Source organism: Dermacentor variabilis, chromosome 11 (genome assembly GCF_050947875.1).
Source record: "Dermacentor variabilis isolate Ectoservices chromosome 11, ASM5094787v1, whole genome shotgun sequence".
In the NCBI taxonomy this organism is placed as follows: domain Eukaryota; kingdom Metazoa; phylum Arthropoda; class Arachnida; order Ixodida; family Ixodidae; genus Dermacentor; species Dermacentor variabilis.
The window spans coordinates 89,260,734-89,332,822 of record NC_134578.1 but is presented as its reverse complement, the minus strand read 5'-3'; the positions used below and the strand labels follow the sequence as shown (position 1 = coordinate 89,332,822).

Here is a 72,089-nt window from a genome sequence, read left to right as displayed (position 1 = left end):
GTCTTACGCTTGTTGATTAACTTAGAAAGTTCTACCAGTTCCATTCTAGCTGTAGGGTTAGAGGCTTTCATACATTGGCGTTTCTTGATCAGATCTTTCGTCTCCTGCGATAGCTTACTGGTTTCCAGTCTAACGGCGTTACCACCGACTTCTATTGCGCACTCCTTAATGATGCCCATGAGATAGTCGTTCATTGCTTCAACACTAAGGTCCTCTTCCTGAGTTAAAGCCGAATACCTGTTCTGTAGCTTGATCCGGAATTCCTCTAGTTTCCCTCTTACCGCTAACTCATTGATTGGCTTCTTCTGTACCAGTTTCTTCCGTTCCCTCCTCAAGTCTAGGCTATCGAGTTCTTACCATCCTGTGGTCACTGCAGCGTACATTGCCGAGCACGTCTACATCTTGTATGATGCCAGGGTTCGCGCAGAGTATGAAGTCGATTTCATTTCGAGTCTCACCATTCGGGCTCCTCCACGTCCACTTTCGACTAACCCGCTTGCGGAAGAAGGTGTTCATTATCCGCATATTATTGTGTTCTGCAAACTCTACTAATAATTATCATCTGCTATTCCTAGAGCCTATGCCATATACCCCCACTGACTTGTCTCCAGCCTGCTTCTTGCCTACCCTGGCATTGAAGTCGCCCATCAGTATAGTGTATTTTGTTTTGACTTTACTTATCGCCGGTTCCACCTCTTCATAAAAGCTTTCGACTTCCTGGTCATCATGACTGCATGTAGGGGCATAGACTTGTACCACCTTCAATTTGTACCTCTTATTAAGTTTCACAACAAGACCTGCCACCCTCTCGTTAATGCTATAGAATTCCTGTATGTTACCAGCTATTTCCTTATTAATCAGGAATCCGACTCCTAGTTCTCGCCTCTCCGCTAAGCCCCGGTAACACAGTACATGCCCGCTTTTTAGCACTGTATATGCTTCTTTTGTCCTCCTAACCTCACTGAGCCCTATTATATCCCATTTACTACCCTCTAATTCCTCCAATAATACTGCTAGACTCGCCTCACTAGATAGCGTTCTAACGTTAAACGTTGCCAGGTTCAGATTCCAATGGGGGCCTGTCCGGAGCCAGGTATTCTTAGCACCCTCTGCAGCGTTACAGATCTGACCGCCGCCGTGGTCAGTTGCTTCGCGGCTGCTGGGGACTGAGGGCCGGGGTTTGATTGTTGTATTCATATAGGAGGTTGTGGCCAAGTACTGCACCAGGGTGGCCAATCCAGCTCTGGTGAGAGTGCGTTACCGGTTCTGGTCACCGGGATCAGGCCGCACTCCAGGCCTGTTTGTGCAATTTTCTTAACACATGGTTTTTTTGTATTTTCCGGGGTGAATTGCGCGGCACCGAGATTTCAATCACGGTCCTCTTGCACTGGAGACGGATACTCTACCGTGCCCGCAGGAGTTAAATTAAAAATTGAATTATGGGGTTTTGCGCGACAAAACCACTTTCTGATTATGCACGCCGTAGTGGAGGACATCGAAAATTTCGACCACCTGGGGTTCTTTAACGTGCACCTAATTCTAAGTACACGGGTGTTTTCGCATTTCGCCCCCATCGAAATACGGCCGCCGTGGCCGGGGTGCGATCCCGCGACCTCGTGCTCAGCAGTCTAACACCATAACCACTGAGCAACGACGGCGGGTCCCGCAGGAGTTGTACGCCTCATTTAACCTACAGTGGTGCCCTATTTGATCAGTCAAGCTGGACCAATCTGAGCTCGGTTATACCGCATGGATGGCACTCGGCTAGAGAACCTGGTATTTATGACCTGCACATGTGTGGTCACACATAATTGAGGATATACAATTTTTTTAGGAGGGTTTCCGTACAGTGATAAAATGAAGGAAAATACATTAAAAAAGAAAAAAAAGGGGGGGAAAGGAACATAACATGTGATTTGAACTCGTGATCCTTCAATGTTGCCCGGAAAGGTAGCTCAGTCGGTTGGTTCGTCAAGCCAACGGTTACTGAGTGGTTGGAAGGCATAATTTCTTGGAAAAATGGCCGCCAGAGGAGCAGCGTGAACTCGAGCGGCTTTAGAGACTAGGAAAACTGCTGTAAAATATTTAGACTTGAGGGGAAGCTTCGTTAACAAACTATAACAAGGCAATCAGCACTCGAATACGACGAGAGAAATTATTGAGTGGAAAATTCCCTTGACATAAATCCGGTTTGCGAGACAAATGCTTGTATGTATTGAATCTCTTAAAAGATGAGGGGGGAAATATGCGCTCACCGAGAGGGCATCGTCAGCACGAGACCACCACCAGGCACCTTACTGAGATGTAGAGAGCTTCGCGGCCGGAACGAAGTCTCCCCTCTCCGCCGGCCAAGAATGGAAAATGCGCTTTCCGATCGCTCAAGGTTGCGCGGACATTGTATAGCTCTAGCGTCTAGGAAAAAGCTTAAAGAGGTGCGAGGGCGGCACGCATAGCGTGGGAAGCTAGCCGCCGGAATAGCTATCTCAAGTACTGCTGCTGGCGAGGGCGAAATACCTTCATGTAATTATAATAACCCTAATAGGACTTTTTTCAAAGATAAAAAAAGAAAAAAAAGGAAACGGCTCAGAAGGCTATACTACGAGAGCTATGACTGATACTTTTCTATATATATGTATTCATCTCATAAATGGGATCGCATGCGCGCGCTGTTGATTTGTCTCTGCGTGTAGTAGTTAAGAGAGCCAGTTTAAGGGCGGAGAAGAAGCAAGGAGAGGAAAGCAATATTGCAGCGCCGTGGTTTTAAAGCGCAACCGTGGTAGGGAAACGGAAGGCGATATAAGCATGCGTGTCCATGATACGCACACGACAAACTGCCTTACAATATTTAGACTTGAGGGGAAGCTTCGTTAAACTATAACACGGCAATCAGCACTCAAGTATAATTATAACCCTAATAGTAATTGTAAATATTCATCTCATATATTAGGATCTAAAGCGCGCGCTGTTGCTTTATCTGTGCGTGTAGTAGTTAAGAGAGCCAGTTTAAGGACGGAGAAGAGGGAAGGAAAGGAAAGTCTCTGAAGCAAACTTGCAGCGCCGTGGTTTTAAAGCGCAACCGTGGTAGAGAAACGGAAAGTGATATAAGCATGCGTCTCCATAATACGCACACGACAAACTGCCTTACAATATTTAGACTTGAGGGGAAGCTTCGTTAACAAACTATAACACGGCAATCAGCACTCGAATATAATTATAACCCTAATAATAATTGTAAATATTCATCTCATCTATTAGGGTCTAAAGCGCGCGCTGTTGCTTTGTGTGTGCGTGTAGTAGTTAAGAGAGCCAGTTTAAGGACGGAGAAGAGGGAAGGAAAGGAAAGTCTCTGAAGCAAACTTGCAGCGCCGTGGTTTTAAAGCGCAACCGTGGTAGAGAAACGGAAAGGCGATATAAGCATGCGTGGCCATGATACGCACACGACAAACTGCCTTATTCGCCATTAAATAGCAGTAACTAACAAATAGTATGCAGACGCCGCAAAGTTGGGGAAATAATATGTCGAAACTGGTCTCATTCTGAGAAATCGTTCCATGTGGGCCACCCTAGTGATCCCCACGCCTAGAATTTGTAAACTGCAATATGAACCCAAAGTAATTATTCGAGAACGTAATTAGTAAAGTTTTGCTAATCAGTCGGTTGTACATTTCAGTTTTTTGCGTAAGTAATGTCCGCCTCTTCGTGTAGACCAACTAATGAACTGAAATTGTGCTGTCTGCCACAGGTACCCGTCGTGACATCAACGCTGGGTTGGTGTCCTCGCTCAACTAAATGGTTGACAGTATTTGTTGCAGCCCTTGCAATAAATCACGTATATATGCAAGTGCATGGCAGCGTAATGACTGTATTATGAGCTCGCTGAACTTGGATCGTTTGCGTGGTATACCTACAAATTCCACTATATATATATATATAATTGAAACGGAAGCAGAAACTTTGGCAAATCTATGTGCGAATTTAAATGCGCATGACCTACATACTATTACTGCAAGAAGGGTGGACATTTTTTTGAGTGTCAAACCACCGTTACGAGCTATGCGTCCTTAAAACCCAAGACAACTCTATTTCATACCAAGTTGATTGTACATTTCTACGAACATGCCGATATCAAAATCCCCACTGACGCCTATAGCCTAGGCCTCGGAGCCATCCTAGTCCAGAAGAAAGACGACATGAATGGGCGATATGCTAGCCGGTCGCTGTCAAAAGCGGATGCCAATTATTCTACGACGTAAAAGAGACGACGTAATTCGACAATCAACCAGCCCATGGGCTTCGCCTGTGGTGCTCGTAAAGAATAAGGATCCGACCATGCCCTTCTGCGTTTATAATCGTACGCAAAACGTCGTCACAAAGCGGGATGTCAATCCACTTCCGAGGATCGATGACACCGTCGATAGACTACTGGATGCGAAATTCGTTTCCTCTCTCGACCTCAAAAGCGGATAATGGCAAATAGAAGTCGACGAACGAGCTCGTGAGAAGGCAGCATTGGTCACACCAGGCGGACTATATGAATTCAAGGTACTTCCGTTCTACCTCTGTTCCACACTTGCCACCTTTCAGCGGATGATGGACCCTGTAATCTCTTGGTTGAAGTGGCAGTCCTGTCTGGTTTATCTTGATGATGTCGTGATTTTTTATTTGATCAGCATGTGGAACGACTAAGGAGTGTGCACAAAGCTATTAGTTCAGCAGGGCTGACGATAAAGCCACAAAAATGTCACCTCGGCTTCCATGAGCTCCTTTTCCTCGGCCATGTGATTAGATCCGAAGGCATCCGCCGTGACCCTGAGAAGATCGCAGCAGTATAAAAGTTTGCTAGACCAACTGATAAAAAGGCCGTTAGGCGAGTCCTAAGACCGTGTGCCTACTACAGGCGTTTCGTCAAAAATATTTTAAAGATTGCCGAGCCGTTAACGTGATTAATGAAAGAAGATATGCCTTTCGTCTGGCAAAGTGAACAAGAAGATGCATTCAATGAGCTACGATGGCGACTTCAAAACCACCTGGTCCTTGCGCACTTTGATGAGGAAGCGGAAACAGACATCCACACAGAGGCCAGCAATTTAGGTCTCGGTGCCGTCCTCGCTCAATGGCAAAACGGAGAGGAAAGAGTGATTGCGTACGCCAGCCGCACTCTTTTAAGGGCTGAAACCAATTATTCAGCCACAGAAAAAGAATCCCTCGCAGTTATATGGGCCATAGAAAAATTCCGCCCATACTTATACCTTAGACCGTTCCGAGTAATAAGCGACCATCACTTATTGTGCTGCCTTGCAAACCTGATAGACCCTTCTGGACGACTTGCCAGATGGAGTCTGAGGCTGCAGCAACTGCAGGAATACGACGTAACGGTCGTGTACAAGTCAGGTCGCAAGCGCAGTGACGCTGATTGTTTATCCGTGCGCCGGTCGAATCTGCTCTTCTGAAAGGGCACCACTTTCCGTTTTTTCGAGCTGTGACCACATTTGAAATGGCCAAACACCCACAATTTGACGCCGAGTTGCTCCTACTCATCAGGCACCTCGAGGAAGACTTCGTCCATGTTCCGCGAGTTTTCTGCCGGGGATTGTCACCGTATGTGATGAGAAATGGCGTCCTGTACAAAAAAAAATTTGAGCAGAGCACAGAGAAATTTCTACTCGTCGTTCCTTCAGCTTTGCGATCCGAAACCTTGGAAGCCAGTCACGATGACCCATCAGCAGGACACCTCGGAGTGAGCAGAACGCTCGCCCGAATTTATGATAAGTAGTACTGGCCAAAGCTATTGAATTCAGTGCAGCATTATTTACGAACATGTCGGGATTGCCAAAGACGCAAAGCGCCTCCATTAAAACCCCCAGGAGCCTCATTCAAATAAGTAGGAATGGACTTGCTCGGTCCAATTCCGACATTGTCATCAGGGAAACGATGGATTGTAGTAGCGATGGATTACATAACCTGATATGCCGAGACATCCTCTCAAATCAGCGCAACGGCCGTTGAAGTGGCTGAATTCTTTGTCCCCAAGATAGTATTATGACACGGCGCCCCTGCAAATATTATCACGGACCGAGGAACTTCGTTCACAGCCGATTTTACGCAAGTCATTAAGAAACTGACTCTAGCCAGCCACAGGAAAAGAACTGCCTATCTCCCTCAAACAAATTGGCTAACCGAGTGATTGAACAGGACGCTGACCGATATGTTGTCAATTTACGTAGGCTTATAGTACCGTACATGGGACAAGATACTACCCTATGCGACATTCGTCTACAATACCGCATTGCAAGAGACACTCAAGTAACGCCATTCCATTTTGTTTTCGGTCGAACAGTTGCCACATCCTTGGATGCAATGCTGTCTGTCATCGACAGTACACAACAGAACCCTGACATCAGCGACTTTACACAGAGTGCCGAAGAAGCACGTCAGCTGGCACGACATCGCATTCAACAAAGGCAGGGCATCGACGCGGACAGATACAACCTACGGCGAAGGGAAGTCGAGTATGCACCAGGCGACAGAGTATGGGTGTGGATTCCCGTGCGGAAGCGCGGCCTGCCCGAAAAGCTATTGCGCCGTTATTTCGCCGCTTACCGAGTACTTCGCCGCATCAGTCCCCTGAACTACGAAGGCACGCCAAAAGGACAAGTGAGCTCATCACGATGCTGGCGTCGCACCGAAACTGTGCATGTGGTCAGACTGAAGCATATTATGACAGACAGTGAATATTCGACCAAGCATCTATCCTGTGCCAAATACCACCTTACTATGGGCAACAGCTTGTGAACAATTCAGTCGCATTACGCATCGGGACGATGCGTTGTGGAGGTGGGGAAATGATACAAGGCAGAAACATATTTAAATAACGCGTGCAGCTTTGTGCGCCCCCTCAAGAGGACAACGGCGTATTGGAGGAAAAGACGACGAAATAATGTCACGTGTTTTCGCCGCACGCACTCGCATCTCAGTTTGCCCTTGCCGGTGTCGCACAGAAACAGTACATGTGGTCAGACTGAAGCCATATTATGACAGACAGTGAATATTCGAGCAAAGTTCTATTCTGTGTCATATACCACTTTAGTATGGACAATACCTAGTGAACAATTTAGTCGCTTTACGCATCGGAGATAACCAAGGAGGCCGAGGAGTATGCGGCTCAGCTGACTTGGCAAAACTGGCAACAGTTTAGCGAGCCCCTAAACGGAACCCTTAGCACGGCGAAATCATGGCACATACACAAGGCGCTCCTGGACCCAACAAAAACAAAATCTGAAAAAAATAAGGCCATACACCGCCTGGTACACCAATTCTAGGGACCGGACTCTGAACTGCTAGAGCAGGTCAGAGTCAAGTGTTTCGGACATGACAACCCGGCGTCCTGCACACAACAATACAAAGGGAAAGAAAACGAGCTGCTGGAGAGGCCAATCAAAAAAGAAGAGGTGTACGCGGCCATAAGAAGCGTAAGAAAGAATACAGCAGCGGGCGCGCACAAAATCAGAAATTCACTTATTCGAAACCTAGGGGACGAACTGGTGGAACAACTCACCACCTTCCTCAACCAACACTGGGCTGCAGAAACGGTACCAGAGGAATTGAAACACGCCGAGATTGTAATGCTCCCCAAACCAGGCAAAAAGCTGCAGGTAACAAACTTAAGACCAATCTCCCTCACATCGTGCTTAGGCAAATTATATGAGAGGATAGTAACAAAAAGACTACAACATTACATGGAGGAAAACGAGCTATACCCCCATAGTATGTTTGGTTTCCGATCCAAGCTTTCGACACGGGATGTTCTTCTCCAAATTAAACATGAGGTTCTCGGCAACATACCATACAACGGAGAACACGATTTAATGGCACCAGACATAAAAGGAGCTTTTGACAGTGTCAGCCACGCGGCAAATCGTGGAAGGCATTAACAGCGTACACTGCCAGAAGAAAGTACACGGATACGTCAAAGCATTCCTCCCCAATAGAACAGCAACAATAGGTTTGTGAGAGATCCGACCGAAAAATTCCCCTCGCCAAAGAAGGGGATACGCCAAGGTTCAGTAATTTCCCCGATACTCTTTAACATCGAAATTATTGGCCTAAACCAAGCACAACCGAAGGCCATAAACTAAGCAAAACCGAAGGTATACAACACGCCATGTATCCAGATTGCATCACCATCTGGGCCACTAAAGGCTCGCTGTGCCAAAAAGAAAGCTATCTGCAAGAAGCAGCCACTTGCGTGGAAGAATACGTCGGGGAAAGAGGCCTTGAGTGCTCCACGGAGAAATCCGAGATTCTGAGAATTACACGGGGCAAGAAAAGCAAAGAAAGCCTTAACATGCGGGTAGAGGGGCAGCCGACACCGCAAAGCCAACAAATCAGGATCCTTGGAATGCGGGTGCAATCGAAACAGCGCTGCACCCAAACGCTGGAAACACTCAAGCAGTCTACAACCCGAATAGCACGCATGATCACGCGTGTGTCACAAAAGAAATATGGGATGAAAGAAGGAGACACACTTAAGCTGGTTGGGAACCTGGTGGTCAGCAGGGTCGCATACTCATTCCCGTACTTCAACTCCACCAAACATGAAATACAAGAAGCAGACACCATTTTACGCATAGCGCATAATGCAGCACTTCACCTGCCAAACAGTACATCGACAGAGAAACTAATGGCACTTGGTTTAAGCAACACCTTCTAAGAACTAAAAGAAGCCCAAAGTATCGCCCAGCTCATAATACTGTAGCAGACCAAAACGGGAAGAGTACTGCTAATAAGGCTATGCTTCGCGGAATCAATCATAGACGCCCAAAGAACGGAGAGGATTCCTGATGAATATCGGAAAACATACACTGTTAGCCACCGACCCAAAAACATGGACCCAAAACCACCCAACGGTGCGAAGGGACGCAAGGGCGAAATACGTCGAAAAGTACCTGGCCACAAAAAAAAAACAATAGTATACACAGATGCTGCAGTATACGACAAGGAAAGGGACACAAACATAGTAAGGCCACCTGCTATAGTAATAAGCCCGGACTACAAAGAGGTCAGCAGCGCGTCAATGAAGGACTACTCGGTAACGGAAGCTGAGGAAATAGCCGTACCTCAAGCGGCAGTGGAGGGCTACCGATCCGAAAGATCTTTAATAATAGTCATCGACTCGCAAGCTACGTGCCGAAATAACATGAATGGCAGAATAGGACGCAGAGCGCTTCACATCATCCACTCCTGCAGGGCTAAAGAAAAGTCAGGCATACAATTTTCTGGATACCGGGACACGATGGAATAGAAGGGAACCTAAGGGCGGACAAGGCAACTCAAGAGCACAAAAACCGAGCGGCCACAAGCACCGACCCTGAGGTACCCATACAAGTCAACCCAAGCTACTCAGGCATTCTGAAATACTATAAGGGGGTCCGAATCAAATAAGCTCAACCCCACAACAGCCTAAATCAGCATGAAGCAACCTCATGGGAGAGCCTGCAAACAGGAACATACCAAAATCTAAACACACTAAGCAAGCTGTTTCCAACCCAGTATAGAGACATTTGCCCCTGGTGCGGCGCCAAGCCCACCTAATATCACATTACATGGGGACGCGTTCACAATCAACAAATTCCTTCAAATAAAAGACCCGAGTTCGGAGCAATGGGAGAGGGTGCTCTCCAGCAGCGACCCGAAAGTCCAGCATAGGCTAGTAAGGCACGCTCACCGAGTGGCCACCCTCAGTGGTGCCCTGGAATAGGGACGTCTACCATGGGCAGATGGGGAAGAAGACGGTGAAGACGGCCGACCACATCTGCCAACGCTAATTTCTAATGAATTACAGCAAATAAGGTTTTTCCTCCTCCTCCTCGGGACGATGCGTTTTGGAGAGGACATAATAATATTAATAATATTTGAGGTTTTACGTGCCAAAACCACTTTCTGATTATGAGGCACGCCGTAGTGGAGGACTCCGGAAATTTTGACCACCTGGGGTTCTTTAACGTGCACCTAAATCTAAGCCCACGGGTGTTTTCGCATTTCGCCCCCATCTAAATGCGGCCGCCGTGGCCGGGATTCGATCCCGCGACCTCGTGCTCAGCAGCCCAACACCATAGCCACTGAGCAACCACGGCGGGTAGAGGACATAATGATACAAGGCAGAAACATATTTAAATAATGCGCACAGGTTCGTGCGCCCCCTCAAGATGACAACGGCGTATTGGAGGAAAGGACGACGAAATAATGGCACGTGTTTTCGTCGCACGCAATCAGATCGTTGGTGGCCGTTGTCAGCGTCTACAAAAAGAAGAGGTGAAGCGACGTTCGAGAGAGAAGAAGAAGGCATTCTTGATCTCCTGTTCAGAACGGGGCAGTGCTTTTCATTTCGCCCAGGGCACAAGTTGCGCCCAATAAATATATATATATATATATATATATATATATATTCTTCTCGGAAAACAATTCCTCGAAATTCGCACATCAGTTACCAACCAAAAGCCTACACACCTGTGTATGAATTCAACGTTCAGAAAACCCTGTCCTGCGGCTACCATTCTGACGCACGAAGTCGGCTGATAAAACATTTTTGTTACCTGTATTGCATCAGTATGCAACTTGCAGTCATATTCAAAGATTCTGCATCATGTGCTATCTCCTGGGCATTATATGCAGTCACGTCAGGTTTGCGCAGCACACAACAGGCATCTCAGACATGTTATTTGTATTCTCATAGCACATCATATGGATCACATACACTTCGTACGCAGTATCCTTAAGTATGCGAAACACATCATACAGATCTCATATATTTTCGGCAATGCTTCCTTAAATACCCGTTGTGTTGGCCACTTTTCGTCAAATCTGTACGATCTGCATAGATGACATATATTCTAAAAAGTAAATTATGTGGTTTTACATGCCAAAGCTACTGTCTGATTATGAGGCACCCCGCAGTGTGGGAAGCCGGAAATTTGGACCACCTGGGATTCTTTAACGTGCACCTCAATCCTTTAACGTGCACGGGTGTTTTCGCATTTCGCCCCGTCGAAAAGCGGGCGCCGTGGCCTGGATTGGATCCCAGGGCCTCGTGCTTAGCAGCCCAACACCATAGCCACTAAGCAACCATGGTGGGTGACAATTTCTGATTCTTATATAAATTTTTCTACAGGCGTTTTCTTATAGATGTATTAGCGTTTTCAATTGTTGAGACATTCTAAAGAAGGCAATGAAACATAATACGCATGAGCCATGTTTTTGCATCAAGATGTGCAAATTAGAATATGACTACCGAGATATACAGAAAATTACTGAATGGTTTATATAACCATTATCAAAATAAAATCGCTGTTTCCTTGTCGGGGAAACTGTAGCAAAAGCAACTGTTTTCTCTTTCATTCATTTATCGCTGCTGGAAGATGAGCCATGCTTTAAACTTGCGAGTTTGGACGACAGCGGACGTAGACACGTGTCTATGGTAACTCTCGATGAATTTTTGTTCTGAGGCTTATTGTGAGCTTGCGTGAGGGATAAGCGTCAGACTTTATGGGTGTGGTTCCTTCAGTTTCGGTGAGTCTGAGCTCCTGAATCTGCGAGTCTGAATCTCCCCAACTGAGTATATGAGTCTGTTAGATGTTGGGGCTTTGGCAGCTTGCTTGTGCATCATTCTATTGAGCTCTAGTCCGATTGATTTGGGCTGGAGTTTGAGTCCGAATGACTTTCCCGAGAATTCTTTTTTATTCAGTGTATGTGTGAGAATTATAGAGTGTGGTCTCAGTGAGCCCTCATGAGTTGTATTTCTGGTAGGCCTTGCTCCAGGTCAGGGTTATTTAGTCTCATTTCGCTCAGCCTGAGGCAAAGTGAGCCCTAAGAAACATGTATGTCTTGTTAGTGGGCTTAAATAAAAAATATGCAGTTATGCGCAACTGCATAATGGAGGATAAAATATGCAGCGTTGCTGACAGAAAATATTCGCGAAATGTTGCACGAAGTTATGCAGGTATAACAATATGCCTACGGATATTTGTATATTTTTCCGCAGCTTCCTTTGTCAACATAATTTTTCGTACCTTTGCACATAAAAGTTCAAGTTGTGTCCTTTATCACGCACTTTATAATATTTTTAAATAAAGTATATTATTTAGTATTACACAAAATATCAGATTATAAGAATGCTTTTTTGTATTATTAGAATCTTGGCGAATAATAATATTTTTTTTTTCAGTTTGCTGGGGTGGGGGGAATTTTTCTAATGCCTCAATAACCATAATCGCTAACAATGCGAGGGGCAGAAAGTTGTGAAATTCCGTTGATGAACCATTAGCTTGATAAAGAATTAGCAATATTAGTCGCTGGTATGGGACCATTCGCTCTGCATTTCGGCACCTGCGATTCCACAAAATCTGCGCTATGCCTCTGCCGAAAACGAACAAAACGCTTACCTTATTGCTTGGATGCTTGTTGTAGACTTCAAGTTCCAGTTTGTTGAAAATATAAATGGAAAAATATATTTAGGTTGATTTCGGTAAAACTCAATCGAAAGTTTGTATTCGTTCTTTGATAAGCAATAGATGTATATGGGCAAATGCAGCGGAAAAAAATTGTGTTTCCACCAAGTTATAGTCACCATTCATTACAGCTTGAAAGCACAGAGAGGTCAACAATTGCGGCTTCTGAAAGCCTCTTTCCGTGATACTTCAAAGCTATGTTGCCTTTTAGATGTTACCACAAATACTTGTAGTTTTTAGAGGTGGACATTCATTTATTATGTTTTTAATTAAGGTTCCTCTCCTCTTAATAATGCAAAATATAAGCGCTGTGTTTTGCTGCAGTTCCCCGCAATGGGTGATCCCACTCACTTGAGGAATATGCACAAGTGGCAGGAGTCTGGCAGGAAGGATTAAATGAATAAATGATTCAAATTTCGGATTAAATGACTACAGTGCTTAAGAAATTTCTGACGCCTTCGCTCTTTTCTCTTATTGTAATAGGTGAGTTTCCAACATCAGTGTCGGCACTCGCAGTGCTGTTGGGATCCGCATAGTTTGGGCGTATTGGCGCTGTATGTTCACGCATGCCGTATACGCAGCGAAATGTTATACTATTTGAAAACCAGAGCTGCTGAAACCACGTCTTACTTTTGTGGAATGTCGTGTCTGCTGAAGCACGAATCCCAATATAAAACGTAACAACTGTTTATTCGTTTACCGATGGCAGCGGTAATCCATCATCATACCTTGCTGGTGAGGCAACACACGGACACGGACAAAGTTAAGACACACAGAAAAGACGACCCTCACTGCTTGTGTGTCTTGCCTTTGTCCGTGTCCGTTCGGTGCTTGACCAGCATGGTATGATGAATAATCACCACCTAGCCCAACTTTCCACATTACTGAGCATACCAACGCTACGCTCGTCTCGGTAGCGGAAGGAAAAAAGAAACTTTTCCCAGCCGGGTAGCCTGTTTTTGTAGCCACCGTCGGTGACGCATACCTCAGGTGACGCAGCGGCGGCGCTGTGTTTTATCGGTAACGCAGTGCAGCGTGTAGCCGTGTTACGCTGGACCGGATGATAACAAGGCGTAGGCTGCGTGGAAAAATGCGCAGAGTATGTTACCACAACACCCTCCACCCCTCTCCGGGGAGGGGAGAGTCCTCAGGGCTTGTAAAAATCTGTGCAGCGTACCCTACGTCTACAGCGTGTAGTGACAGAAGATGGCTGCGATGACGGGTGTCGTGGATGGACGCCTGTTGCTGCACTGGTATTTCCTGGTTCTGCGGAATCGATGTAGACTGGCTTCTGCCGGTTGACAGCGACGCGGATGTCGTTCACGTTAACGCGCAGGGTGAAGGTTTTGTCGTCGTGATGAAGAGCTGCGTAGGGTACGCTGTAAGGCAGCGCACCCTACCCAGGCCTGCGGGCAGTGTCGTCGTGGAGAAAAGTGTGCGTGCACGTTGCCAGATCCTTCAAGACGAAAGGCAAAGGGACAGTCTCACATTCGTGAGCTGCGGGTGACGGGCGGAGGGAAGGGATGGTGCGTTGGAGCCGGGCGACGAAATTGTTGGGATTTGACGTTGCGGTGGTGGATGGCGGTGCAGCAAGAAATTCGCCCGAAAGACGGAGTGGTTCCACGTAGACGAGCTCTGTGGGTGTAGCCTGAATGTCCGGCTTGAAGGTGGCGCGAAGACTTAGGGTGACGGATGGGATAGCTTCGAGCCAGGTTGAGTCCAGATGGCACGTGAGGGCTGCTCTGAACTGTCGGTGGAAACGCTAGATCATCCTGCTGGCGCAGGCGTGGTAGCTGGTGGTCCTAGAGCACTCGAACCCGATGGGCAGCTCCAGAAGCCTGAAAAGGTGCGATTTGAACGGTCGTTATTGGTCGGTGGTGCCGCGGCAAGGGGGCTCGAAGCGAGAAATCCAGCCGCCGAAGAAGGCCGAGGTGACGTCTTCCGCTGTGATTCCCTCGAGGGGCCTAGCCTCAGGCCATCGAGTGTACCGATTGATGACGGTGAGGCAGTAGCGTAGTGTCCAGCTGGGGGAAAGGGACCTATGATATCAAGGTGGACGTGTTTAAGCCGACCGTAGGGCTGGGGGGGATGCTCGCAGCGGTGAAGTGACGTGACTGGTGACTTTAGCGCACTGACATTTACTGCAGGAGCGCGCCCAGGTGCGGCGATACCGCTTCATGGAGGGCCAGACATAGCAGTCGGCCACGAGGCATGTAGAGGCGCGTAAGCCGGTATGGCTGACATTATGCAGCTGGTTGAAGAGGCCACGGAAATGGGAAAGGTGCATGTAAGGACTGCTGCGTGCTGTTGACATGTCGCAGTAGATAGTCCTTGCCGATCCAGGTATGGGGACTTGCTGCAGCTGTAGTGAGGACCCGTCATTAGGGACCCACCAACTTTAGCCTCAGTAATCTAGGTGTCAGGTCGTCAAGGCTCTTCGAAGTGAAGATGGGAACCATTTATGGCCGATCTCCAGCTTGAACAGCTTGGCGAGAAGATAATCGCCGAACTTGTGACGCAAGAGCCTCTTTCTCGATTTGACCGTAACGCTTCTCGGTCTCTGAGAGTAATCGTGAAGCATGAGCGATGCCAGAATGCTTGCCATTCATTTGCTTTTTCAGGATTAATGCACCAAGTCCGAAGGAGGATGGATCTGCAGTGGCGATCGTTTCTCTAGATGGATCGTAACCTCCAAGTACAGGGCGTGACAAGAGCACCGACTTCCAGCTGTTGAATGCCTGCTGTTGTGGAGTACTCCACGCAAACTCTTGCTTCTTTGACAGCAAAATATTAGGTGGTTGCAGGACTTCAGAGACATTGCGAGCGAATCAGGCGAGGTGTGTTGCCACTCCGAGAAGTCTCTGCCGCTCGGTCCTGTTTCTCGGGCTTTCCACTTTCATTATGGCTTCAACTTTCTTTTCGTCGGATCTTATTCCGTCTTGGTCTAGCCAGTGTCCAAGGAACGGTAGGCGCTGGACATTACACCAGCATTTGGTTTCAGTCGATGTCACTCCAGCCTTGACAAGTAGCCGCAGCACATTTCTCAGTGTCTCATTGTGCTCATGCTCATTGGAAACCAAGATAAGAATGTCGTCCATGTGACAGACAACCCTACTGACGCCTTGTAATATTCATGACATCTGCTTCTGGAAGTATTCAGAAGCAGACGCAATTCTAAACGGTAACCGCTCGAAATAGAAGCATCCGAAAGGTGAGATGAACGTGGTGAGTTTTTAGAACTTTCACAAAGTAAAATTTGCCAGAATCCAGAGTTAGCGTCCAGTTTGGAGAAAGCTATAGCTCCATGAAGACGTCGGAGAGTGTGCTCCGTGGAAGGGATAGGATGCCATTCTCTCAGAACGTGGCGACTCAGTTCTGTGAAATCCACGCAGATTCTTACGTCTCCGGAGGGCTTTGGTACGACTACCATTGCTGCACAGCACTCATTCGGCTCGTGAACAGGTGATATGACGCCGAGTTTCTGCATTCTTTGTAGTTCTATCTTTGTCCTTTCGTATAAAGGAATTGGTATGCGCCTCGGATAGCTGAGCGGGAAATGTTTCGCTCCTGGTTGGAGCTGAATTCGGTGTTCCTTGTGCAGCTTGCCGAGTCCCGGGAACAACGCTGGAAATTCTTCTTTCGGATTCACTTTCTTAGCGATGGGGCTTACAATATCAACATCCGCAGTTCTTTGATCGCTGGCTTGCCTAGCAACGGAGTGCGGACCTCATCTAAGATGTAGACATGCTGAGTAGTCTTACGGTCGCGGTAGATTAGCTCGAGTTGTGCCACTCCCGCGGCTGGAAGAAGCTTTCCGTCTGCACCATTTAGCTGGCGAGGAGGAGCTGAGAAAAGGTCTGTCCTTGAGGGTCTGGAATACTTGCTTCGGGAGGACTGCTTCGTCGGCGCCAGTGTCAATATTTGAAATCTACTGGCTGATCTTGAGCCAAGGCTTTTGCCTCCTTCGTTTCAGCATCCGACGCCTTGATTACTCCGAAGAATTCTGCTTCTAAATTGACTCGTTGCGTTTCGACACAATCGACACTCCGCGACCTGCATATGGAGACGTAATGACCCTTTTTCCGGTAATTCCTGCATATTTCCAAACTTTCTGGGCACAGAGTACGAGGGTGATGCTCTTGACCGCACTATTGCTGTTTTTACCGGAGGATAAAGTTGGCCTGTTTCTCCCACGTTAATAGCTGCCGCTTTTGTCCTCTTTGGAAGTACCCCAAGTGGATCGGGGAGCGGACGCAACTTTGTTCACACATGGCACGTCCTGGTGGAGCTCGACTTGTTTCTGACGGACGCTCTCGATCTGGTACACGGACTGAAGAGCCTTCTGAAGACTGAGGTCTGCGTCGATAAGTAGCCTGGCGGATAGCTGCTTATCTTTTATCCCAACTAAGAGGCGGTCACGCACGAACTCTTCTCGAAGAGCGCTGAACTCGCACCCTTTCGAAAATGTATGCAGCGTAGTAACGAAATCTTCGGCCTACTCACCGTCTTGTTGCACTCTCGTGTTGAATCTGGCTCCTTCAAAGAATACGTTGCGTCGCGGGATAAAGTAATTGTCCAACTGCTCCGCCAGAGCGTCGAATTTCTTGGCGTTCTCATCAGAGAGAGCAAAAGTGGCGTAGATTTCCTCGGCTAGCTCGCCCATGATGTAGAGTAGCGTTTCTACTTGATGCTTCTCGGACTTAATCCACAACCTTGGAGAGGTTCGGAAACGTTCAAATCTTTGCACTTCGGCCACTCGTTCGACGACGAAAGTTGAAGGCGTCCGGTGATTGAATTACGAATGACGTCATCGCCTCGAACCTTAAGGGGTCGCATTGCTTGAGTACCGAGATGTGCGTATAGGGAACAGCTCACCGGCGTTTCGTTGCTGGCATCGGCTTACGCGCGGATGAAGATTAGGAGCTGATGTCCGCTCGTAGAACCTGATTTCTTACACCATGTTGTAGCCAGGAAGGAAGTGCGAGAGGGCCAGACGAGGAGTCACATACGCATACCTTAAACAGTCTCTAAGACGTGCTGTATCTGAAGAAGTAGAAGAGCACGCGCTGCCAGATCACCGACCACAGGCCGTCACGGGGAACTATGTCTCCCCGCTTTCACTAGATACCAGCATATACAACATCTACTGCGGATTGCATGGCTTCGCGATCCCTATCTCGTAAGACTATCTTGTGAACTTGAAATGCTGACAGACTCTCCGCATCAAGGCGCAACGAGGGTGAATAGCTTTGCTTGCGCCAAAGTGCCCATACACTTGCCCGTAATCTATGTTCAAAATTGAAACGTTATGCTGAATTCCAATGGAAAATTCTGAGCACTTCCAGTAGCAAATTTTCTGTTCCTTGAGGAGCAATTCCATTCGAAGATTCAAAGTGGCTCCTGTATCTTTCATTAGCTAATTCAGAGTAGCTCCATCGCCGGACCCACTCTACGAAGCCGCGCTTCTACTCCGCAAAAATTGACGCAGTCGACCGGAAATTGCTTGATGTCTGCCCACCCGCAGCCAACGTGCTGCGCGCGGCCGCGAACGGGAATCGCAGACTCTCAGAAGAAATGAGTGGTGCTTCGCATTATCAACTTGAGCTTTTTCTGCTTTGTGGGAGCGATGATTCATCTAGCTCAAGTTCGGAATCTACTAGCGGCGACTCAAGCGACGAAGAAGCTTCGAAAGCTAGTCTATTCAAGCAAGCTTTCGACATCATATTCGGACCACTGGCCAAGAGAGCATAAGTTGCGCGTTTCGCAAGCGACGTCGTTGGCCACTACTCGATCAAGAGGTAATAACAGCTCCTTTTTCGAAGTTCTCATTTTAACGGCCTTCACTTTTCTTGATGAAAGGTAGTTCCGACGGCACTTCAGGCTGACTCGATGTGTTGCCACCGTATCGATCGCAGGCTTCGCTGCATCTCCAATGTTTCCGAAGCACAATCACGGCACACGAGAGAAGCAGGCTTAGATGAGGCGTGACCTCCATTAAAGCGCAGGAGGCTAAAGAAGAAACGTTATATTTCTAAACGCAACGCGCACGGAATTCAAGCCGAAAAGGACGAAAAAACGGGATGAATGATGGGTGCTTTCGGAAGCGGATGTTCTGGTTCTAGCGGGAGTGCCTGTGTTTCATTCGCAGATTTTGTTCTGTAGCCCTCCCCCGTACTTGAGTACTCCGGCGCAGGTGCGTCAGGCATTCCGAATCTGCCATCCGAATTTAATATCAGAGTAACTTTTTGATCTGCATCAGTCTCTCATTCAGAGAGCATTCGAATGTAAAACTCTAGCTCATTTAGTTGTCGCAGGAGCTTTTTAAGGACTTTTATTTTGCTTGTGCAGCAAATCATATGAGCAGGCCCCTAACCGTTCGTTTACTTTAGACACCTAAGGTTATGCCCAAAAAAGTTAATTGCCGTATTCTTTGTAAAAACACACACAAATGCACAAATTACTCCTTATCTATAGGGTGTTCTTTTGACACTAGCACTGTGACATTAACGTTATGAAGATTGATATTGTCTACGTAAAGGAAAATGGTGCGACCAAGCAAAAACAGCCAGTTGTCTAAAAACAATATACAGGTATTATCTATTCATCGTAGCCCTACCATTTTCACGAAGAGAATCTAGATGACATTATCTTTTACTTTAGCATAAATATATTCTTGTCGCCAGGGACCCTGTGAGCGATAATGAAATGCCCATGTAGCCGTGAACGCAAAATAGTTTAGGATCCGTTTCACAAAGCGTTGAGATCAAGATGAGCCGTTGTTGTGCCGTAAGAAAGAACTAGTGTAGAAAATAGCAATATTTCATAGCTACAAAACACACTAGTAAAGGAAGTGGCTAAGCCGAAAATTTCTACGTTATGGGTGACTAAGCAGCGTCATGTGTCCAACAACCCTCCTTTCATGGCCTTACTCATGAACATTATATAAATTACCACAATGTGAACATGTATGACAGCACTTACCACACTCTGTTATTCTAACACATGCTTGATGTATATGGCGCCTGTAATAACCGTCTTCGCAGGTGCATACCCGTTCTCCGCCAACACATTCTTTCTGCTCACCCCTGGGACACTGCCGCGGATACGGCTGGCTGCCTCTCCAGGGGCAGTATACAGGCTTGTCGTTCGGTTGAGTGCACCCTTCAAAAGAAAAGAACACAAACTGTTTTATGTTTTATCCATATTTCTGTCACCCATACATTTTGCCAGTTTTATTTTTTCAGGTAAACGGTTATTGCGATTTCCCAGTTAGTTACCTGTGCATTAGTACCACATTTTTTGGCAGAATTGGCTCATAACTGAGAAAGAAAAACCAAAGTGCGAAAGAAACATTGACGATACGAGCACAGATGACTGACGCAATAAAGTTCCAGTCCTGAGAACTCGTCTCGTCCATGTTCTATTCGTGTTTCTGTTTTCCTTCGCAATGCGTCTTCGCTATAATCACTTTCAGATCCATCCTAATATAAAAGTTTAAACGATGCGAAGCTTTTTACGCATAGCGAAGCGGCTGCCGTATCAGCGGTAGCGGATGATGGGCACACTTTGCGCCTTGCTATCTTGTTGGCAGCTCGAATAACGAAGCATGGCGTGCAAAATATTAACAAAGAAGCAATGCACTAAGGCTCCGCGAAGGCAACAGAACTGATTTTATGCGTGTCCCAAACATTCCGCAGGTACCAGTAGCGCCGAAGTAATTTTCTCCCCCATTCGTGACAACGGTGCTAAAAGCGAGCTTCGAAAAAGCACTGCGCTGCACTGAGATAAATCGGTAAGTGCATTGATAGAACAGGCCGCGATGGCTCTTTTGTGAGAGATGGGACACATTTGAGCTCGCATGTAGCAGCAGCGGAGGGAGATTGATTCGCGGCACAGGCAGTAGCTTTTTTGAGCGAGCGCTAGGCCCTCAGGAAGGTAGAATAACTATTGATTGTAGGAAATTACTAACTCAAAGAAGAAAAATAAAACACAAGGGGTTCAGAAATAGAGAAGCAAAATGTATGTGGCGATCTCACAAATTGTTACGTGACTTCATAGCGTGGTTGAAACTAAGATATATGGCTGACAATTAAAACTCACAATAGTGACGAAGCTACTGATGAGTACGCGTTGACCGAACCACATCTACGAGATTTTGCGCAGCAGCGTGTTTCTGATTCTGTTCCACCGGAGAGGTACAGCAGAAGAGCTGGTTGAAGGAAAGGCGGGGGCGTGCGGATGTTCATATGGCGAGATATGAACTGGCCGAAAGGTAGAAGTGACCTCTACCGAGCATCTATGGAATAGAGGCACATAGGACGAAAAAGAAAAATACGTGACTTTGTGAAGCCTATTTATGCAAATGTAGTGAAAGCAGAGAGAAAAAGACAATTCTTTGATTGCCTCGGAAGCGATGATACTGTGTTCAGAAAATATAACTATTGTGATAAAAATTTGGAAGATGCTCAAGCTTCCCCTTTAAGAGTAGAACGCGATAGCATTCAAAGATATCTGACGGCTTCTCACGCTTCCCGCCTGCTGGAGCTTATGCAACCTTGAACTTTACCGGGAATGCTGGCCGCGAACGCTATGCACGACGGCGGGCTTTGTGGTAGAAACACGACGTCTTATATGGGTGTTTTGCCGTCGACCGCAACAATCTTACCACCGCCTGGTCGACACCGCAACCGAGCTGTCATGTTGTTAGGACTTTATCACATGTACAAATGGGTGTTAGTGATCGCCGACGCCAGCTTTGCCATACTGTGAACGGACTTGTACAGCCGTTTCAACCTAGATGTAGCTGTTCTCGATCGGCGCCTTAAGGATAACGTCACATCCCTCGATGTACTTGGCCTGCAGTCCCACCTAACCTCATCCGACAATTGTACGTTTGAGTCGGTCTCAACACTCGGCAATACACTTGCTCAGTACCTACAACCTTCAGGAGGGCGAGATAGGACAGCTATTCCGCTGTCAAGCATTTTCCTTTTTTGCTTGAAGGTTGTAACTGTTACATTCTGGTCATCCACAAACCGTAACCCTTCATTTTCAAGAACAACAGTTACTCATGCTCGTAACATGAGCTTCAGCAACTTCCCTTCATTTTCGAATTTTCTATTGACATCCCCAATATCTCTGGGACCCCAAGTCATGCACCTGACGCACAGTCGCGAATCAAGGCTATGCCTGATGGCCCTGTAAGTTTGCAAGTTCTAGGCTCCGCCCAGCAAAACGACACCAGTCTGCTTCAATTCACGAAAAAGCTCTTCACTGCAGCTTGCGAAGGTGCCGATTCTCTACACCGCAACATTGGTCATCTCACACATCGCAGGCAGCTCCACGCCCGTTGCTGCCTCACCAGTTTCGGCAGCCAATACTCGACTCACTGCACGGGCTAAGCCATCCGCGAATCATAGCGACACAGAGGCTTATCACAGGCCGCTTCCTCTTGTCAGGGATCAACAAAGATGTTCGAAGCTGGGAAGAAGCTGCCAAGCCGGCCAAGCAATGAAATTGATCCGGCACACGCGTTCAGCGGTACAGCCATTTTAACCACCAGAAAGCCGTTTCAATCACATGCATTAAACTTGGTGGCACCTATTCCGCCTGCGAAGGTTTCAGGTACCTCCTCAGGTGTGTCGACCGGTATTCAAGGTGACCTGAGGCGACGCCTCTAGAATACGTTACTTCCGAAACAGTGGCGGAAGCATTTGTTGCTACGTAGGTGTTGCAGTACCGCGTCCCTTTAAGCCTAACAACTGACCTTAGCCGACAATTTTACAGCTCACTTGCTTCTGCGCTATCGAGTGTGCTCGGCACGCACCTTCCTAACACCACGGCTTAACACTCACAGAATAACCGTATGGTTGAACGTTTCCACTGACAACTGAAGGCGTCATTGACCACCACGCTTGACAGACGGCACTGGGTCGAAACGCTACTCCTTAGTACTACTAGAGCTGCAAACAACATTCAATGATGACTTCAGAATCAGCGCAGCGGAGATACTCTAGGGTCAGCAACCCACGTTTCATGCAAGCTATTGGGCACCCAGCAAGGCACTCTGCCAGGGCCGCGCAGTACTTAAAGAGACAGTGGCGTGCGACCGCGGGAAAGCTGCCTACTTTGATCACTGACTCTTGATTCCTTCCGCCATTAACACCTAAGGCTCCAGCATTCAAGGGAGGGGGGGTAGTGCTTGCAGCGGGCGTCGGTCACTTCTCCGTGCTTCGCAATGGGGGTCATTGCCCCTTGCATTAAAAATCAAGCTTACTTCTCCGTGGGGGCCATTTCCCCTTGCTCTTCCTTGGAACATAGATGGCCTGACAGGGTCGTCACAACAGGCTCTCGGCCAAACTGCTTTTACTTTTGAATAAAAGCAGTCGACTATCTGTTCTCAAGCGGCGAAAGCGTGCATTCGTTGCCTTCGCCAAACCGAACTCCCACCAAGTGGTGACCCAGGACATTTACGTTTTTTTTTCAATCCTGCTGACAGAGACGACGCCACGATTACGTCTGCTGTCAACGCTGCAGAGCTTCAGCTTCACAGCTCTTGGCTCCAGAATTCCCGAGTTTGACTAATAAATGTAGAACCCCGTTTTGAACTTCGGCGAATCACTTCACAGACAATAAAACCCCTGCGCGTTCTCGCCACGCTACCCTCCGACATTGCTGATCCCACTGACGACTTGATACTGGGTACGCCTACGGCCACAGCATACGACAATATGAAAAGCATGGTTCTTCAGCGCCTCCAGACATCATAACATAGTAGACCCCAACAGCTCGTATCCGAAAAACTTGGTCACCAACGACAGTCACAATTCCTGCACTGCTTGCGTCAGCTACTGGGTGAGCACTCCGCAAATGAAAGCCAGCTTCCAATTTTGCACGAGCGGTTCCTGCAACGCCTCTCACTGCAAACTCAGAACGTGAGCTCGGGCAACTTTCCTTCGCTCCGAATTTTCTAACGGCAACCACCATATCTGACGGACCACAAATTAGGTAGCTGATGCATTGTCGCGAATCAAGGCTGTGCCTGCTGGCTCTGCTGATTTCGAAGCTGTAAACTCCGCCCAGTAAAAGGACCTCGATCTGCACCAATTCGAGAATAAGGCTAGTCGATGCAGCTTGTGAAGATGCCGCTTCTCTACACGAGAAGTTTGATCACGTGCCGCATCTCGCGGGCACTTCGCCCATTCTTGTTCCATCAGTCTGGGCTGCCAATATTCGATTTACTGCACGGGCTAAGCCATCCGGGGAGTCAGAGCGACACAGAGGCTTAGAACAGACCGCTTCGCCTGGCCAGGGATTAACAAAGATGTTCGAAGCTGGGGAAAAACCTGCCAAGCCTGCCAAGCAGTAAAATTGACTCTGCACACTCATTCAGCGGTGCAGCCATTTCAACCAGCAGATAGCCGTTTCGAGAGTGTGCATTTAGACTTGGCGGTGCCTCTTCAACCCTACCAAGGGTTTACACACTTCCTCGGGCGTGTCGACCGGTAGTCAAGGTGACCCGAGGCGACAGCTCTACAAGATGACGCTGCCTAAACAGTGCCGAAAGCAATTCTTGCTACATTGGTGTTGCAGTACGGTGTCCCTTGGCGCAACACTACTGACCTAGGCCGAGAATTTCAAAGCTCGACTGTTTCTGAGCTATCGAGTATGCTCGGCACGCATCTTCGTAACACCGCGGCTTGCCCCTCACATAGTAACGGCATGGTCGAACGTCTCCACTGACAACTGAATGCGTCATTGGCCGCCACGCTGGACAGACGGCACTGGGTGGAAAGGCTACTGCTGCTTAGTACTACTGGGGCTGCAAGCAACAAACAAGGATGATCTCAGATTCAGCGCAGCCGAGATACTCTAGGGTCAGCAATCCACGCTCCAGGCAAGTTTCTTCGCACCCAACAAGGCAATCTGGCAGCGGCCGCGCAGCACTTAGAAGGTGTCGTGCGACCACGTGAAATCTGCCTACCTTGAATATCGACTCTTGACTCCTTCCGCCATTCACACCTAAGCGTCCGGCATTCAGGGGCGTGGAGGAAGGGGGGGGGCGGTAGGGGCCTTCTAGCGGCCGGTCGTCACTTCGCCATGCATCCTCTTGGGGGTCATTGCCCCTTTTCCGGAAATACAATGTGCTTCCTCGTGGGGGTCACTGCCCGAGCTCTTTCTTGGAACGGAGACGGCTGCTCGACAAGGGCGCCACCACAGACACTACGAAAACCTGCTGTTACTTTTGCATAAATCCAGTAGACTCTCCCTTCTCAAGTTATGAGAACGTGTACTCAGTGCATTTGCCTAACTGTGCTCGCAACATATGTGAGGCTGGCTCTGTGCGACTTTCCAATCAGAAAAGAACATTACTTCAATCTATCTGTTGCTGAGAGTAATCGAACCCACGCCACAAGAGTTCCTAAATGACAGCAAATCACGTGTTAGCAGGCTGGGCCACAAGTGTACTGAATGTGCGCGGCTTAGCAATGAATGCATTCCACGCCAATGCTTTAGCGATCTGCGGTATAAATTACCTCTTTATGTGGAAATCCTTAATGAACGTCCCCGACTTGGCTCATTGGGTATGTGCTACTCAATGTGGATTAAGCGAGGGCACAACTTTCAACATTCACCGAGACTGCGACGCGACGCTTCTCGTCTCGGAGGCCCGGCGTGGATTTGTGGCCAGTGCTTATAGATGGCAAAATGTGTCCAGAAAAAGCGCTAAGGGGTATTGCGGACCACATGAGATTTCTCGGCGTTGGCATGAAGCCGCACGCCTCGCACACGGGGGGGGGGGAGGGGTGGCAGACGAAGGCTTCGGTGCTGCGCACTGGATGGCGTGGATTGTTCTCAGGGATGCGCGAAGGAGGAACTGCTCTTCACTAAATGTCTCAACATAACGTGTTTCTTCGGTGGCATTATGTGGTAATGCTATATTGATTCATTGCTAAACGCATTACTGTCAACTGCTATCGTTAGATAGGTTCTGCTGAATTAATATAACGCACAATATTAGTTACTGCGGGACAACCACGTATGTAAGTCACGTATGTAAGTCAGACTGTCACGTATGTCAGGAAGGGGATATTGATCCGGAGAAGTGAGGGCATTTAACGCTCGGGAATCACCACAAGGCTGTCAGTCGCCACTGTCCTACTTTGGAACCAGTGGAGAGGAGACCAATTGCTGGAGGAAGTACGAAGAACGCCGGGCTGAAGCATGTCTTCGAACTCAAGGCGGGCGACATCCAAACTCCGTCCAGGGCGCCTCGATGGCCTGGTGGCGACAGGTGGCCCGGTGGTGGTGATATGATTCGTCACTGTCGGTTTCACGGGGAGCGCAATTATTATAACACATAATTCAACGCAATAGGACACATTTCTTTAATTTTATGCAAACATATATTTCTTCTGATAATGCGCTTATTCTCCAATAACTCACTATCCGTACATTCTATAAAGCGTTTTTATAACAGGGTCACTCGCGCTTCCTTCGTATCAGCTCCGCGACCATACTGAGCATCAAAAAGTACCCAATTAAAGTCAATTTTCCTTGTGTATTCTCAGTATTTATTATGAATTGGGTATGATTGTGTAGTTCATTCATCAGGTACTTCTCGCCTACGCGCCTATGAGACAAGGCCCAAGGCCTACCCGCTGCGCACATTGAGCATCCGAGAATCACGCGGGCGTTTACATTTTAGAGGTTGGTAGTGCTAGGAAGAGGAAGAGTGGGAAAAATAATATGAAAAATAATTAAATGTTTTCATTATCTTCGTGTGTGCAGGGTATGCTCGTGCATAATGATCACGTTGTGGTAGACAATTTCTTTTGCTACCCTGACAAGGTACGTTACACGTAATGGTTCAGAATAATTATTATGCGTAAAGACATTATGCGATGAAAGAAGCCCACACTTATCTGTCTCCCGTACGAACCTATATTATCCTTGTTTGTTCAATGCTTACAAAATTCACTATTCTTGCCTATTAATAGGCTCTGCGTTAAATATAATGTTGATTGCCATGGCAGTGGCAAAACCCCCACCTTTCTGTTAAAGCTATGTGCTATGTTGTTCATTGCTGCGATTGCTTGAAAAGAAATACAGAATAAGCGTTTGCGTTGCACTGCAGCATTTCAAATGTTCTTCACGTGTTTGGAATTCCCAGTTTCGCTGCATCTAAAAATGTCTTTGCTACGTAAATTCTAAAGCACCAAGAGAATAATAATAAAAAAAAACTTACAGTTGACGGCACACGTATCCCGACTCATGAAAGGTACAATAAGAGCAAGATATAGAAACGTCATTCTTCTTTTGTCGATGGTTTCTTCAGCTGCATAATCAAAGGTCCGAATAATCAGGCATTCTAAGAAGATAACTGGAATGAATCATTTCAATGCATCCTAATAATTAAATGCTAACCTCGCAAATAAGAGACGGTTTCGATAAAACTTCCTATAACTATTCCCCGCCGCGGATGCTTAGTGACTATAGCGTTGGGCTGCTACGGACGCAGTCGCGGGATCGAATCCCAGCCACAGTGGCCACATTTTGATGGGGGGAAATGCGAAAACACCCATGTATTTAGATTTATGTGTTCGCTAAAGAACCCCAGCTGGTACAAATTTCTACGGCGTGCCTAATGACGAGGTCGTGGCTGTGGCACGTAAAGCTCAACATAATAATTTAATTTTTTTTCATCTAACGGTAATTCTGAGATCATTTACTAATTTTTGAAATGTTACTTATAGTTTACTGTCTCCAACTATAAGAAGCTCATATTCTGCCAAGTATAAGAAAAAGACGTCTCCTAGGGGTTCCAACTTAACCACGTGTTTTGCAAGCCAACTCCATCCTACAACTTCATCTTTGTTTTCAACACACCACATAATTCTCTGACGTCTTCAACTGCATCTCCTTCTGCTTGGGACCAGCAGGGTTACTCTAATACTGAAGTTCTGAATAACGTGTTGTATAATTTCACGGGAGTTGATAATCTAGCCACAATTGATGATTGTTTGGAAGTGCAAACAGACACTTCGAAGAAGAACGTCAAAGAACAAGTGCAGACTAGAGCTAAATTTTTTGACACAAGAAATAGATACCAAGAAAGCATGAAGGCAGGAGGAAACAAGAGGGAAGTGAGAAATTACACTACAAGCATGTGCCGTCCAGAAAGGAAATTTCACATTCTAGCAGTGATATCAAAAGGAAACTTACGCAAGTGTCACTAATATTTATTTTCATAAATATTGCTTAGGCTAGCTCCCTAGTTCGCGAGACCTGATTGCGATACAACGCTGAATGCTGTCGGGATCGAAGTAAACTCAGGAGGAGGAAATAACTTTATTGAGTCTTGAGGAATCCCTCCCCACCCACTCTTCGTTTAGTGGTCGGCAGAGGTCGCGGGCCGCACCCACGTTGGGACGCGAAGCCCGTGAGCCTCCACCCTTTCGTGAGCCCTCTGGACGGCCCGGAGCTGGGTCTGGCGGTCGTTGCTTCGCAGGGCGTCCACCCAGTCTTCTTCTTTGCTAAACACGGTGCCGCTTAACGCGGAGCATTGCCAGAGCATGTGCGATAGTGAGCGGTACGATTCGCCGCAATCCGGACATTGCGGCTCTACGTCCAGTGTATCCAGTGTATCTACGTCCAGTCTGCCTCTCGAGGGGAACGACCTTGTTTGAAGCATTGTGAATATAAATGACTGTGGTCTAGTGAGTTTAGCGTGGGGGAGGGGGAAGGTCCTCCTCGACAGCTGATAGTGCGTTGTTATTTCGTTGAAGGTGAGCAGCGGATCTCGGTGCTCCCCTCCCTCCCGCCACTTCGCTCGCCACGATCGCCGCGGTGCGTGAGTCCTCGCGCGCGTCCGGGCACCAGCTCGTTGGCGGTGGGAAAGTCGGGGTGCACGTCGGCCCCCATGTGGGCTGGAAACCATTTGAGGTCGTGATGACCCGCGGCTCCCTCGCTGCCGAGGACGACCGCCGCTTCCTACGATATCGAGCCCGAGGCAAATGCTCTGGCCGCCGATCGCGATTCTGCGTATACGTAAGGACGTTCGGGGTCCCTCATTGCCATGGCTATTGCCACCTGTTCGGCTACCTCGGACGTTACCCCCTTGACTGATGCTGCGTTAATGATTGTGCCATCTCAGCGTATCGAGACGGCCGCGTACCGGTCGCTGCGCCCGTACTGCGCCGCGTCTACAAATGCCGCCAGTGCCGGGCAGTTGGCGGTCGATTTCAGCAGTGCTCGGGCCCACGCCTTTCGACGCCCCTCGTTGAATTGCGGGTGGACGATTCTCGGAAGCGGTTCTACTTTGAAAGTTCCGATGACCGCCGCGCTGAGCGCGACCTTGCGTGCTTTGCACACTGCTTCTGCATTTACCCCTGCTTCTTCTAGGATGCGTCTGCCAGCCCTGGTGGTCGACAGCCGCACGACCTGTGCCTTAGTCTGTGTTTCGATGATTTCTGCTAGCGAATTGTGGACCACTAACTGATCGAGCCGCTCCCTGCTTGAAGTGATCGGAAGACTTAGCACCCTCTTGATGATCTTGCGCATCAGTGTGTTTATCTTGGCCACGTCTCTCTTGGTCCATTTTAGCGCTGAGGCTACGTAATTTACGTGACTCATGAGGAAGGCGGGGTAAAGACTGATGAGATTGCTCTCGCTGAGCTCTCCCTTGCGGTTTGTCACCCTGAGGATCAGCCGGAGCATGTTCTTCGTTTTGGACTGAGTCTCATGACCGTTTGCGTGTTATCGCCTTTAGCCTCAATTAGCAGCCCCAGTATTTTTATAGTGTCCACTCTGGGGATTGGCTGGCCGGCACTCGTGTGTAATTTGATCGATCGGCGCCAAATTCCTCATGCCTTGTTTCGAGGGCCTGTAGAGAAACAGTTCCGATTTCCTGTGTTACAGACGGAGTCTCGTTTCCTTCAGGTGCTCTTCCGTAGTGTCCAGCGCTTCTTGAAGAGCCCGCTCGACTTCTGCGTCGGACGCTCCCGGGCACCACACCGTAATGTCGTCTGCGTACAGGGCGTGATTGACGTTGGTCAATGTCGTCAGCCGGTCCGAGAGCCCTTTCATTGCTAGATTGAATATTAGTGTGGAGAGCACTGCCCCCTGTGGAGTGCCCCTCGCGCCCAGCGTGTACCAATCGGACATGGCCTGTCCTATTTTGATCGTGGCCTTCCTGTCTCTGAGGAAGGAGCCTATGTAAGAGTGGAATTTCCGGCCGAGCCCCATCACCGAGATCGTTTCCATTAGAAATATGTGTTTCACCTTGTCGAACGCTTTGGTTAGGTCCAGGGCCAGTATACCCCTGGTGTCTAGTTGTGCCATCGATTATGTGCTTTTTGTGTTGTAACAATACGTCCTGTGTGGGAGGCCCGGTCTGAAGCCCACCGTGCTATATGGGAAGAGGCGCTCTCTATGTACCGCAATACTCGGTTATGTATGGCATGCTCCGCCGTCTTGCCTACGCACGAGATTAGCGATATTGGCCGCATGTTCTCCGGCGCAAGTGGTTTACCGGGTTTCAGTATTAGTATGACCGAGGCCTCTTTCCAGACCTCTGGTACTCGTCCCGTTTCCCATGCTCTGTTGATTTCTTCGGTGAGCTTCTAGACCGACATTCCGTCTAGGTTTCTCAACAGTTTGTTCGAGACCCCGTCAGGGCCCGTCGCGGAGCGTCCGTTGAGGCCTTGTAGGGCATCCCAAATTTCCGATTCCGTGAAGGGCGCGTCGAGTTCTTCGACCTCTGTGCCGGTGTATTGTGGATAGTCGCCATCGCCTGACGGGCCCAGTGGCAGATACGTCTCCGCCAGCTCCTTTAGGAACTCGCTCTCTGTTGTGCTCTGCTCATTTTGCTTGTGTAAAATCCTATCGATTGCCAATCTCTGATTGCCTTGGGTTGCCTGTCGTCTAACAGTTTCTTTAGGAGGTTCCATTTGCGCCCGGTTCTCATTTGTCCGTCTACCGACGCGCACACCTCGTTTCATCGTTGCTTGGAAAGCTCGGTCGAGTGCGCTTCGATTTGCCGGTTTAGTACTGCTACTTTCTTTCGCAGTCTGCGATTTAGTCTTTGCGTTTTCCACCTGGCCGTGATAGAATTCTTTGCCTCTAATAGGTGTGCCAATCTCGCGTCCATCCTTTTCACGTTCAGTTCAGTTTGGACAACCCTCGTCGCGGTGCTAAGGTCCTCTTTGAGCCTTCTAAAAAGGCTGTCTAGGTCCGCATATTCGCTTGCGTCTTCCTTCCTTATTTTGCGGAAGGCGTCCCAGTCAGTGACCTTAAATTCTCTCGGTGGTGCCGCCTTGATGGGGATCGTCACCGCCAGTATGTAATGGTGGCTGCCGAGGTTCTCGTGCAGGTTGCGCCACTCGGCCCCTCGCACGTTCTTGACGAAGGTCAGGTCAGGCATCATGTCCCGCGCCACCGGCGTGCCTAGTCAGTCGGATAGCGGGGGTCTGTCACCAGCTCTAGCGTGCACATAGTGACTGCCTCCAATAGCCGCTCTCCCTTAGGCATTGATTGGCCTTGTGTAACTCCAGGCTCCGTGGGGCGCGTTAAAATCCCCTGCCACTATTAGCGGGGCCGCCCTGGCCGTTGAGGGCGCCTTCGTTATTATCGACGTTAACGACTGCCTGTGGTCAGACGGCGAGCTGTACACGTTCACTACGAATACGCTGTTTTTCAGCCAACTGTTCGGTATGATTTCGATCGTGGTTACCTCCGCTTTTGCGTTGCCTAATTTCAAATCTCATTCCTGGATAGAGCATTTGTTCGCGGCGAGCGTCGCCACTTGGTTGGTTGGTTACAAACTTTATTTGGCGGCGAGCGTCGCCACTTCGCGCTTACCCTGTTCGAATTTCGATGAGGCAACCCGGTAGCCGGGCAAAGTCGCTTCGCTATCCAAAGTTTCTTGTAAGAGTATGACGTGCGGTTTGTCCGCCTGTGAGGCAATGAACTGTAGCAGCGGAGCCTTGCGGTTTTTGAAGCTAGCGCAATTTCACTGCCACACGACGAGCTCTCTAGTTGAGTTGTTCGCCATGATTGATACCTTGGATTTGTTTAGCACCTGCAGGTGCCATGTGTACTTCGATGCGCGTCACTCTTTCCGTGAGCGCTACTATGCTTTCCGCTAGTTGCTGGACCATTAGCTGCAAAGAGCTAATCGACTGCTTTATTCCTAATAGGATGCTACTGGACTCGCGTTCCCCCAGGTTTCACTCCTCGGTCAGGGTAGGGCTCTAAGTTTCACCGAGCGAACCAATTGCTATCCTTGCGGGGTTGGTGTACATTGCGGCACCTGCTGCTGCTGTTGTTAGACTAGCTGAGGAGTGGAACCTTGTTTCCGAAATGATTCGAAATCCACCCTCATTTGCTGAATCTCCGCTTTGAGGCGCGCGCTTTCTTCCGCTAGCTGAGCTATTCTAGGGTATTCCTTGTTATGCTTTGGCAATGCTACTGCGTTGCCTTTGATCGTGATTTCGCCTTTAGCTTTGGCTTGGCCCGGTCCGCCCAGGTCGGCTCCTCTTGAATGCGCGCTTGGGAGCGTCAGCGCCCCCTGGAGCGGGAAATGCCTCCCGATCGGCTCCGCTGTCGTAGTATCGGCGTTGTCGAACGTCCCCGTCTGGGGGCGCTTGCCACGCTGGAATCGCGGGATCTGCCCTCCAGCTGTTGCGGCTCGCTTTGCAGCTGCGATTTCTTCGCATTTCTGCGTCGGTGCCTCCTGCGCCGCACGACGTAAGGGATTTGGTATCGGTGGTCGCACTTGTTGTCCGCCTTCGGGTGTTGGCCCCCGCAGAGGGCGCACTTGGGCGAGCACTGGTGGTCTTTGGTGGAGCACTGGTGGGGCCGGGTCGTTGACTCTGCAGCCGCTTCACCTCTTGTCAGGATTTGGACACACGTCGACTCTGTGGCCCAAGTCACCGCAGCCATAGCACACGTCGTTTTGCCGTCTGTATAGCGTTCAGCCTATTAGGCTTACGCCACACATGACATAGTTCGGCACTTTCATGCCGTCGAGGTGTTTTTGATACGCTTGGCTTCCAAGGCCTTGGAATTGCTTTGGTTCACGATCATGGCCTGAAACTGGGCCTCGTTGATTTCGGGGTCCACTCCTCTGATGACCCCCTTGCACGTGTTGTCCAGCGCCGCAATGTATGCGGCCACATTGCATGCGCATTCTCTTAGGTGAAGCTTGTGAACTCAGGCGTATGCGTTCGCGTTCTTCTCGGTCGGCGTGGACGCGACGAGAATGTTCCGCGTTGCGTTCCCATAAACGATGTCTTCCTCGGTCCCGTTCGGCGGGAGCGAGGCCGCCATTGGTAGCGCTTGCGCCAGGCGAATTAGACTCACTTTTTTCACATCGAGTCCGTCTCTCGGCCTCACTATGATGCGAATGTGGTCCCTCGGTAGCCGGGGGAGCCTCGATGCGGTGACGAGGCGCTTGACCGCGCTCTGCGGGCCAGATGTGCCGCGACCGCCCTTCGTCTCTGCTCGTCCCTCGTTGCCTCGGTCCGGAGCGTTCGGTCCCGGTTCGGCCTTCTTGTTTCTGCTCATAGCCGTCGTCCTGCCTGGGCGATTCGCTTCTTCTTGGGAGATGCCATCTCCCTCCACCATGGTGCCACGGCAAGGTGGTTCGACTGCAGTAGTAATCGTGCTGGCCTTGTCGGTGGTGTTTTGCGTCGCTGACGGTCTTGGCATATCTTGACGTAACGGGCGACGTCGGCGGTCCGGCGCGGCCTGATACAAGAAAGGTATTCCTTTCCTGTATCGTCGATAGCGTCCGGGAGAATACGAGGTGACCGGCGGTCGAATCGTTATGTAGGACGTGCAGTACTTCTGGACGGAGTGTTGGGGGAACAAGCAGAAGGTAGTTGGCGCAGACTGGGGTGAGAGCCTTCTTCTCGAGTAGGTTCTTTTGAAGCGAATATGAAGATAAACCTCGCCTAAATGCCCTTGAGACTACGTCGGTGTTCCCTTCAATATAGCCGACGAGGCCTTTAGGCTCAGGGTCTGATCATTGCTGTTCAGTGAAGTCTTCTCGCTTATCATTCCAAGGATGGCGTCATCATCCTTGTCTACTCGCGGCGGAGGGTCAATGAGGGCGCGTCATAGGCAATCGGCATGTGAGTGTTTTCGTGCGGACTATGAGTGTGATGTTATATTCTTGCAATCTGCGGCTCCGCCGCACCAGGTGTCACAAAGGGTCCGTTAAATTTGCTAGCCAACAGAACCCCCCGTGATGATCGCTGACATCTTTGAGCGGCCTGCCATATGGGTAAAGGCGGAATTTCGCTGTAGCCCAAATAATGGCGAGTCATTCCTGTTGACAGCAACCGGCTAGCGTAAGCTAGCACCCGTTCAAATTCGTATTTCCTCTGGACTAAGGTGGCACCGAGGCCTAGGCTACTAACATCAGTGTGGATTTCTGAAGCGGTGTTCTCGTTGAATCGCGCAGGTACCGATGGAGACTGCATGCGTCGTTTCAGTTCTATAAATGCGTCGGCCTACGTCGTTTCCAACTTAACTCCACATCATATTTAGTTAGATGTGTGGACGGCTCAGTGATGCATGAAAGGTCCTTGACAAAGCGCCTGTAGTAGGCACACATGCAAAGGAATCTACGCACTGCCTTCTAGTCGATGGGCGACTGGAACTTTCCCATGGCAGCTGTATTCTGCGGGTCGGGAGGACTCCAGACTTGCTGATGACATGGCCCAGGAACAGACGCTCATCGTAAGCGAAGCGGCACTTTTCTGGCTTTCTAATGAGCCCTGATGACTTGATGACCTCTACTACTGTAGCAAGCCGCCTAATGTGGTAGTCCAAATTCCCGGCGATGACGTCGACGTCATCGAAGTAAACAAGACACGTCTGACAATTCAACCCTGCAAATACCGTGTCCTTGACGCATGACGCACTGGAACGTTGTAGGCTGAGCACAGTCCGAATGGCATGACCTTCAACTGTTAGAGGCCGTCTGGCGTGATGAAGGCGGTCTTTTCGCTATTTCGCTCGTCGACTTCTATTTGCTAATAGTCAGACCTGAGAACCATCGATGAGAAATATTTCGCGTTGCAGTGCCGATACAATGCGCCGTGTATCCATGTCAGGTGTATAAGTCCTTCGTCGGGATCTCGTTCAGTCGACGATAACAAATGCAGAAACGGTGTGTTCCGCCCTCTTTCCTCATTAATACCACAGACGGTTCCCACGGGCTATTCGACGGCTGGATGATGTCGCCTCGCACCATTTCGTCGACTTGTTGCCTTATAGCTTCAGGCTATAGTGTTGAAACTTGATAAGAGCTGTGGCGGAGTGGTTGAGCGCAGTCTTCGGTTATTATGCGATGCTTTGCAATGGGTTTTCGTTGAATCCTCGCTGACGTTGGAAGGCAGTCGTGTTTCATGGGAGAAGATTTCTGAGCTGTTGCCGCTTACCCAGGAAGAGACTTGGATTTGTGTCGAAGCCTTGTTCGGAAACTGTGGTCGTAGGGTTAGATCCGGCAGAATAAGAGAGGACCAACACCATTGCTGATTTCCACAATATCTTCCAAGTATGCGGTCGTCGTGCCCTTGTTTACGTGCTTGAACTCCTGGCTGAAGTTGGTCAGCATCAGTTTCACTTTTCCTCCTTGCAGTCGAGCGATCGCTCTTGCGGCGCAGATTTCAACGATGGAGCAGTAGGAGTGGATAGCCCTCGATGATGTCTTCTGCGTCTGCGGGTGTTTCGGTGCGGACTGAGATGACAATGCTGGAGCGAAGTAGGATGTTTACATAATTTTCTGGCACACTCAAGGCTCTCACTGCGAAGGCTCTCCGAGGGTATCGCTTGATCTTCAGATGGCGTTATCGACTTCATATGTCAATGATTGAGCCATGTTGGCTCAGGAAGTACATGCCGAGAATGACGTCTCGAGAACACTGTTGGAGGATGACGAAGGTGGCTGTGTAGGTCGGGTCTTGAACTGTAATTCTTGTGGTGCAGATTCCAGTGGGCGTTATTAGGTGTCCTCCAGCTATCTGAATCTGAGTGCCTTCCTATGCAGTGTTAATGTACTTCAACTGGGCGGAGATGGGTCCACTCACGCCGGAGTAGTCGACTCCTGTGTCCACAAAAGCGGTGGCTGCATGGCCATCGAGAATCATGTCGAGGTCCGTGGTTCTTTGTCATGCGTTGCCGCTTGGTCTTGGCGTCGGATCATGGCTGCGTCCTCTTTACCTGTGGCTGGAATCTCGCGTCGTCAGGTCTTTGGTCGGCGTATTGTTTGCTTCTGAGCTTCGTCGAGATAGCGGCGTTTGGGTGATATGTCGATGAAACAGGCTTTTCGGCGTCTTCGTCGGCGGTGGAGGAGCTCGGCGATGTCACGTGGCCGCTCACCAAGTTTTGGGCACCGCGCGTTGACGGCAAATCCTAGTCCCATTTCGCGGTACGGGCACCGACGGCAGAAGTGGTCCCCTTCTTCGCAGTGGTAGCAGAGCGGACGAGGGTCAGGAGTGCGCCAGAGATCTGTCTTCCTAGGGCGGTTGCACTGGACGACTGGCGGGCGAGCTGAAGGCAGCGGCGGACGAAGGAACGCTGTAATTAAGGTGCCCTGGCGCTGGCGCGGATTGTTACTTTGACGGCGGGCGAGGGTGGCGTAGGTCAACGCTCGAGGCATTTGGCAATTCCACCTGCCCTTCGGGAAGAACCAATCACCGCTGAATTTCTTCTCGAACGAAATCAGGAATCGAGGCAACCTGAGACTGCGATCTTGGGAAGATCCTCTGAAGCTCCTCTCGCACGACTGCTCTGACGCTCTGGCGTAGGTCGTCCGCGTCGAATGGTTGAAGTTCGGCATAATTCGTTGGGATCATGTGTCACTTCACCTGCCTGTTCCTGATTTCGAGTGCTTTCTCGATGGTTGGGACCTCGGAAGCAAATTCAGAAACTATCTTGGGCAGGTTGCGTATCAATCCGGCGAAGAGCTCTTGCTTGACACCCCTCATAAAGAATCGAAACTTTTTCTCTTCTACTATGTCAGGGTCGGCGTGTCTGAACAGGCGAGTATCCCCTCCGTAAAGATCGCGATACTCTCGTTGAGAAGCTGAGCTCGGGCTTCTAGGAGATATTCTGTCTTTCCTGGCGCACTGCACTCATAAAGGTCAGCAAGAAACCATTTTGGAACAGGTCCTATGTTGTCAGGTTCGACTCTCGATACTCAAACCAAGTTTTGGCGCCGTCTTTTGAGCCGAAGTATACATGCCGTAGCTTGTCATTGGAATTTCAGGTGTTGAACGTGGCGATTCTTTCGTAAGCCTCCAGTCAGGATTCTGCGTCTTCAGTCGATGATCCATAGATGGTTGGTGGGTCCCGAGGTAGTTGCAGCAGAAGGGGGGGGGGGCGCTGGGCAGCCATCGCGGTTGGGTTCGCCCCGATTTTCTTGGTCGTATCAGGTAGAAGTCCATGCTCTGTGGGCAGCTCTTGCAGTTGGCGGCTCGCTCAATGATCCGGGAGGACATTGGCGTTGTCTTTGCGTACGGGGCTTTGATCACGGCTTGTCGGGGGAACGAACTAGCACCTCCATGAGAAGCCACGTGGTAGTGACGGTGAAGAAAGCAGAAAAACTCAATGGCGACACTAATGATTTATTGGGCAAGCATGCGCCCTCAGAAACAGGCTACACTCAAAGCACAACGATAGCGCTGAACGCAGTCAAAAATTCATCAGTGTGTCAAGCGCGTCGGCATTTATGCGTCACTCATCGAAATTTCTAGAGTAAGAGCTGGTGCTCGCATGTCTTCCAGAAGGTTCTTGCACTAGGTTCGGTAACAAGAGATAGCGGATAGAACCTTAGATAACATTCGGAAAACTTCCGATGCATTCAGGCACGTACTGCGTTGTGCGATAACATTTGTTAGGTGGTGAAAAGCGGTCACCCGAAAAAGATAAAGTACGCGTGTCACTATCTTGATGAAACGTGGTTCACTGCAGGCCCCACAGTGAGTGAGGTCTGGGTTCATAAGACAGGCGAGTCTTCACGCGACGCGTATTTGTTTGGCTTAACAAGAGGGCTGTAGCAGCCATCGGAAAAGGACAGGCACTGATCGGGACTCATGTTCGCAGTGAGGACGGATTTGTTAATGGTTTCCTGAATGCGATCTGGGGAAAGAAAACAGGTGACTATCACGACGAAATGGACCGTTTCGTTACATGGTTTATCTCGGTCTAAATTCTGCCATCGCGAAGTATCATTCTCATGGAAAATGCGCCTTGCCACTCCAGACGCATGGAGGAAATCCAGTCGCTGTCATGGCGGAAGGCAGCGATCAGCGACTGGGTGCCCGCGAAGGCTATTCCCTGCCATGCCACCATGACCAAGAAGCAGCTGCTTGAAACTCTGGTCACCGTCAAGACTAAATTTATCAAGTATCGGGATGATGCGGCTGCTGAAAGTGCCAGCTTGGCTGTCCTCGGGCTCTCTCGATATCACTTTGGGGCTAACATTGTAGAACTCGTTGGGGCACAGATTAGGAGCGGCAGCGATGAACTGCACAGTCAACACCGAGAATGTGCACAGCCTTTCTCTTCCTGGAGGGGAGAAAGTCCCCCAGAGAACTTGGCCAAGGTCGTGCATCATTTGAAGGGCGCCGAAACACACTTCTCGGAGATGCGTGAGTTAATGAATGAACGAATGTTTTTATTCATATTGAATGCAATATTAAAAAGGTGAAGGACAAAAAGGAGACAAAATGAAGGCAATCATCATGAACCTGTGAATTGATAACAGCACGTCTGAATCGGAGCTCTCTGGCATTGAGCCATTGCTGTGTACTGCAATAATGCACGATGGCTGATGCAAGCTCCCTAGATATGCCCATTGCTTCTGCTTGACTGTACCCGCTGCAACGTCTCACCTTGAGAACACGATGGCTGACACACACTTCCCAGATATCCTTACTGCTGCTGCTTGACTGTGCACGCTGCCTCCTCTTACCACGACTACACAATCAATGAGGGATTCAACTCAGATGCCTTCTGTGCGGCTGCTTGGCTGTAGCCGCTGCCAACTCTCCTTTCTACTAGACGATAGCCGACTCACACTCCCCAGATGTCCTCGCTGCTGCTGCTTGATTGTACCTGCTGCCACCCATCTCACCTCGACTACACTACGGCTGAAGCACGCTCCCCAGACGTTCGCACCGCTTCTGCCTTATTGTGCCGGCTGCCACGTCTTACCTTTACTACACGACGACTGACGCACTCTTCCCACCTGCTCTCACTGCTGCTGCTTGAGTGCACCAGATGCCACGGCTCACCTCGACTACGCGCCAGCTGACGCGCGATTCCCAGTTGCCCTCAGTGCTGCTGCTGGACTGTGCCCGCAGCCCCGGCTCATCACGACAACACTGTGGCTGACATATGCTCTAAAGCTATCCTTATTGCTCGCGCATTTCACTTGGACAACGCCGTGACTGATGCATGCCTTCCAGAGAGCTGTAACTCCTCCGGAATGCTCTCCTGAGCCTCTTCAGTGCAGCGTTTTATAGCCCTTTTGTATCAGACTGCACCTTTGAACAATGGCTTTAGCCCTATTGGTAGAGCTGTTGATCCTGTCAATGTTAGATGCTACACAACTAAAGGTCTCTGAGCACAGAAGTACATCAGCCATCTCGCAAGAGCCGTTGTCAGGCCACAAGAGGTCAAATAGAAGATGTGGATCACATATCTTTAGTGAATTGAAGCAGTGCTACACAGACATACTTATAGCTCGCAATGAATCAAAGCAGACAGTGCTACAGTTTACTGCAGTAATGTAGTGCGTAGAGTCCTGGCTGGCGGTTTTTTTCTGCCAATAACTCTCATACGTGCCAACCCCTCAGCGCCTAAATGCGTCATCAATCTTCAGGTCACTGAAATGTGACTTGTGTGGTAATGCCTATTGTGGCCCTTTTTCATTACACAAGGAGGGAGCGGGGCTCAAGAACATATTTTCCAAGGATTTCATAACAGATAAACGAAGCACTAGGCCAAGGGATATCTTGCACCCATTGTATTACTGGTGGTTGCCCGCCAGTATTAGGGTTCAAACCTCACACCTCCTTTAGCTTGCAGTGGTTGAGACCCTGAACCTTCTAATGTCAACCCGGTGACAAGCTTAACAAGCATCTTCACGTACACAAGGTCGTACTTGATCTCATCCTTGACTTGCGAGGAAATATTAGACATGGCCGTGAGAGCTCCACTGATGCCACCTCCTGAGCCTACTTTTGCATGACGAACAACGTTGCGGACTCCTGAAGGCACAACCTCGTTTCACATTGTTTTCCAGAAAGGATTGCCTACATTCGTCTCTGTAGATGCACACTGTGCGATCAGTGGAACCCCTTCGGCCACTTGAGTGCTGTGATTGATGCAACTGTTGGAGGGCACAGTGTGCCTATATTCACTGATGTGCAATGTTCCGTATTAGTGAAAGAAGACTACTTCGATCGTATCTTGAAGAAGAGAGCATTTTACCGAGGCACTCACCGTTTTTTTGCTCAGGAAATGAATTCGCCGTCAGTCATATCCAGAAGGCAGAGCCAGGCGGAACCACTGCCCGCAAGACTGGTGCAAGGTGCAAGGGCTATTTCGAAAATAGCTTTTTTTTCCGGTTTTTCAAATTGCTTTATGGATGTACATGTTTTCTTGAACCAGAAAAGTGCTATAGAATGCAACTGTAAGAACGAACTTTTTTTGCAAAGTGTATCGCGTAATATAAAAAAAAGTTCCTTTTTCCGGAAATTGGATTGCATAATGTAAAATTATGCGAGAGGGTACAATTCTCGCACTCACGTTACTTCTGACTGGTACGTACAAAACATGTGTTCACTCGAAAGACTACAAAGCGATCAGTAGGTTCTCTTATGAGACGGTCAGTGGGGAGGGTTGAACAGGAGTGTTTATGAAATTTGAAGTGTTTTCTTCCATGTATACAGTAGTTGAAGACTACAGTTATGTACTACATTCTGTAAGAAAGCATTCCAAATGATTGTGCAGTGTCATACGAGATCTATTCTCTATGGGCTTCTTTTCACTAATGCAAGTAAATGAACCTTTGATCCGTTCATGTCCCTTTCGCATGTCAAAGTACACGTTTCGCATTTCAAAGTGAAAGGGTACACTATTCGTGCTCAAGGTACTTGTCTCTGAATTGCTTAACCAGTGCTTTCATTCAGAACATTGCAAAGTGTTTAGCAGGTTCTTCGGTTGCCGCAGCTCTGGCCTAGTAGTTTAAGCATCCGCATCGCATGCGGGAGGTGTGGAGCCCGATCCCCAGTGCCACTGGGTACCCATCGATGAGGCGATGGGTACAAGCTTTCTCCTGGCGTGTTGCTCGGCTTCTCTGTTATGAAATGCTTGGATAATGGGTCTTTATCCCCTCCTCTAAATAAACTGATGCGTGGGATGGGGCTCGCTCGCCAAAGGCGCTCTTGCGCCGTCATATTCAACGTCTTCAAGTGGTTTTGTTGTTCACTAGCCAATGGACAGATGTGAATGCTTTGTCATTCATTTTTGTACCGGTTTTCTCCTTTACAAGGCAGCACTATTTTCAAGTGTTTTATGAAGCATAACCAAGGCTTTGGCCATATGAGTTCTGTTTGCCAAATGTAAAGTGTTTCTTTCCATGGATATAAGAGTTTAAGACTACCGCCAAGATCTGTATTTTGGAAAACAAAACATTCCAAATAAATTTGAAGCGTCTTACAAGACGTATTATATATGAGGTTTTTCCAATTATGCGCGTAAATGAAATTTTTGATCCATGCATAGCATACATTGCTTATGAAGACTTCTTTCAGTAGCTGATGTTGAGCGCAATGTCTCGCGCAGCTGCTTGTATATATCTTACTGTGGGTATAATTTGCAGTTGCTAACTATATTGTCTCAGTGGTCCTGGACAAATGACAACTGTTGCTGCTAGTGAAGCCCAGTTACAGAGTCCCTGAGGGCGCCCAGTGAGACAGCTGTTTATCCACAGACGCAAGTGCTAAAGGAACATTTCCCTTCAGTTCGTTTCAGTGACCCATGCCAGTGTGTGGCAGTGGGGTACTGCTCGGGATGTTTTGTCTCACTACAAGGTTGCTCAACTCTTTTGCAAAAGTTACGGTTGTACCGTTATCTATGGTTGCGGTTGCATCGTAATTGTACGATCATAATTGGTTGTAATTGAAGCCTCATAATTCAGGAGTGCAGCAAAAGAAAGTGATTGCGCGGCATCAGTCTCGAGCAAGTGTGTGAAAGATTGAAGTCAGTATAGTCACTCAATATAGTCAATACGTAGAATGTAGCGAAGGCCTCGTCGCAGGCTTGAGACCAATTGGAAAAGTTACTAGGGCTCGCAAAGGACTTTCTAAGCGGCGCTATGATGGAGGAAAAGTTCTGGACAAAGCAGCGAAACTGCGGGCATAAGCTAACAAAGCTCACTGTGGTCAGCTTAGGAAACTCCGCAGTGGCACGAAGTTTGTCAGGGTCAGGAAGAGTCCCGTGTTTTCAGACTACATGACATAGTATGGTGAGCTGGCGGGCCCCGAAGTGGCAGTTATTCAGGTTAAGTTGACGCCCTGCGTAGGTAACGGGCTAGAGAATACTGCGCAGACGGGCAAGGTGTGCAGCGAAATCAGGAGCGAACACGACGGCGTCATCTAGATATCACAGACATATTTGCCATTTTAAACCGCGTAAGATGCGGTTCATCATTCGCTCGAATGTTGCAGACGCATTGCGAAGTCCAAATGGCTTGAATGTGCGTGCGTGTGTGTGTGTGTGTGTGTGTGTGTGTGTGTGTGTGTGTGTGTGTGTGTGTGTGTGTGTGTGTGTGTGTGTGTGTGTGTGTGTGTGCGTGTGTGTGTGTGTGTGGGAGAGAGAGAGATGCAAATGAGAGAAAGGCAATGAGGTTAACCAGAGTTAAGATTTCCGGTTTGCCACCCTGCACTAGGAGAAGGGAAAGGGGAAGTAAAGCTTAACTGTGAATTTGTGCAGACCATACGGGATGACGAACGCCGTGTTTGGACGATCACACTCGGGCATCCGGACTTGCGAATAACTCGAACGTAGGTCGAGTGAAGAGAATTTGGTGCCCTGCAAGCAATCGAGGGCGTCGCATGTGCGTGGGAGAGCGCAAACATCTTTTCTAGTAATTCTGTAGTGACGCCGGTAATCCACACAGAACCTAACTGAACCACCTTTTTCCTTGACCAGCACAACGGGGTATCCGCAAGGACTACAGGAAGGCTGGTTGACTCCACGCTGAAGCATTTCGTTAACTTGCTGCGGAATTCTACGACGCTCCGCTGGTGGTACACAGTAGGGATGCTGTCGCAAAGTGGTGTTGGTTCCAGTGTGAATTCTATAAACAACGCTGCTCGTTCGACCTAACTATGCTTGAAAAAGGCAAACAAATTAGTGAACTGGTTCAGAAGGGTAAGGAGCTGCGCACGTTAATCCAGAGCGAAGTTTCTGGCGATGGAAGGGGGGAATACTTCCGATAACACGTCAGCGGATGCAAGATGCGGTGTCAACGCGTTGAGCTCAGGCCTCGGAATCGGCTCGGAGGAATCAATAGGAACGGTAACATTACCGATGGTTGACTGAACGTGGCCAAGCATCCCATTGCAGGTAACGTGAGAGGGCATGAGGTAGAGTAGGAAGTAATTATTCCGGAGGCATCGCGGTGAATGCAAGGACGGCAAATGGCAGCGACGCCTGGTGGCGGCGACTGAATACGTCAGACCTGTGAACAGAACTGTAGTTTCAGAAAGGGTAGCAGAGTAAACAGGAACAACGGCGGCACTGAGAGGGGAAAGGGTAGCGCCACCAGCCACGACAAGCTTGTCAACACCAGGCATGGGCACATGGGCACATGGTGCATCGCCAAACACGGAGAGTTCCGCCTGAGCGCGAGCGCAGTCAATGGCGTGATGGCGCGATAAGAAATTCCACCCTAGGATGACATCATGTGAACACGAATTCAACACAATAAAGTCAATATCCTAAGGTACGTCTGCAATGATGACTTTAGATGCGCAGGCTGCAACCGGATGAATTCGCAGTGCGCTTGCATTATTGAGGAAAAACGCTGCAGGTGGCGTTGTCACTTTACGAAAAGAGCGACAAATTTTCTGACTAATGACGCTTATAGTGGCACTAGTATCGACGAGCGCAAGAGTTCCAATACCTTCAATCAAAACTTCCATGAAATTGGCGCGGGAGAAGCGAGGAAGTACACAGGTCGACGACGAAGCAGCACGTGCCTCTGCAGCTGCGGAAGTCAGTTTTCCGTCTCAACGCTTGGTCGGCAACGCATTGGTGACGAAGATCGGTGGCGTCGTGAAGGTGAGTGAGGGGAAGGGAAGGGTTGAAAGGCGAAGTCAGGCTGGAGGTCTCGCGCGTACCCACTAGGTGGCGCGTCCTGTAGCGTATAGTACTGGGGCCGGAAAGAATAGTCGCGGTATGGCGGTGGAGCCGGGGCTGCCACGAAGGGCCGACGACAGAAGCGTGCAACGTGACCTGGAATTCCACAAGCATATTCGTCTACTGTCAGCAGTGCGCCATGGATTTACGATGGCAACTGCGGTTCTTCAGTGGTGATGTGCAACCACCAAAATTACAGTGCAACCTATGTAGACTGACCTTAACGCTATGAATTTTACGACGCAATGAACGCACGGGACCGTCTGAATTTCGGCTGAGTCCTTCATCAAGAGCAATTCCGGGTAATGAAATATTTGCGAAGCAGCGTTCGCGCTGTCCTTCTCTTCTCGTCCGTGTTTAATTGTGTGCTGGAACGATGTTTCATAAGGCCAATCACAACAAACTAGCCCAGCTGTCCATACTTAGCGATGTACTTAGTGATACAACACCCACGATCAAGACCAAGTGATCTGACTTTAGGGTGGGAAGTATGGAACCGCCAGAACGTCGAAAATACTATCTTGCTTCGTTGCAACTATTTATCGTCAAGAAGGATTTTTAGCTGGGCTTGTTGGTCATATTAACATTTGGGGGAACTACATGATGACGGGAAAAGAGAGGAAAAAATTCGAATGCGAACTGGACGATATTTACTGTCAAGTTTCACTTCCGTTGGCACGGAAGTTTGTTGAGTAATAAAACAGACTCGGCAGGGACATCCACTGTACCAAGGACTTTTGAAGAGCGAAATGTTGAGGTTCCATGCACTTTGACCACGTCTATTTCACACACCATAACTTCTATCGATGAAAAGTGTTTTCACAAACAGTAGACGCTCCGGAGCTATCAAGTACGATGCCATTTTGAAAAGGCCGCATGATGACGATTTAGTTTGCTTCTGTGATTGGCTGGTGGAGTAACCAAACTACGCGCGGGCCATGTGACTTGTTTACCAACTCTTTTTTTTAAGCTGGATCCTACTATAGCACTAATTGCGCTAACTTTTGTCGGTACTTGATATGAAAAGGACAAAGGAGGGACGCCCTTTAAAAAAGGCGTGTTGTTAATCATGCTAAATGCTAAGTCAGGGGCCAACACAACTCTCTAGTGCATTTCTTTGTCCCGGAAAAAGGCGTACATTGACCAGACTAGGCGCGGCGGAAATGTACGCCTGCTAGAACACCAGAGTGACTTAAGCTACAGTGGGTTCGCATTTGTATGCTCATTGCGCAACCTGTGGGTGCGTTCAGGAATGTTTGCGCACTTTGCGCACTCGCGAACTATGGAGATAGCTGATGCTATTTTCTTAAGAATACAGAGTGACACTTGCATGAGCTCACTGCCGATAAAACTGTTCGAGTGCAAAATTTCATTCCTAGATCGCACGTGTTTATAGCTTAGTCGTTCCGTTTAGTGTTGTTTCTTCTCCGTGTTTTCTCACGCGTTTGTTGCCTGTTTGAACAAAATTTAGCTCCTGTCTGAGCTCGTTGTGTCTCATTATTCCTTCTTGTCTATGTTTGCACTTCGAAGAAGCCATAACTGTAGGTTAATTACTCAAACATGAAAATTTATTCGTGTGTAGAATCCGACAGCGCTCTTTATATATGCTCCTGCTAATACTACTAATACTACTAGCACTACTACTAACTATATTAATAATATTATTACCATAACACTTTGGCTTTTACAACATTTTCTTATGGTTCGGTAACTACAGATGTCCCCTGGAGCTTGGATAATTTATATATTCCTATATTATTTTTCAGAGCGTGATATTTCCTTTCCTGAGTAAAAAACTGTGCAACATGAAATTTCGGCACAACATTGCATCGTATGTCATAATTTTGCGTCGCCAGTTTAGTTTAAAGGCTAGATGCAAACAAAAAGTTTTGAATATGTGACATTCGGCATTATACAAGCGTAATCAGCCTGAGGAGAATAAATTTGTTCCATTGAGGTGGAAGTAATCACTTTTCGAGAGATCATATTCAGCACCGTATTCTCTGTGCATGAACGTTGTCTAAATTCCATGTCAAGGATGCAGAAATTTAGCTTACTCGGAAGTACATGCGACTAATAACAGTGAACAGGAGCGCAACTTAAATTCAACGTGTAAAAGATTAGATCATTTCCTTACCTGCGGGTACTGGAAATGGCAATCTTGCTAGAATGTTCCACGTTGGATTATGAACCTTCTGTGCGGCTTACATATTCTACAAGAACAATAAGCATAGGTCATTTCACGCTATGATTAATTACACGGCGCATTTGGCGACATTTCTTTTGACTGTTCTACTGCTTCTGATGCTTCAGGCTTAGCATGGGTCATAGCTCGTATCTCATCTTAAATTCGCACAGCTGCTTTAATTAAACTGTGTTTGAATTGCTGTTTAAGCAATATGAATTTAATGGCAGAGGGGATAGTCTAACTTGCAGCGTTGTATGACACCTTCGTTGAAAACTGAAGCTTGAGGAGGTCAGAAAATGTCAGTGGTTTCGAGCAAACTGTTTCTGTAGCGGACCTAGACTGTAGGTACAGCGACATTTGCAGTACAAACGAACATAACGAAAAATGCTGTCCGTGAACGAGCTTCCTAGTGGCTGGTGATTGGAGCCGAGGCTTACCCGCTTGTAAATAATAGCAAACCATGGTCTGATGGAAATTTTGCATACCCTGGTAGTACAATGTAGACACGTAATTTTTACACTGACGCTGTATACGGCTAGGTTTTCGGAAAAAAAATGCGTGTGTCTATCAAGCCTTGCGAGTTCGGCTACAGCTCTTTCCTGTTGGTGTAGACGGGTGATTCTGTGATTAAGACAACGATGTGCTTGGTGCAGACTCTGTTGGAGGAGAACAGTATCACATGCGATAGGGCCCAGAATAGCCAAACTCATGTATTGTTTTCCAGCGAAACTCTATATGGCGAGGTCCTGGAAAAATTGCCCGCATCTATCGAGCTTTGTAGATGGAGAATTGTTTCCCTACGCGGGCAGATCCCTAATCTAGTGCAATAGCGGCCAACCCGCTTCGGTGGTGACTGAAGCTTTAAGCACTCCAGGAACTGATTATATATATATATATATATATATATATATGTGTGTGTGTGTGTGTGTGTGTGTGTGTTGGGCGCATCGCTATCACGAAGCGTATGTGCTCCGATCATAAGGACCTCGCGTACCGTGAGACGAAAAACGGATGGCAATGACGTGGCTGCACTTCGTCGGAACGTTTCCCCGGGGCGATAGCGATATTCGAGTGGGACTATGCGGAAAACCCGTTTGGGGGGCTACGTGTGCGGTGTGGGATCCAGTGTGCAACCGCGAGGTTACGTGTACGTGTTTTCGCAAGACTGTGTAAGGCAGCTTTTATGTCTTGAAGAATGGCGCTGCTAACTTGAATGCGGTGGTTTCATCAGAGTTCCTTCTTTTAAATTTGCTTGTGTCTTTCTTCAAAGAGTGTCGTGCGCTTCGCTTCAAGTTTTGCATGAACCAGCCCATTGCATTCGTTGGCGACAGGTGTGAGTGAAGGTTTCGTTTTAACGTTCATGTTCACGCCGTGGCATCCAACGCGCTTGTCTCGTCGTGACGATAAAGAACGCCGCGCCAAGAAACGTCGCGCTATTTTCGTTTACTCTCTGCAACAGAGTCTCCAAGTGTTCGATGGACAGCAAAATTAGTACGTCGCATGTTATCTAAATCATAATCTGGGGCAATGTTGTCTGATAATTGTTGAATTTGAATACATGGCTCGCAAGGAATTACGATTATTTCTGTCAAAAGGATTCGCATAGGTTGCTATGCCTTATGCCTGTCTGCTGGTCACAGTACTTTTTATTGTTAAAACATGTTTGGTTTTGTCAGCTATATTGGTTGCATTATTCAAGACGAACAAATGTGAAGTTGATGATTTTGAAAGCTCTTTGGCAGTGTTCTTCCTATTCACCCGCCGTGGTTGCTCAGTGGCTATGGTGTTGGGCTGTTGAGCACGAGGTCGCGGGATCGAATCCCGGACACGGCGGCCGCATTTCGATGGGGGCGAAATGCGAAAACACTCGTGTACTTAGATTTAGGTGCACGTTAAAGAACCCCAGGTGGTGAAAATTTCCCGAGTCCTCCACTACGGCGTGCCTCATAATCAGAAAGTGGTTTTGGCACGTAAAACCCCAAATATTATATATAGTGTTCTTCCTATTCGCTCACCTTTCTAGGAAGCTGCTGGAGCGATTGTCGCCAGTAACAGACTAATTACGTTCAAATTAAGACATACGCCACACCTAATAGTTGAAGAACACGCTGGCATTTCAAGTGAGTCGAGTCGCAAGCTCGCCTCAGCCTCAAAAGGAAAATAACTACTGCCGTAGCGGCCTTATGCCGGGCGCTAAAGAAATTCAAACATTGGGGCCTAGCAGCGTAAGATCTTGACGTCACTGTCATTTCCGGCTGTGACATCACTATTTACATTTTGGTGTTTTGCTTGCTGTTAGTTGTGTGCACGATACGTAGATGGTGACGGTTACAACTAGCCCCATTTTCTTGACATGTGGGCTTCTATGGAAGCTTCGCTATCAGTTTACATATACATGGAAGCAATGACGACAGCAGCGCTTGAGTAATACAACAGCGCTAACGCAAGCAACCACAGGGAAAGAAAGATGAGGCACAAGCGCTATGTCTCGTCATCGTGCCTGCTTCAGCGCTGTTACATTTGTGAAACCAAGTATGTACCAACTCGCCCAGAACGAAGTTTTTATGACAACAACATAATGCGTCCAGACAAAGCCATGGGGACAATAGAATAACAGCCGTGGAACCAAAGCGAAAAATGACGGCACGAAGGAGTGTTGGTGTTGGATCCCACGCCCGCGCTTATCTGCACCATATTGACACGTGTATACTTATCTTTATCGGGCTACCACGTTTCGCCGCCTAACAAATGTAATCGCACAGCGCGGGATGCGCCTGCATGCATCCGAAGTTTCTGGAAAGTTATCGATGCTTCTACCCGGCTGTCTGTTGTCGCCGAACGTTGTGTTATCTGATTTCATCGCGTGACGCGAATGGTGTAGAACATTGTGGAAGGCACGCGGGTCCGAACGATTAGTCTGGAACATTCGACGACTGCTGTATAAAAGCCGACGCGCTTGACCCGCTGATCTGATTTTCGACAATCGCCGACCGTGTTCGCCGCTATCGTTCTGCTATAAGTGTAGCCTGTTGTTGTGGGCACAGGTTCGCCCAATAAAAACTAGTTTTGTATTCCACCGTATTGCTGCTTTCTTCACCGTCACTACCACGTGACAATATGCCGATGTCGGTCACCTCGGCTTGCACTATATTCAGTGTTTGTTTGCACTAAGTCCGGTGCCGGCATTTCATCCAAGACTAGACAGGAGACACCACGCATTACAATGGTATGATGGCGATGGTGTGATGACGACGATGACAAAACCACGATGCCCTGAAAGCGACATTGTAACGACTGCGGAGTGATGACAACAACATGAAGACGATTAAATGATGACGATAGAGCGGTGATGATCAAAATGTAGATGACGGCATGACAGTGATGGCGTAATCGTATTGTATCTCTCACTCGTGGATAACCTGCTGCCGCGGGCCGCTTCGATTCGAATAACACTATATCTTATGCCTGCTCAATGCCAGGTACCGGCCAATCGTCCAATGCTGCAGCAGCAGCCACACAAATGATGCCGGTTTGATTATGACGGTGTGATAAAGAAAATGCTTTCAGAATGACCTCAGATATGGGCATGGGCTGCCTTGATTAGTTCTATATTGTGACGTAGTAGTGGTGGTGAATAATACAGCTGTGAAGCTGCCAATGACGAAACTGACTTCTTTTAGGAGAACTTGTGCCCACAAAGGCAAGCTTCACCCATAGCAAAGCATTAGCGGCGAACACGGTCGGTGATCGTCTAAATCTGATCTGCCGGTCAAGCGCGTCGGCTTTTATACATGGGTCATCGAAGGTTCCAGAGTTATCACTGGTGCCCGCGTGTCTTCGAGAAAGTTCTACTCAATTCGTGTTGCAGATGCAGTTAGAATAGACAAGCTTCGTTGACAACAGACAGTAGAAAGAAGTGTCAGTAACATTCGAGAAACTTGCGAGGCGCACCCCGCGCTGAGCGATATTCATTAGACGGTGAAAAGAGGTCACGCAAAAAAAGATAAAAAGTGTGCGAGTCCATATTCGAGGCTTGAACTATACGCCGAGGCGATCAACCGCGTAATACTAGACATCTTTAGAATAGCGTTGTCGCCTTACGAACGTTAAATACTTTTATGGTTATGGACATTCTGGGTAACGCTATTGGAGAGGGTCATATGTTGACCGCGCCTTCCGCGAGGCGGTGCTAGGGGTCCTCTGGGGCCAACGGCTACGGCGCCTGAGCGTGTGGCGTGTGTGCAGCGGGCAGACTACAGGCGGAACGCGACGGCGTTGGTGTGGCAGCTGCTTTCTTTCATGATTTTGCCTTCGATACCGAGCGAGAGTGCAGTGCATGCGACGCGCTAACCTGAGATGCCGAACACTTGCTGTATGACGAGTTGCTGCTCTAGCTACAGAGGTACGCATGAAAAAGCCTTGCTCTTCTGTCTGCCTAGCGATGACGACCAGCCTAAAATATAGAGGTAGGCGACACCACGACACAAAACCGATGATTTTAGCTTTGTCTCCAAGCATGTCTGTGCCTGGGAGAAGAATTTTGCTCCTACGGATAATATTCGCACTGGCGAGTTTATGGTTATGTGAATATACTGTCACATATATTTATCATATGAATGTAACAATCAAACCCCGGCCCTCAGACCCAGCGGCTGCGAAGCAACTGACCATGGCGGCGATCAGACCTTTGACGCAGCAGAGGGTGCAAGAATACCTGGTTCAGAACATGCCGCCATTGGAATCGGAACGTGGCAACGTTCAACGTTACAACGTTATCTACTGAGGCGAGTCTAGCAGTGCTATTGGAGGAATTAAAGGGCAGTATATGGGATATAATAAGGCTCAGCGAAGTTACGGGGACAAAAGAACCATAGAGAGTGCTAAAAAGCGGGCACGTCTTGTGCTACCAGGGCTTAGCGGAGAGAAGAGAACTAGGAGTCGTATTCCTGATTAATAAGGATATATAGCTGGTAACATACAGGAATGATATAGCACTAACGAGAAGGTGCCATGTCTTGTTGTGAAACTTAGTAAGAGGTACAAATCTAAGGTGGTACAGCTCTATGCCCCTACATCGAGTCATGATGACAAGGAAGTCGAAAGCTTCTATGAAGACGTGGAATCGGCTATGGTTAAAGTAAAATCAAAATACACTATACTGATGGGCGACTTCAGTGCCAGGGTAGGCAAGAAGCAGGCTGGAGACAAGTCAGTGGGGGAATATGGCTTAGGCTCTAGGAATAGCTGGGGAGAGTTATTAGTAGAGTTTGCAGAGCAGAATGATATGGGGATTATGAATACCCTCTTCCGCAAGCGCGATAGCCGAAAGGGGACGTGGAGGAGCCCAAATGGCGAGACTAGAAATGAAATGGACTTTACACCATGCGCTAACCCTGGCGTAATACAAGATGTGGACGTGCTCGACAAGGTGCGCTGCAGTGACCATAGGATGGTAAGAACTCGTACTAGCCTAGACTTGAGGAGGGAACGGAAGAAACTGGTACATAAGAAGCCGATCAATGAGTTAGCGGTAAGAGGGAAAATAGAGGAATTCCGTATCAAGCTACAAAGCAGGTCATCATCATCATCATCATCATCATCATCAGCCTAGTTACGCCCACTGCAGGGCAAAGGCCTCTCCCATACTTCTCCAACTACCCCGGTCATGGACTAATTGTGGCCATGTTGTCCCTGCAAACATCTTAATTTCATCCGCCCACCGAACTTTCTGCCGCCCCCTGCTTGGCTTCCCTTCCCTTGGAATCCAGTCTGTAACCCTTAATGACCATCGGTTATCTTCCCTCCTCATCACATGTCCTGCCCATGCACATTTCTTTTTCTTGATTTCAACTAGGATGTCGTTTACCCGCATTTGTTGCCTCACCCAATCTGCTCTTTTCTTATCCCTTAACGTTACACCCATCATTCTTCTTTCCATAGCTCGTTGCGTCGTCCTCAATTTCAGCAGAACCCTTTTCGTAAGCCTCCAGGTTTCTGCCCCATATGTGAGTACTGGTAACACACAGCTGTTATACACTTTCCTTTTGAGGGATAGTGGCAACCTGCTGTTCATGATTTGAGAATGCCTGCCAAACGCACCCCAGCCCATTCTTATTCTTCTGGTTATTTCAGTCTCATGATGCGGATCCGTGGTCACTACCTGCCCTAAGTAGATGTATTCCCTTACCACTTCCAGTGCTTCGCTACCTATCGTAAACTGCTGTTCTCTTCCGAGACTGTTAAACAATACTTTAGTTTCCTGCAAATTAATTTTCAGACCCACCCTTCTGCTTTGCCTCTCCAGGTCAGTGAGCATGCATTGCAATTGGTCTCCTGAGTTACTAAGCAAGGCAATATCATCAGCGAATCGCAAGTTGCTAAGGTATTCTCCATCAACTTTTATCCCCAATTCTTCCCAATCCAGGCCTCTGAATACCTCCTGTAAACGTGCTGTGAATAGCATTGGAGATATCGTATCTCCCTGTCTGACGCCTTTCTTTATAGGGATTTCGTTACTTTCTTTGTGGAGGACTACGGTGGCTGTGGAGCCGCTATAGATATCTTCCAGTATTTTTACATATGGCTCATCTACACCCTGATTCCGTAATGCCTCCATGACTGCTGAGGTTTCGACTGAATCAAACGCTTTCTCGTAATCAATGAAAGCTATATATAAGGGTTGGTTATATTCTGCACATTTCTCTACCACTTGATTGACAGTGTGAATATGGTCTATTGTTGAGTAGCCTTTACGGAATCCTGCCTGGTCCTTTGGTTGACAGAAGTCTAAGGTGTTGCTGATTCTATTTGCGATTACCTTAGTAAATACTTTGTAGGCAACGGACAGTAAGCTGATCGGTCTATAATTTTTCAAGTCTTTGGCGTCCCCTTTCTTATGGATTAGGATTATGTTAGCGTTCTTCCAAGATTCCGGTACGCTCGAGGTTATGAGGCATTGCGTATACAGGGTGGCCAGTTTCTCTAGAACAATCTGACCACCATCCTTCAACAAATCTGCTGTTACCTGATCCTCCCCAGCTGCCTTCCCCCTTTGCATAGCTCCTAAGGCTTTCTTTACTTCTTCTGGCGTTACCTGTGGGATTTCGAATTCCTCTAGGCTATTCTCTCTTCCACTATCGTCGTGGGTACCACTGTTACTGTATAAATCTCTATAGAACTCCTCAGCCACTTGAACTATCTCATTCATATTGGTAACGATATTGCCGGCTTTGTCTCTTAACGCACACGTCTGATTCTTGCCTATTCCTAGTTTCTTCTTCACTGTTTTTAGGCTTCCTCCGTTCCTGAAAGCCTGTTCAATTCTATCCATATTATAGTTTCTGATGTCCGCTGTCTTACGCTTGTTGATTAACTTAGAAAGTTCTGCCAGTTCTATTCTAGCTGTAGGGTTAGAGGCTTTCATACATTGGCGTTTCTTGATCAGATCTTTCGTCTCCTGCGATAGCTTACCGGTTTCCTGTATAACGGCGTTACCACCGACTTCTATTGCGCACTCCTTAATGATGCCCATGAGATTGTCGTGCATTGCTGCAACACTAAGGTCCTCTTCCTGAGTTAAAGCCGAGTACCTGTTCTGTAGCTTGATCCGGAATTCCTCTAGTTTCCCTCTTACCGCTAACTCATTGATTGGCTTCTTGTGTACCAGTTTCTTCCGTTCCCTCCTCAAGTCTAGGCTAATTCGAGTTCTTACCATTCTATGGTCACTGCAGCGTACCTTGCCGAGCACGTCTACATCTTGTATGATGCCAGGGTTCGCGCAGAGTATGAAGTCGATTTCATTTCTAGTCTCACCATTCGGGCTCCGCCACGTCCACTTTCGACTAACCCGCTTGCGGAAAAAGGTGTTCATTATCCGCATATTATTCTGTTCTGCAAACTCTACTAATAATTCTCCTCTGCTATTCCTAGAGCCTATGCCATATTCCCCCACTGACTTGTCTCCAGCCTGCTTCTTGCCTACCCTGGCATTGAAGTCGCCCATCAGTATAGTGTATTTTGTTTTGACTTTACCCATCGCCGATTCCACGTCTTCATAAAAGCTTTCGACTTCCTGGTCATCATGACTGCATGTAGGGGCATAGACTTGTACCACCTTCAATTTGTACCTCTTATTAAGCTTCACAACAAGACCTGCCACCCTCTCGTTAATGCTATAGAATTCCTGTATGTTACCAGCTATTTCCTTATTAATCAGGAATCCGACTCCTAGTTCTCGTCTCTCTGCTAAGCCCCGGTAACACAGTACATGCCCGCTTTTTAGCACTGTATATGCTTCTTTTGTCCTCCTAACCTCACTGAGCCCTATTATATCCCATTTACTACCCTCTAATTCCTCCAATAACACTGCTAGACTCGCCTCGCTAGATAGCGTTCTAATGTTAAACGTTGCCAGGTTCAGATTCCAATGGCGGCCTGTCCGGTACGAAGCAGGTATTCGGCTTTAACTCAGGAAGAGGACCTTAGTGTTGAAGCAATGAACGACAGTCTTGTGGGCATCATTAATGTGCACCGAATTCACGGTACACGGGTGGTCTTGTATTTCGCCCCCATCGAAGTACGGCTGCCGCGGCCGGCACTCTATCCCAAGACTTCCTGCATAGCAGCGCAACACCATAGCCGCTAAGCCACCGCGGCGGGTAGAACCAAGGTGTTGGTTAAAGTATGAGCAAGCCGAGTTCCGGACAGCGAAAAGCTATTACGAGAAAAAAAAGCTTCATGAATTAGGCTCCGGTTCATAGGAATGCGTTCAGCTATAAAAGCTTGCTAAATACAGACGAGTGGCTGTGGACCCCCACAAGTTTCTGTTGCTATAATAAATACCAAATCAATTGAGACTGGATGCACGCGATGAGTTAGTCGGCCGCATAGAGACCCGTGTGCATTTGCTGCTGCCTGCTAAACCTAGACAAACTGCGCAACTTCAACATGCGGGCATGTGCAGCAGTCTTAACTAGCAATCGCCGTGCGGATACGCTTATGTACTATGGCATTTCAGTAACATATGCTAGCCGCCACGGCATCGCTTTAGCTTTTCCATCAAATGATATCGGCGGATTATTTTTAGTTTGCGCTGTAAAAACAAAAAGCTCTGAATGTAAGGAAAATTTACAGAAATCTTTTGGAATATAAAATATATTGCCCTGTGAGTGCTCTGTGACATAGATCTGTTAAAATAAACAAAAATGTTCCATTCTTCTTCATCTCCAGCCTTAAATAGAGTCAAAACTAAAATATAACTGTTCTAAATTTCTTTAGGCGCATAAAAAATGATAAAACATTTTTCTGCTAACACCCGCTGTTTTTTCTATATACTACGCACGACACGCTGTTTGCGGCACTGCTTTGATGCCCCGTGCCCTTATCAAAATGGCTGCTCTTGGAATCAACGCATGTCGGCACTGCTCCGTTCCATCTTTCCCCAATAGCAAGATGCCGGCTTTTTTCTTTTCTAGTACATTGCAAACAATGCACGACCTATTCTTTTACACAATATATCCCGTGTGTTCATGTCAAAGATAAGGACTACAATGTAGCCCGCAAAGAAAATTCATCCGAGTAGTGTCAAAATTTAGCAACTACGGGTTCCAATATTTCAGCACACGTTGCGCTTTGTGAGGCAATGTGTGATTTCGATAATAGCTTTACCTTTACTTTTCTGTTATAGCACACGGAAGGGCAGACCAATGGGCTTGAGAAATGTATTATTGTCTATTCCTGACTTTCCGAGTCTACTTGCTTTTGCTGCGAGGAAAAAAAAAAGCATGCGTTAGTTCTCAACAAAGCTGATTCAGCTCTTAGCTACGATCAAGTGTTTAGTGAAGTGACCGTAAAGTGCTGCTTTTTGTTGTGTATTTTTTGTGGTTCCAGTGTTTTATGGCTTTATCGTAGGAGAATGATTTTTCCTGGTGACTGACAGTGCCGATTTATTTGGAAAATAGTTAGGGGGTACAATGGACTGCGTGGCATGGTGCAGCATTTTAATATGAAAACTCAGAATGTACTAGTACCGAAGCTGCGAAGATATGCTGACGTCATGCTCGTGGCCTCAAGAAATCGCTCACGTGTCATGTGCAGGCCTCACTTCCTTACTCTGATGAATAACTAAATGTATGAATTATGGACTGCAAAACTAAGAAACAAATGGTCAAAATTTGCATAAATTCAACTGCACCAGAATATTTAGTAAAAGAAGTAAAATAAGGCAGCATATGTGTCATTCTTTCACGTAACTACTACTATACTGTTAACGTAATGTGTCCACCACTTCAAGTTATCAGGAATATTTTCCACACGGTGCCATTCTGCTCGACATTGCTACAAAATTGCTGATGCGGTCTTTGTTGCGACGTACTCGAAGGGTTATGTCGGTTTAATATATACTAAATGCAGTATATATCAAGTAGTGAAGTAAATTCCGAATTTTTTTCCCGTTTCTGCTGTTCAACGTTACTGTAGACGAGACGTAGAGCAGATAGCACGCGGCAGATTGGATTACATGGGGTGCACGAGGAACATAGTTTTGTCTTTCATGCCCTGTGCTCCTGCGCGGCATATTCAGCGCTGATAGTAGAGGCGGTAAAGTAAACGCGCTGATAGCGCAGGCCTCCACAGCGAAAGAGATGTTGTGGTAGACTCCATGGGCTCCTCAATCCAGAGAGTGAAGACGTTAGCACGTTTAAGCACCGCATACACTGATGCATGCACGTTCCGTGTATGCATCCAGCGGGGTAGCGAGTCATGCAGATGCCGTGACGCCGGGGAGCCGACTGCTTAATATTTTCACCGCACCTTGCCTGCGTTATGCGCAAGCAAACTTCCCTCTCAGTATTACATTTCAATTGCAGGAAAGAGCCAGCTTCGTTGTTGTTGTTGCCTGAAAACATGGCTCGTACCCACGAGGGCGATTGTCCACATTATATAGAATTAAACAAACACCCTACAACGTAGCAAAAGAGTTAAGAGCGAACATTTACAACTAATCATTTGGCAATTAGCTGATAACATCCATTTTGTGACTACCTATACATAAAGAAATTAAACATAGAAGCTAAAGAAAAATAATAACAATAAATTGAAATCTCCCACGGTCGGTACCCTAGCAGCGTAACCTTGTGCCTAATTGGTAGGCGCCGATCGACAAAATGTTTGGTAGTGTAACTGTTAAACCTGATTTTCTAGCTTGAAAAACTAGGAACATATTGCCAAAGGAGGAGAAGCGGTGGCAAGAAAGGAAGAAATAGTCCGTACTTTCTGGTTCATTACAAAGAGAACGGAGGTTAGTTATGGATAGGCCAAATCTATGAAGGTAAAATTTGGCGCTTTGTGCAGCCTCCCAGTTTCCGTTTGTCCCCCTATGATATCTCAAATTGGTCGTGCCATAGTTCCGAAGGTGAGCTCATTTTTCCTGCTGCAGAAATTCATCAGGCTTCAAGGAAAATTTCGCGTGAATTTCCCAGTTACGATGACTTCGCTAAAGCTAGAAGTTTCGTCATAAAATTTTGTGAATTAGCTACTAATGACCATGCGTAACCCATCACCCCGTGGACACCACCGCTGACAGCAAGTCGCCAAGGTACCCGTATTTTATTTCAATACTGTCATTCTCACTTGTTCTCACTTGGCAGCAGCAGCCGTGGCAACAAGGACACACCACTGAGCAGTACTTTTTTGGTTACGCAGATCGGAGCACAGTAATCGGCAAGCGTTGATTTCCACCGCCGTTGTGCTGACAAGCATACGGCTATCTTGGCACGTGGACTTCACGTCCACCATCCCCGCCAGTCGATATCACCGTGGCCACCTGGTGACATCTCGCAACGCTACCACTGAACTGGAGCGCTCCGTGGCGCCGCCAGCACTACAAAAAAGGGATCCGTTCGGTCCTGCGCTTCACTTGGCAGCAGCAGCCGTGGCAACAAGGACACACCACTGAGCAGTACTTTTTTGGTTACGCAGATCGGCGCACAGTAATCGGCAAGCGTTGATTTCCACCGCCGTTGTGCTGACAAGCATACGGCTATCTTGGCACGTGGACTTCACGTCCACCATCCCCGCCAGTCGATATCACCGTGGCCACCTGGTGACATCTCGCAACGCTACCACTGAACTGGAGCGCTCCGTGGCGCCGCCAGCACTACAAAAAAGGGATCCGTTCGGTCCTGCGCTTCACTTGGCAGCAGCAGCCGTGGCAACAAGGACACACCACTGAGCAGTACTTTTTCGGTTACGCAGGTTAGTCTTCTGTTTTATACGGCGTTTACAATTTTGTTCTTAACTTTTGTCGCGCCTGCTGCTGCCAAGGTTACTCTCGCGGTTTTTTAGCAATGCCCAGTAATGCAGAACTTGCTCGCGATATTGACGCCCTTCGGAAAGAAATCGCAGAAATGCGTGAAAGTTTGCGCATGATGAACCACCTGTACGAAGAATCGAAGGGAAAATGTGACGCTGTGAATGCAGAGAACAAAACACTCGCAAAGGAAAACGAAAAGCTGGCTAGAAGGGTAGCGGACCTCGAGCAGTATTCTCGTACAAACAATGTCGAGATCCGGAGCGTGCCGTCCACACAGGGCGAGAGTTGTGTCGCTGTTCTCCAAAAAATCGGCGACAAGATTGGCTGCCCTGTGGCACCATCTGACTTAGACATTGTTCACCGCGTCCCTGCGAAGAAAGATAAACATATAATTGCACGCTTCTGTTCCCGTACTAAGAAGACTGATTTCATAAATAAGGCCCGAAAAGCACGACTAAACACTACTACTCTCGGCTTCCCTCCATCTGCAGAGGCGAAGGTCTTTATTAACGACCACCTAACACCAGACAACAAACGTCTGTTTGCTCAAGCCCTCGAACTAAAAAAGCAGCACAACTGGAAGTTTCTATGGACGGACAACTGCCGCATCAAAGCACGAAAGACAGAAGGAGGCCGCGTGTACGTTATTTCTAGCACACGCGACCTTTCGCTAATCGCCTCGTAGCTGTCCAAGCCTTCCGTTTTTACATCTAATCAAATAAATATTCTAAACAATGTATTTTTCTTCAGAAGAACTAAAACGTTCACTAAATAACAGCAGGCTCACCCATAAATCCCTGATACACTTCAACATACGTAGCCTCTCAAAGAACTATGATAACATGATAGATTTCTTTTCTAATCTAAATAACCCTTTCGCTGTCATTTGCCTCTCAGAAGTATGGTTGACAAACGCTGATAGCAAGCTATTTGGTATACCCGGATACACAATGGAAGTATGTGTCCGTAAGGATGTTCGGTATGGTGGTTCAGCAATTCTTGTCCAAGATAACCATCCATATCACCGTCGCCATGATCTATCTTTCTCTTGCCCTAACGTTGAATCTGTATTTTTGGAATTCGATAAAACTTTTCTTTCAGCTAACAGTAGAAACACAATAATTGGATCAGTATACCGTTCCCCATCATCTTGCTCTGCAAACTTTTGTTCTCAACTAGATGCTATCTTGAACATCATTACAAACGAAAACAAGAATGTTGTCATCCTCGGTGACATAAACATAGATATTACTAACCCCAATGATAGTCACTGCTCTAATTATACCAACTGCTATGCGGGATATGGCCTATATTCATTAATAACCGTACCCACAAGATGCCCTCCGTCTGGATCTCACTCTTTAATAGATCATGTATTATCAAACTTACACCTAGAGCACTGTGCTGGCGTAGTCACTGTTCCCATAACAGACCACTATCCCATATTCGTTCTATTAAAGTCTATTAACACACCGTACCAACGATACATAACAACGGCAAAATTTCACACCACTGAGTTCATTAGTCAAATTGCTGAAATCGACTGGAACCCGATTCTTTCTATAACAGACCCAATCCTGGCATTCGAACAATTTTACAACAAAGTTAAAAGCGTGTACTCGCAATGTACTAGCCTAACACAAAATACTCACTGGTTCTCCGCCCCTAGAAACCCATGGATAACAGAATCCCTCTTAAAAAGTATTAAAAAACGTGATAACCTCCATAAAAAATTAAAATGCCAACCTTTTAATGTAACTTTAAAGTCTCGGTACATAACTTATTCTAACACACTTACCAGACTCTTGAAAGAAGCCAAGCGTTCCTACTTCGAGAAAACGATTGTTAAACACACAAATAACACCCGCAAAACCTGGGATACCATTAGGTCCTTTCTTCATCTGTCTTCACCAAACCACGCACTGAGTCAACTTAATACAGGAACAAGGGTAGTAACGGAAGCCACTGATATCGCAAATGAATTCAATACTTTCTTCTGTCCTACACATGATCATTCACTAGACAGTATACCACAGCCAGTGCTCAGGCAAACCCCTTATTCATTTTACTTGTTCCCTACATCACCCAAAGAAGTATCCGATTCAATCGCTAGTTTACGAACTACAGGACCTGGCCTTGATAATTTACAACCTTCTAAAATCAAATTAGTATCATCTCATATCGCCGATGTACTCGCGCACATTGTTAACTGCATGTTCATAACAGGCGTTTTCCCCGATGAATTAAAACACGGTAAAATAACTCCTATATTAAAAAAAGGTAACAAAGAATTAATTTCAAACTACCGTCCTATCTGCATGCTATCTTTTTTTAGCAAAGTCATTGAGAAACTACTTGTAACCCGCTTAACAAACTACTTTCACAAATTTAATCTTCTCTCGCCTGAACAACACGGGTTTCGAAAAGGTTATTCGACTGAAACAGCTATAACATCATTCACTGACAAAATAAAACATGCCCTTGACAACTCCCATATTGTTGGCTCAGTTTTCATTGACTTTAGTAAAGCATTTTACACCATCTGTCATAACATCCTTTCTTACAAGTTAGAAGCTCTGGGCATTCGTGGCCCAGCTCTTACGCTCATCCGCAGTTATTTGACTAACAGAACTCAAGTTGTGAATTTTGGAGGTTCACTTTCACGTGCTAAACCAGTCACTAAGGGTGTCCCACAAGGCTCACTTTTAGGCCCTTTACTCTTCCTAGTGTACATTAATGATCTTCCTCACTGTTTAACCAGTACTTCATCTATTCTATATGCTGACGACACGACTATATTTACTAATAGCAAATGCATAAATACTGTAATAAAACGACTAAATTCTGACCTAAGTAACTTATCTGCGTGGTGCACAAGTAACAAACTTCAGATCAACCCTTCGAAAACTCAGTTTATGCTTTTTCATACACATAAACGCGTCATCGCTCCCGCGCCACCGCTCGTCTTACAAACTCATGTTCTCTCACCTGCACACGAAGTTGTCTTCCTTGGCGTCAAACTTGACCCCCAACTTAAATTTAACTTGCATGCTGACATGGTTTCAAAAAAAATTGCCTTTGGAATAAGAGTACTAATCCTAACGCGCTCGTATTTTCCACAAAACGTCAGAACTTCACTTTATCACGCATTTGTTCACTGTCACTTACAATACTGCATCTCAGTTTGGGGAAACACATATCGCTCGCACATAATACATCTACAACATTTACAAAATCAAGCTTTGAGGATCATTAATTTCTCTAGTTACATGTCACATGCTGTACCAATTTTCAGTTCCTTAAAAATACTACCATTACGTTACATACTCCAGCTCAAATTGGTTTTACTAATATACCGCACACTAAATCATGAAATAATTTTAGATGCATTTAATAACTCTGCTCTCACCAACACTAACAACACGAGATTTTCCTCTAACAACAATTTTTTACTTCCTCGAATAAACACTAATTATGGAATGTTTACTTCCCTTTTTACGGCCATTAAATACTGGAACAATCTACCATCCCATATTAAAGCATGCCGCACAACATTAACATTCAGGAGAGAGACGAAGAAATATTTACTAACGACACTACTGGCTACTGATTCGTTACTATAAGTATATATTGTGTACAAATCTATTTCCCAGTTTTCAATGGTTCTGTACTTACCTATTGTATCGACAGCCTTTATTTATTGGTTATTCTATATGTTCCTTTGTCTTCTTTTTTCTCCTTTCTTAGGCATTTCAAAGTTTTTGTCGCATAGTATATATAACATTTGTACTTTGCGTATTGTAAGCATATATTTATTTCTAATTATCTGTTACATTAACCCCGTGTTCTTTGACATGTGTCATTCCTATGTTCCATAACGTGTCAAACACTACATATTTATTTATTCATACGCTGTATCGTTTTCATTTGCTTGTTTTGAACTTCAATTATTGTAAGCAACCTTTTGTAATTGTTTATTTTTTTCATTAACTTCGCGTTTTCTGATGTCTGTCGCTGCTATGTTGCCAAAATGTATTAATTCATGCAATGTTAAATTACTAATAGGAGGTCCCCCTGACAGTTCTTGTAACTCCGGGACCTCCTTCTGTACTAATGATGAATCACGAAATAAATAAAAATCTAAAAAATAAAGTAATACCCTAAATCTTCTAATAAACATTTGGTATAGCTAAGAGCCAACGCTATATAGCTATGAGCATACTAGTGTGGTTATAGGCTGTTCTTCTAAGGCCAGCTTTGATTACGGCTCGAGTAGCCTTTGCGAGCATATGCACTGTAATATAAGTGACTCGGCGTCTGAGCAAGGTAAGTTTAGGCTCTGCTAATATGACATTTCTTTAATATATTACATTGCACCTAATCTCGAATATGTGCCTGCCTGTGAAACTTGCTGTCTCACGTAAGCTGATGTAGACGTAGCAAATTTACTCTCGGTGTCTATGAGTTTCGGATGGTCGCTGTAATTCTCCAAATCAAGCCAAACATTTTTACAAGCGCTTTCGCAGTGCTAGCAATGTTTGGCCAATAAGAACTCCCTTTTAGGAACTAAATGAAGTGGCAATTACACGACGTCCAAGTTGGCCTCAAGAATAACAACCAGAATAGACGCTAGATAAAAACACTGCACGTGACCTGTGCCTGCCAACGCAATGACTTGATAATTTTATGGACGAGACACGTTTATATTTATTTATTTACAGATACTGCAATACCGTTACGGGATTTTTGCAGGATGGGGATACATCATTATGACATGATTATCAGGGCAAACAAAAGAAAAATTACATGGACTAGTAAAAATACAATACAGATATCATGAAATAAAAGATACGCTTCGAGTACAACTGAATCAATGCATCCACTGCAAGTGCAAATATAACAGAGCGAAAGTAAGAAAGTTACACAATATGGGACATAAACAAATTCAGGGATGGCCGCAACACCACATCGCTGGAGAGCTGATTCGATTCAGTTACAACCCTTGGAAAAAATGAGTATTCAAAACAATTTTTGCGGCTAGTGAAGGGGGTAATTGTTAGTGCATGCCGTTGCCTTGTAGCATAACCTGTTGAAAAGGAAATAATCTCAGAAATATCTATGCTGTAGTATCCTTTAATGAACTGAAACAAAAATTTTAATCTGAGAACACGATTCCTTTAGGTTAGAGTTGGCAGATTGGCTCTGCTTAGCAAGGCTGTCATCGACGTGCCCCCAAAGCTGTTATATATACAACGAACGGCCCGCTTTTGAACAGCTTCTACTTTATTAATATCTTTTTTAGTGAAAGGATACCATATTATGGATCCGTAATCCAAAAGTGGTAGCACAATTGCGTTAAATACAAGAAGGCGAACTTCAGGTGTTGTCAGTCTCAAGGCCCTCCTCAGAAAGAAAAGCCTTTGATTGGCGGAATTGCATACAGTGTTGATATGTTTGTTCCATCTAAGATCATTAGAAATCCATATACCAAGATATTTTATGTGCTCAACCTCAGATAGCAAGACATTACACGCCTAGTATTGGAAGTGCAGATTTCTAAGTTTGCGCGAAATTTTCATAAATACAGTTTTGTCAAAATTGATAGCCATTTGCCAGTCACTACACTATTTTACAACATTTTCAAAGGCTTCATTTAGTCGTAGTTGGTCACTGACGCTACCTATTTTTGAATACATTACACAATCATCCGCATATAATCTAATTTTTACGGGAATGTCATTAACGATATCATTAATAAAAACTAGAAACAACAGTGGTCCGAGCACCGAACCAGGTGGAACACCAGACTCAGCGTGAAGCCTCCGTGAGGCATGGTTTTTGAATGAAACATATTGATATCGGTTTGAAAGATATGCAGAAAGCCAAGTAGCAATTTTGGCGTTACCCATAGTAACATCAAGTTTGTGGAGTAGCTTTTTGTGGGAAACATTGTCAAAGGCTTTCGCAAAGTCCATGAAGATTGCATCGACCTGCTTACCTGAATTTATTGCCTTGAATATTGAATATAATTGAAAGTGGGGAAACGTTACAACCACAGTCTAAAACGCGCGAAACAAATTTATGTTTTCGGTATTCACTAAGGTGTTCTGTCATATAGACCTGTCATTCTGTGGTGGAGACGCATCTATCTGCAGTACAAAAGAAAATTACACTACAGTTACCACAGCGTTGCAAGAAGGCCCCCGCTGACGTCTCCACTCTATACTTGCGTACCGCCAACACGACCATGAGCTCACAGGTGATTAGCGGCGAAGCACTCAGAGCCGTGAGCTATTTTCCGATGTTTCGATTTCTGCAGGTGCCAACGCTTAGCGAGTCTCAAAGGGATACGGTTGCACACTCATGGCACAATGCCAAGGCGTTTGGAGCTCGCAGTGCTTCTTCGCCCATTTACCGATGCAACGGCGTTTGGTGGTCGCGGTGGCATCGCGGCACGCGATTCCATCACCCAATCAGAACAGTTTTGTGGAGATGCACCAAACTGGAATATCATGATGTGACCGACATGGCGCACGTTGTTGGTAGCCTTGTACAATCTCGGTAATCTGCAGATTATGTGTGATTCGGCCGCCTAACAAACAGCAACAAGATAAGGCCGCACTCGATCCCCTTTTATCTGGCTATGGAATTGCGCTGCTGAGCCCTCGGCTGATGGTTCTATCCCAGCTCGTGATGAGTTTCTGATTCTACCACCGAGAACCCCCCAAAGTATTTACAGAAAGCCACGCACACACTAGGGAGTGTTCAAATCAACGTGCGCATAAAAGGAATCTGAGATGGCATCAACTTATGTGCTGTCTACAAATTTGTTACTGCTGATTCCATTTTACTTCAATCGTTTCATATTCGGTCAGCATGGCACGATTCCACAATGAAACAGCTCTGTTAGCCGAGACGTGCTATACGCTACAGCCAGAATATGTAGCATCTTCCGATCGTTTAGCTGAGCATGCTACAAATGTTCCTTATTACACTGCCTTCGCATCGAGCAGCTGCTTCTGGGCCCTTTTCTTTTTTGTGTCTGCGTGTACTCTCGTCGTCAGGCCTGCTAAATTGGATTGCCTGGCTTCCTCTAACAGTCATGACCTACACATTCTGTGATCGATGTTCTTAAGCGGATTCATGGTGTGCGGCTTTCTAGACAGCATCAATCTATGTGTCATCGAGTGGAGCTTATGCATAAAGGCCAATGGCAGCGACACTTGTCGGTGGGTATGGGATCGCAGCGTTGGTGCAGTCTATTCTGATGGATGGATGGATGCAAAACTTTATTAAGGTCCTTAGGTAAGCGACTCAGCGCTCTGCGGGCCACTCCCACGTTGGGACAGTCAGGCCCAGTCTATTCTGAGAGAATATATTTCCACCTAGGACTCGATTTTCTTTTACCGCAAGCGCTCAAGGAATCACTGCTGGCTGCTTCTGCATTGTCCAGATGGTATTTTACGTCCATTTACTTATTGTGGGCTTGTTGCAAAGTTGCTTACTATTCCCAGTCATGTTCTGCTCAAGTGTGCCATTGCTATGCCTGAACTAATTTGTATAACCAACAATATCGTCCTTGGCATTACCGCCTACGCTTCCAAAATGAAAAAAAAAACGTCACACAGAGCTACTCTATACTGTCACTTATTTGACATTTGATCCGAAATTTATGATGAGTTATTATTGAGTGAAATTTAGTGATGAGAAGAATAGAGAAAAAGGTTACTGATATTTTAGACTAGCAGTAACACTGATAATAAACAATTAAATGCCGAAGTCGTAAAAAATTAAAATGGACAGGCGCAGTGCAGGCTGGACGATTTCGACGACATGTAGCGGAAAGATGACTTAATTATCTATTGTCGCTCATACTGCAAGAAAATCTTGGGCTGAGACTGAAAAGAAAGTTGCGTTCAATTCTTTGCAGCCGTTGTCGCGGCTGTTAACGGAAGGGGAGCTCTATGGAGCGCATCATTTTGGTGCATTTGGGGTAAACATATGCTCAGCCGTGTTTGTGAACCTGACGTTACATAAAGGATAATACCAGGTGTTTTTATGAAGATGTTCAGCAATGCCTAAGTAGAGCTGTTCTTAAATAACCGAAGCGGACTTGGCAGGCATGTCGTCAGTTGTGACGATCATGATGTTAAGCGTGATACGTAGTAGTAAGTCACTCATTAAAAAATACATTAGTAATTAGTTCCAACGCGTGATAGACTATCCTCTATGTGGTTTTAAATGATGCATATGTATTTGTTACCTTGATGACGTAAATGTTTTCCCCAGACATTCGAGGTTTATCTTCATCGACTTCAGGTCATTCTAGACGTCTTTCGACGGGCCGGCCTACAGCTCAATTCCGCCAAATGTCATTTTATCTGTCGTCGAATACGAGTATTCGGACATTTGTACAACGCTGACAGGTGTACAGCCGGAACATGACGAAATACGTGCTCTCTGAATTTCCAACTCCTCGTTCAACCGCTGATATCTGAAGTTTTTTCGGGTTGTGTGAATACTTTGGATGCTTTATTAAGAACATTGCCGACATCGTTCGTCCTCTCACGAATCTGATCAAAACGAGCATTAGCTTTTGTTGGGGATGTGAACAAGTTGAGGCATTTTCACCGCTTACTGCTCGCGTCGCAAATCCACCTATGTTGAGTAACTTCGATCCTTATGCTTACACGTAAGTTCGCACTGATGCATTTGTCAACAGCATCGGCATTATCTTGTCCTCACATCAACGGGATGCAAATCGCACAATCAATTGTGCTAGCTGACTTCACTCTACCTCGAATCGGAATTAATCAATAGCTCGACGCGAGTAGCTTGTTCTCGTTTGGGCAATTGCTAAGTTCAGTCGTTACCTGTTCGGCAGACCTTTTTCTGCCGTCACAATTCACCAAGCTTTATGTTGGCTGTCCTACTTCAAAGACCCCACAGGCGGTCTTGGACGCTAGGCTTCACGATTACAAGAGTACACCTTCTCTGCGTCCTATAAATCTGGCCGGGTGCATAAGGACACCGACTGCCTCTCCCGCGATCTGGTGGATCCATCCGGCGCCAAAGCACTTGAAGCCGATCCCTGTGTTTTCTCGATTACCGACTTCCTCAACGTCGCCTCCGAAAAGCGTCCCGACCCGTGTTTACGATCTTTTATTCAGTGCCTCACCTCGCAAAAGTACGACCATTCCCTCCGCCTGTTCCTGCTACTAAATGGCACCTTATACCAGTGCAAAATGCAGCCCGATTTTATTTTATTTTTATTTATTTATTTACAAATACTGCTATCCCATGAATTGGGACATTGCAGGAGTGGTACAGAAGATTATACATAAACAATATTAGGAAAGTGCATGATTACAAATGTGAGTGTAATGATTTACAGAGGAAACAGTACAGTGTCATGAAAAAGATACATGATTTGGCAATTCTCGCACAAAATTATCACGTAACGTGCCATCTAAATCGTTCCACAATTCAACTGGGAAAGGAAAAAATGAAAATTTGTAGCTATCTAAAAGCGGCATAAACGGCACGATGTTAAGCGGGTTGGAACAGCGCGTGACACGTGCTGAAGAACTGGCGAAAGAGAACGGGGCGTCAACATAAATACGCTTGTTGATAATCTTGTGAAGTAGGATAATGCGATCACATGTTCGTCCGTGTTCAAGTGTGTCAAGTGATAACGTGCGGGCGTGAACTGTGGGAGAGAAGTGACGGTCGTAACGCTTATATATAAATCTTATTGCTTTTTTCTGCACATTTTCAAGTTTAATAATATCTTTGGCGGAGTGAGGCGACCAGGCCACCGATGCATATTCAAGTACAGGCCTTACTAAAGATTTGTACGCCGTCAGCTTACAGTTTTTGGTTGCATCTTTTAATGTACGTTTTAAGAACCCGAGTTTCCCGAGTGCCTTGGAGCAAGTTAAATCTATATGCCTAGACCAATTCAAGTTTGAACAGAATGTTACACCTAGGTACTTAAACTCGTTCATACGCGTTAGTTGATGTGTGTCCTTAGTGTACGAAAACCGAAAAGGATTTTTCTTGTTGGTGAATGACATCGATACAGTTTTGCTAAAATTTAACCTCATCTGCCATGTGTTGTTCCAATCACAGAAAGAAGAAAACACATTGTTTAGAATAAGCTGGTCGTATGCATTATCTATATTTGAATACAGAACGCAGTCGTCTGCATATAAACGGATTTTAACTGACGTGTTATTAGTCATCTGGACGACGTCATTAATGTAAAGGAAAAATAAAAGTGGTCCTAGAACTGATCCCTGCGGGACGCCAGATGTTATATGGACAGATGTTGATTGAGAGTGATTAAACGTGACAAACTGACCTTAATCGCAATTAGTCTTTAATCCAGCCTATTAGTCGGACGCCGTGAGTTCCCTTGAAAAAGGCACCAAGTTTGGTAATGAGCTTACTATGACAAACCAAATCGAATGCTTTTGAATAGTCGATAAAAATGGCGTCCATCTGACCGCGATGCTTTAGGCACGATGCAATATTGTGCGTGAATTCAATTAACTGCTTGAGAGTAGAAGACCCAGCCCGAAAACCATGCTGATTATTAGACAGAAGATTATTGTTAGACAAGTACAAGACAATATGTTTATGAATAATGTGTTCCAATACCTTGGAGCAAGTGCATATTAACGAAATTTGTCTATAATTGGAGAGGCTTTGTTTGTTACCAGACTTAAATACTGGTACTATATTAGCTATTTTCCAGGTGTGTGGAACGGTTTCAGTTTGGAGGAATTTTTGGAAAATAAGTCAAGTACCGGGCGCACCACTCAGAATACTTTTTTAGGAACATGTTAGGTATATTATCAGCTCCAGCACTTTGAGTCGTGTCAATTTGCAACAAAAGATTCAGAACTCCATTATAACTTATATCCAACTTCGGGAAGGCTGGCAATTCAGTAACTAAACTAAACATCGGTCTAGTGTCGTTGTCGCTGTGAAATACCAATTTAAAATATTTATTAAAAGCTTTAGAGATAACAGTAGGGTTAGAACATGGTTTACCATTAACAACAAAGGATGAAGAACAGCGACCAGACGGAGTAATTGTTTTCCAGAATTTGTGTGGGTTGGTTTCCATGAATGTTGTTAGTGTGTTCTCATAATAAAATTTCCTAGCGTCATGCATTTTGGTTCGTAGAGCCGTTTTCAAGGAAACTAGAAGCGCACCATCACCTATATGCTGTGGCTTACATCGCTTGCGAAGTCTCTTTAAGCGACGGATAATTTGGATAATTTCCCTGCTGTACCAGATATGTTTGGGATTTTTTTTAACACACTTCTTGGGCACAAAGTTACACAGACAGTCATGCACAACTTTATAAAATCGCTCAACCAACATGTCAATATTACAGTGTTCGCTACTAAATAAAAAATCATCAAAATGTGACGCCAGAGCACCAAGTATCATGACATCATCAGCACGAGTGAAGTCAGTAATCATCCTGTATTCTGGTCTTTTGCGTTCAGATGCAATATTCAATTTAAGAACGACTACTTTGTGATCAGACAGACCATCACCGACTTCACATTCGAAACCACATTTAACCAACTGCTCATTCAAAAGCACAAGATCCAGCAAAGAGTCACCACGCGTAGGAGACTGGACAACTTGTGAGAAATCGAAAGAAACTACTATGTCAATAAGCATGTCACACTGTACCTTGTCGCGACCAGTCGATACGAGTGAAGCCCAATCTATGCATGGCAAATTGAAGTCCCCACACAAGACCATTTTGTAGTTATCTAATCTATGTGCTGCGATATAATCATTCAGAGCAGGAAACACATTGTAATCGGAATTTGGAGGACGATATATTACACCTATTACTAACGTTGACAAGGAAATATTAACTTTGCACCAAACTGACTCAGTTTCTGGAAGCTCGGGTAGCAAAGAAAAGTCGATGCCATCCTTAATGAATAAGGCCACACCGCCACCACGACCGGACGATCTATCTTTTCTCAAGACGCAATAACCAGGTGGTACAAATTCTTCATCTAAGATTGACTTCTTGAGCCAAGTTTCGGTCACACAAATCATAGAAGGGTGGTAAGTTTCTATAAGCCAGTTAAAATTAACAATTTTGTGGAGTAAACTGCGAGAATTCACATTTAAAAGCGTGAGGCAAGGTATTTTACTTCGAGCATTTTCGTTCAGTAATCTGGTCTCGCACTGGTCACGTCATTCCCGGTGGAGCGATTCACCATCATGGTTGTTCGCAAGCCTCACACGCGTGTTAGACTGCGAGTCCCACGTATAAGCGGCACGATCGATAAAAAGTTTATCGCGGACCAGCTTAATCTTTGCCCCGTTGCGCTTTTCTTCTTGCGCTGATCGCCAAAGCAATGTCCTTTTTTGCGCCGTTTCCTGAGAGTAGTCGTCAGAGACACTGTAATTGGGCCCTTTCAGTTTGCTGCGTTGTTTGAATATGGCTGCTTTTTCATTATAGTCATATAACTTCATAATAACTGGTCTGTGCCCCTCTTTTTTCCTGTGACCAATCCTGTGAATGCGCTCCACCGATGAAATAGTGACGCCAAGAGCATCAGAAAAAATTCCCTTCAACACTTTTTCTTCAATATCCTGTCTTGTCTCGTTAATGCTCTCGGGAACACCGAAAACAATCAGATTATTTCTTCGCGCTCTGTCTTCCAATTCAACCAGTCTTTGTTGGTGTTGGTCGACTGTGCGATGAAGATGTTGAACAGTACTTTCAAGGGTAGTTAATTTACCGCTCAGTTCGGAGAAAGATTCTAGTTTTAGTTCAATGCCAGCTAATCTAGCTTCCATCTGTGTCTGCTTGTCCAGGATTTGCTGCAATAACGCCTGTGTTGTTGGACCCGGATTGGTTTCAACGTCCCCGGATAGCATAAGTAAAAGACGTGACCATAACACACTGTGCATTTCAGAAATGTTCACTGGGAGCGGAAGTGCTAAAAGAAAAGGATCATTTGAGCAAAAATGTGATACAGAAGTGTAATATCCAACCTGCAAGATAATGCATGCATGTTTGAACGACATGTTCAACGCCGTACCGCCGCTCCCACTGAAGACGGGTCGATGTAGGGGCGCTTTTATACGCCCGGTGTCAGGTGACGTGCCCCTGCCGGGGTGTATCCGAAGGCTTTCCACGGTGACGTCACAGTGAAAGATGAAGGATGATTCAAGCAAGGCAGGAAGTCTGTAGCTCGTTCCTTGCGAGGCAGTCATAAGCGGCACAATCTGCAAGATAATCCATGCATGTTTGAACGACATGTTCAACGCCGTACCGCCGCTCCCACTGAAGACGGGTCGATGTAGGGGCGCTTTTATACGCCCGGTGTCTGGTGACGTGCCCCTGCCGGGGTGTATCCGAAGGCTTTCCACGGTGACGTCACAGTGAAAGATGAAGGATGATTCAGCTCGTTCCTTGCGAGGCAGTCATAAGCGGCACAATCTGAAAGATAATCCATGCATGTTTGAACGACATGTTCAACGCCGTACCGCCGCTCCCACTCAGCGCAGTGATTGCGCTGAACAGCTCGTTGTTGTTGCCCGGCATCTAGGCTCAATTGCTCTCGCGCAGCTTAACGATGCACCCACCGC

The 72,089-nt window shown here is 46.8% G+C and overlaps 1 long non-coding RNA gene across 1 annotated transcript; it reads right to left on the bottom strand.

Moving 5' to 3' along the window:
- Positions 1 to 19,490: 19,490 nt before the first annotated feature.
- Positions 19,491 to 46,151, bottom strand: LOC142564746 (uncharacterized). Its single transcript, XR_012824668.1, has 3 exons — positions 46,087 to 46,151; positions 26,752 to 26,841; positions 19,491 to 19,664 (listed from the first exon to the last, which is right to left on the bottom strand). It is a non-coding gene; the product is annotated as an uncharacterized LOC142564746 (long non-coding RNA).
- Positions 46,152 to 72,089: the final 25,938 nt, after the last annotated feature.